At 52.6% G+C, this 70,606-nt stretch overlaps 2 long non-coding RNA genes across 5 annotated transcripts; both read right to left on the bottom strand.

The window, feature by feature from the left end:
- Positions 1-13,007: 13,007 nt before the first annotated feature.
- LOC124241504 (uncharacterized) lies at positions 13,008-17,137 on the bottom strand. The gene is made up of 4 exons (XR_006889227.1): positions 16,817-17,137; positions 16,116-16,212; positions 13,266-13,913; positions 13,008-13,147 (listed from the first exon to the last, which is right to left on the bottom strand). It is a non-coding gene; the product is annotated as an uncharacterized LOC124241504 (long non-coding RNA).
- Positions 17,138-28,285: 11,148 nt separating this feature from the next.
- Positions 28,286-31,709, bottom strand: LOC124241505 (uncharacterized). Of its 4 annotated transcripts, XR_006889230.1 has the most exons (5): positions 31,492-31,709; positions 31,072-31,234; positions 30,695-30,881; positions 30,533-30,615; positions 29,275-30,033 (listed from the first exon to the last, which is right to left on the bottom strand). It is a non-coding gene; the product is annotated as an uncharacterized LOC124241505 (long non-coding RNA). The 4 variants fall into 4 exon arrangements; XR_006889228.1 differs by lacking the exon at positions 29,275-30,033 and adding an exon at positions 28,286-28,408 and having other exon boundaries at positions 30,533-30,881; XR_006889231.1 differs by lacking the exons at positions 29,275-30,033; positions 30,533-30,615 and adding an exon at positions 28,294-28,408.
- Positions 31,710-70,606: the final 38,897 nt, after the last annotated feature.

Raw genomic sequence — 70,606 nt, forward strand, 5'->3', positions numbered from 1 at the left:
CTGTGTATGAGGGAAGCTCGGGCCTCCATACGGTGCTCCAACTGGCCTTCTCCGGCCCACACACCGGGGAGAGGGAACTGAGATTCCAGATGGCCTAGGGAGCCACGCGGGATGGAGGAGAGGAGGGAGAGACGGGAGGGAGAGGGAGCCTCGAGTGCTGAGGTAAACAAATTCGGGGCCAATTACCCGTGGCAACCTTGCCCCCCAAGGAGGGGAGATGGCCGGAAAAATATGAAAATAATATTGAACCAACCACATGACAGAGGAAGTTTGCACCCAGCTGGGAATTTGCTGCCACCCCTCCCCTTCCTCCTGCAGTAGAGGGCAGGAGAAAATTCCAGAACCAAACAGGACAAGGAGGTTGGCAGAGCGGTCTGTGAAGCTAACAAGTACAAAACATGGTTAGGAGGGAGGGGTCTGTGGTTAGGAAAGAGGAGAGAGAGGGTGAGAGCAGGCTCCTCGAGCCACGATCCTGGGCACCCCTCACCACCACTCTGCGCCCCCACCTGCAGCGCCTGCTGGCTAACGAGGGCCAGGTCTGTTCCAGGCACAGGGCGCTCCCTTCCTGCAGAAGCTCTTTTTGTCCTTGAGCAGGTAGTGACAGATAGAGAAGCCAGCTCCGAGCAGGGAGGTAAGTAGCCCAGGGTCACCCAGAGAATTAATATCATAATTGAGAATAACAACTAGGCCTCCTATTTACTAGATAAAATAGTGCCAGGGGACATGCTGAGAGAGACAGGGAAATAGAATTTAAAATCATTTTTTATTTCTCTGCAAACATAGTTGGTGTTGCATTTTTCCCTTCCCTTCCCCGGAGAGGCCGGAGCTGGCACTGTCTTTTCCCATCCATGCGTGGACGCCAAGACCCCAAGATCCCCTGGGCTCCACTCCTCCCACCTGCCAGGGCAGTTTCTCAGTAGGACCCAGGGACGGGCTGCAGAGGCTCACCAGGGGTGGCGCTGGCATGGCCACCAAGTTCACTCCAGGGCCACCCCAGAAGGTCGGAAGCACACCCAGCTCTCCCTGCACCAGGAGCTCAGGATGGTGGAGGGACGGCGGTTCAAACCCCAGCTCTGCCGCACCAGGGCCTGAGCCTCGATCTTCCCTCTTTGTAAGGTGAGCCAGCTCTCGAAAAGTTCTTACGAACATCAGGTGCCACCAGCGGGACCGAGAGCCTGGGTGCACTCCCTGTGCCTGGATGACCGTGCTGCCAGAGCCGTCGCGACCACACACAGCGTTAAACGGGAAGGGCCTTCAGGGCAACGTATGTGAGAACTTTCAAGAGCTATGAATTAATTGGAGGGTGTTAACTGTAGAAATAAAATAATAGAAGAAAATTACCCCTAAAGAATTAGAACAAAACAATTAGTGAGAAAGAAAATGGATTAGAGGAAGAGAAAGGCACATGCAAAAAGCCGTAGCGTGGAGCCCCAGGAAAGCGCAGCCCACTGTCGGGTGCTGGAGCCGCCATGCAAGGCCGAGGGGAAGTGAGAAACGGAGGCCCGCAACCAAACAAATGGAGCCCAGGCCGCACAGTAAGACCAGGTTCCCAAGCAGGGGCAGACGGGAGGTGAGGGACAATCAGGTGTGGATTCTGGTTTCTCTTCTGCATTTGCTGGCTGTGACCTTGAGCACATCCCTGAGCAGATCTCGGAGTCTAAGTGCTCGGGAATATCGGGGGCAGGGAAGCAGGGACAGGCTGGACCAGGAGGGCATGGAAAGGACTTGGAATAAAACAGAACGAGGCTGGAGTCCTCTCTGGGTGTAGGGCTTGGGCAAGTTCCTTTAGTTCAGTGTTCTCATCTGTCAAATGGGCAGAAGAGTGTCTGCAGATGCTGCTGAGCAGGGTGAGTGGACAAAGCTTGTGACGCAGGCTGAGCATCCTTATGAACCAGAATTCTGCTTGCTGCCTAACCAGATTGGCCCTGCTCTGGGCCCCCAACTCTCTGAGAGGCTTGGATAGAACTGATGCCCTCCCCACCTGACTTGGCCCCTTGGAGTGCACCAAGACAATCATACTCCATCCCCCAGGCTACAGTGACTGATTTGGGGAACAGGCACATGACCTAACCCAGATCAATCAGAATCTCAGGACTTTTGCAGGGAACACCTGGCCAAAGACATGCTCTTCTCTCCATGTTAAACAGGAGGCGTGTGGTGTCAGGAACAATGAAATGTTCTCACAGGGAGTCCTGGATCCAGCCATATCTGAAGCTATATAGATTACCATACGAGCTGACATATTCCCTTGTTTGCTAAAGCCAGCTTGGGTCCTGGCTTATTCTCAGCCACTACTTAGTAAAGCCTCTCCCATCCCACCAAATCACCAGCTCATTTGAATTTGAGATTTTCTTATAAGTGCCATTGCCTGGCTCCAGGGTAGGAACTTTCAGCTCAAGCGTGCTCCATCATCTCAGCAGCAGCAGGCACAGGGTTGTCAAACTTGGCCACTGCTGCCCAGTACAGCCACTCCTCCTACTCAGGAGCTCCGTGCACTCGCCTCGCTGTTAAGCATCTCCGGGAGCAGCCTCCTCTCAGCTCTGGGCCCCTGTGCAGCCGGGCTCAGAGCTGCGTTAAATAAAGACTGCAGCCCTGAAACTGCTTAAACGGATCTACATCAACGAGGACAGGACAGCGAGGGGAGGCCTTTAAATAGATTCTCGCCAAGAGCCAGCACCAGCAGGCCAAGCGCCTTCAGCCTTATTCTCCCCTTGTCCCAATGCGCCCTGTGTCTACCTTACCAGGCCTCACCCCAAACCCCGTCATAAACTGATTCACACAGTAGTACACGTTTCCCCTGTAGTTTAAGAGAGGAACGAAACAGAGGGCTGGGCAACGACTAGCCCTGGGTTCCAGCCTCCAGCTCAGTGAGGATGGAATGCCAGGCATCTTAAAGCCACAACAGAACCTGAACCACGTGACCGGGGACAGAGGAGCTTCTCCAATCCACCTCAAGCCACGTCACCCGGCCACACGGTCCCCATAACTTCTTTCACTGACTGCAAACCCTCATCCTTCCTTTCTCCTTGGAGGCTGTCAAAGTCCATTCCGTGCCGAGTCCAGTTCGGGTTTGTGTGCGTCCTCCTCCTCCGGCAGGGCTGGAGCAGGCCGGAGCCCGTCTCAGCAGGGCTGCCTGCTTGGCCAGGGGTGGGATCCAGCACTGGCTGCAGGACCTTGAAGGACAACTTCCAGGGCTGGCCCCCCGGGATATCAGGGTTTCCCTGGGGCGAGGTTGCTACAGTCCCCACTGCATGGCCAGGTGCTCCAAACCCCCACCAGAGAGCCAGGTGTCCCCCTGACAGCACTCAGGGCTCTGACTACCATCCAGCCCTAAGAGCCACAGGTGCATCCTCTCTGCTGATCCTCAAAACCTATGAAGTAGGTACTATGACTATCTCCATTTTACAGACGGGGAAGGTGAGGACCAGAGAGGTCAAGTAGCCTGCTCTATGTCACCTAGCCAGCGAGCTATAGAGCCAGGACTGAAGCCCAGGGAGGCTGCCTCCAGAGCCCAAGGCCTGGACCCCGACACTCGCCGTACTGCCTGTTAAGCCCTGTATTTATATCCAGCTAGATGTGGCCGTCGCTGTTTATTGCCTCCCACACGCTAGGCACTGAGCTGGGAAGATTACTCTCATTTCATTTTCTCTTCATAACCACCCTTCAGGTCAGGCCCGTGAGCCCCACTTCACAGACGAGGATGCTGAGGGTGGGACAGGAGACCTCAGATCGCTCAGCTCGTGAATCGCCCAGCTGGGATTCAAACTCGGGCCCGTCGATTCCAACATCCATGTGCTCTGCCATTTAGGGTCCCAGAACTGCTGGGTTGCGAGCCTGCAAAGAACTTTTTATTCTGGAATTATTATAGATTCACAGGAAGTGGCAAAGACAGTGTAGAGAGGTCCCCTGTACCCCGCACGCAGTGCCCCTGGCAGTTGCATCCTATAACTCTAGGACGAAACCGGGACTGGGAAATGGGCGTCGGCACCGTGTGTGCGCAGCGTCCCGTCATTTTATTGTCCGTGGAGCTTCCTGAAATCACCCCGCACTCAAGATACGGCACTGTGCCTTCACCTCAACGACGTCCCTCATGCTGGTCCCTCATGGCCACCCCCTGCACCTTCCCTCACCTCGGCCACCAGTATCTGCTTGCCATCTCTGTAACCGCCATATCAAGAATGTCGTGTAAATGGCATCAGATGATATGTCAGCTCCTGAGAATGGCTTTTTTCACTCACAAAGGCCTTATTTTAAAATAAATATTTACTGAGAACCTCCTGCATATCAGGTAGGTGTGATTCCCTTTCAGGAATATATCACGTAAGACTCTTTTGGTTTCAAGTGACAGAACCCAACTCCAACTGTATTGTACAAGGGGATGTATTGGCATTGGTAACAGGAAAGTCCAGAGGTGGGGCTGGCTTCAGGCCCAGCTGGATCTAGGGGCTTGTTAGGACTGCTCTCATTTTCCATGTCTTGGCTCTGCTCTCCTTTCTGCTGGTTTCCCTAGAAGCCTGGCTCTCACCACTTGGCAGCTGCTGGTAGCTCTGGTCCTGCAGGCTACTCGCTCACAGGCCCAGGGGAAAGGAGCGCCCTTTTCTTAGACAAGTTCCAGCAAAGGTTCTGGCCCTGATTGGCCCAGCTTGGTGCCCACCTGACCCTGAACCAATCTCTGGTGGGGGGAAGGGGTGGCAAAGAGGGTTGCTGTGCTCTGATTGGCTAATTTCTGATCATGTGCCCCCTCCTGGAGCCAATCCTGGTGTCAGCCCTGCCCAGATCACAGGAATCGCGGGGAAGGGCTTAAGGAAACTTCGGGGTGCTGCTGCTAGAGGAAGGGGAGTAAGTGCCGGGCCCAGGGGAGACGTGGTGGTGGTAGACTACCTCAGGTCGGCTTGTTTGTTTTCCAAAAAATATGGAGAAAGTCCTGGGAAGACCAAACGATCCACCCAAATTCAGAGCTCCAGGCCCTGGGAAGTGCCTTGCTGGGCTTTGAGCCCCCGCTGCAGATGCCCCGCCCCCTCACTTCCGTGCTCGGATGCGAGATGGAGAGATTCTGGCAAGCGAGCAAAGCATTTCAGTTTCTGCCAGGGTCTGGCTGTGGCCGTCGGGCAGGGCCACTCTCTTTGAGGCTCAGCAAAAGGCCCAGGCCACCCTCTGGGGCCGCGGCAGCCTCCGTGGAGGCTGGGCCTGGAGTGCCCCCCCGGTGCGCAGGCTGGCGCGCTGCGGCTCCAAGTGCCATCCCCACGTGTGTGCAGCCCCTGGCACTCGCTGCACGCGTGGGCTGCCACGTGGCGCCGGGAGAGCCAAGAAGATCCGGCCGCCGTCCAACAGGAGGGCAGGCAGATGGAGTGAGTGACTCAGCACGGGGGCCAGCTGTGGCCAGATGAGAAGAATAAACAGAGAGGCCGGAGGCCAGACCTGCCACCGTGCCCCTCAGAGCCGGGCAGGAACGGCGGGAGCCTGGGGGGTGACAGACAGACAGGGATGAGCATGGGGGAGATGGATGGCCCTGTCAGGCTCAGTGGAGTGAGGAAAGCCAGACAGATGGTCTCCTTCAAGAAACCAGCCCGCAGGAGGGAGCAGGGCTTTGCGCAGCCGTGGGGGCCCGAGGCAGGCTCCTTCCAGACAGGGGCTCCTCCTGGCCTGGGTCGTTCCAGCTGGGGCTTGCATGCTGCCCTCATTCTGTCTAAGGTGGCCCCAGGTGGGCCCACTGCTGGGACCAGCCGTTTAGAAGCCCTGGCCACAACAGGTGGGCCATGAAGTCCTTGCCCTGATCTTCTGTCCCAGCAAAGCCCCCGCCCCGCACTCAGCTACTCGTTGCTAATACCACTGTTGAGCACCTGTCACCCATGGCACCATACTGGGCATTCTAGCTTCATCACCTCCACGCTGCCTTTGCTGTCCCCTAGACTGGAACCCTCTCTCCCCAGGTCCCCACATGCTCTTTCTCAGGGGTCACCTCCTCCAAGAGGCCCGCCCTGACCTCCCCCTCTGAAGTGGCCCCATCACTCTCTTGTCCAGGACACTGTTTAGTTGTATCATAACTTCATCGCTAATCTGAATTTATCTCATCCTTTTACTCCCCGGCTTGTCCCCTGATAAGACAAGAGGGCCTCCAGGGTGTGGGCCAGGTCTGTCTTCTTCTTGGCTGTGTCCTAGGTCCTACAACAGTGCCTGGCATGTAAATGTGTGTGGACTGAATCCTCTCAGCCCAGAGAGGGCCTGCCTGAGCCCCGTCTTCTTTTCCTGCTCAGCACTTCCAGCTGTCGCTCATTCTGTGTATTTGTCTTCTTTATCTGCCGTCTCCCCACTAGGACGGATGTGTCACAAGAGAAGCAATGTGTGTCTGTACCCCAGTACTTTGTCAGTCCAGTGAGTGGGCCTGAGGCAGCTGAGAGAGGGAGGAAGGCAGCTGCTCGTGGCCTCAGAGGGGGCGAGGGCCTCACTGGGCAGCCTGGCCCCAAGTCCTGCTGCTCTGCTGTGCCACGAGCCCCCATCTCCGACACTTCCCCCGGCCCTGCTCCTCCCGGCTGCTGCGGGAAGGCACCCAGGCCCTAAGCCAGCCACGATGGCCAGTGCGGCAGCTGGATAGTGCCACCCAAAGATGTCCAGGTCCTAATCCCCGAAACCCAAGAATATGTGACCTTCCATGGCAAAGGGACTTTGCGGATGTGGTTAAGTTGTGGGTGTTGAGACAGGGAGGTTGTCCTGAATGACCCAGGTGGGCCCGACACGATCACCAGCATCCTCACGTGAGGGAGGCAGCCGGAGATTGGACACAGAAGTAGGACAGGTGACAGTAGGAGTAAGAGGTTGGAGTGATGCGAGGAAGAGGTCACAAGCCAAGAGTGCAGGTGGCCCGCAGAAGGTGGAAAAGGCAAGGAAACGGACTGTCCCCCGGAGACTGCAGAGGGCGCCAGCTCTGCCCGCACCGTGACTTCCGCCCAGCCAGATGGAGTTGGGACTCCTGGCCTCTGGAACTGTAAGGGGATACGTTTGTGTTGTTTGAAAAGTGAGCAAGACACAGAGTTTCAGTTTTGCAAGATGGAAAAACTTCTGCGGAGCTGTTTCACAACGATGTGAGTATGCTTTTCACAACTAAACTATACACTTAAAAATGGTTAAGGCTGTAAATTTTAGGTTATGTGTTTTTTGACCACAATTTAAAAACAAGTTCCCACGCTTGTGGTAATGAGTGACAGCAGTCACGGGCACTGGCCAGGCCCGGAGGCACGGAGCCTGTGTGTCTCAGGGAGCGCAGTCCTGGCCCCTTCCCAGGGCGAGCCTCCTCCGGGGGCGGAGGGGCCGTGCGGGAGCCAGCTCTGTGCCATCAGCTAAACTGACAGAGGACAAGAGCCACAAGCGCTGGCGTCTCTTGAGCCTCCTGTGAGCAAGTGCTGTCCACACACCTCCCTTCCTCTTGTCAACATCTTTCCACGAGGATCCCCACTTCCCCACGAGGAAACAGGCTCAGAGAGGTGAGGTGACTTGCCCAAGGGCACACACCACGGAGCAGAGCTGGGTTCTTAATCTCCGTTTCCTGCCTCCTCGAGGCTGCTTCAGCCAGTGTCTCGCAGCTGCTGTTACAGGCATTCCAACGCCCTAAGGCTGCCTCTCAGCGGCCTTTACAAGCCACCGACTTTCTCCTGTTGGTAACCAGACATTCTCTCCCAGCTTATCAGAGACCAGAGTCTCATTCTGTCCCCAGACGCCCACCAGTATACGAGACTGTCCAGGAAAGTGCAGAGCCCCGAGTTAGCTCATGGTCTATGGGCGCTTCTCTAAGGCCCCACGGCATGGCCTGAGATGGGGGGGTGGCAAGCTGGTGGCCAACAGGCATGCCTGGCCTGCAGAGGGAGTCTGCCTGGCCTGCACCGTCTTGGGTATTATTTTTACTTGGTGCCCAACATTTAACTTCAGAAGAGTTCTCTCCAAAATCAGAAGTCAGGAGCGTTCAGTTCTGCTTCTGTGTAGTCAGGACGGGCTGGGCTCACCCCTGGAAACAAACACCTCCGAGTCTCGGGGCCTCCCACACGGACGTTTATGCCTTTCTCACACTGCACGCGCAGTGCAAGCGGCCCGGGGTCTCTGTTCCATGCAGTCATTTCGGGGCCCGGGCTGATGGAGGCCCTGCCATCCTTCAGTGGCATCTGAGACACGGGGCCATGTCAGTTGCTGCTTCAGGGAAGGAAGAGACAGAAGAGTGCATGGATGTCGCACAGCCTCAGCATGTTACACACATCTGATTTCTGTTCACTTGTCATTGACTGGATGTGGTCACGTGGCCCATCCACATTCCAAGAGGGCTGAGAAGTACAGTCTTCTGTGAACGCTAGTTTCACTAGTTCTGATATTGGTGAATACTAGTCTGCCACACTTTCGTATTTGGCAGCAATTCACTGGAGCTGAGTGAGCATGCCCCTCTCAGGGCTGCCATAGACAGGTGTTCAGGATGTGCACTGCACAGCTGCAGGAGGCACCAAACATGTCATGGTTTCTGGGATCAGTTCTTCCTGCAGATGTGCAGTGACAACCTACACGGCTGTCCGGAGCAGCCCTTCCATCCCTAGACAGGTACATGTGTTCCACTTGCCCCAGTGCCAGGCGAACCTCTTCACTGAAGTCTCGGTAGCATTCCGATTGCACCCTCTGTCTTAGAGTCACTAAGTGGATTCAGCCTAAATGCCAATTCCTCATCAATATCAGCTTCCTATAGGGTAAAGTCCAAACTCCTTCGCAGGGCATTCATAGAACTTACAAATGGGCCTCAGCTTCTTCACGCCAGCTTCCCTTGTCCTTCTTCCCCTCCTCCCCCATGCCAGCTCCCTCCTCCAGCTATCACGTGTCCCCATCCTCTTGTCAGTAATTCCTGAAGTGAGTTAGATGGGCCTCTGAACCCTCAGAGTGCTCCATAAAGCAAATCAGCTTGGGAAATAGGTCACACTCCATCCTGCCCTGGAGAGCCACAGTGGACACTGTGTATTAAAAGTTCTGACAAGTCCTGCGTGTCGTTTCACTTTGTTTAATCCAGTGCTGCTGATGCTGCCCTTTACTCACACAGGAGCCATGATGTCCCAGGAGGAGGACCATCCATTCACCCAACGCATTCTGCCCGTGTAGATGTCTGCACTGTTCCCTTCCTCACGCTGCCTTTCCTGAAGTCAGCTTAGCAGTTCCTATGCGTCCCGCAAATGCCTCTCCTAAAGATGCCCCCCGTGTCCTGTGTCACACTGAATAGTTATTCTGTGTTGGGCTCCCTCTGGCCCAGGACTTCTGTAGGACAGAGCTCTGACCCCAGGGCCATTGACCGTGCTGCCCCCTCTCTGCAGCTCACAGCAGCCTCCACACCCTGTCCCTGCACGGGGACATTTTTGGCCACTGGCACGTACCACAGCTGTGCTCAGTCCTTTTCTTTCCTCGGGGCGGGCAGGACCCCTGGACTTGGCCATACACACTCATACTCATCCTCAGTGGCTCTCGGAGGGCAGACGAATCTCAAGTCAACGCTGTCCTTTGAGTCCTCGTATGTTAAAAATGTGAAGAAAGCCCCGAAGCGTTACAGAGCTGTGGGGCAGTTTACATACGTTCACTGAACCGTTCACTAGCTCACTCGGCGCTGGTCAGAGAGCTGTGGGCCCAGGGAACACAGCAGAGGGTCTGTTTCCATGGCCGCTTGCTCCTGAGGTGGCATCGAGGAGGGGCGGAGGCGGGAGGTCGGAAGGGGGCCCCTTTTCTGTGGGGCGGGTGGGAAGGCCTCTGACGGGATCTGAGGGAGAGAGGGATGAGGCACGTGGAGAGCTGTGGGGAGAACCTTCCAGAGGAAGGGAAGGCACAGGCGAGGCCCTGACAGAGGCTTCAAGGAGCCGGGCTGGAGCAGAGCAGGCGGCTCTGGATGGGGATGGAGCCGGCTCGGGCTGCTGAGGGGACCTGCCGAAGCCTGAGAAGGAGCAACGCCTGACAGAGCATCCCTGAGTCTGCGCAGCACCTCTCGGGGTCTGAGTCTGCGGCTTGTTGACGGGAGGCCCGGCCAACCCTCGTGCCCACAGCCCCTTCCTTCCCAGTCAGAGAAGACGCCAGGCCCCACGGCGCCCTGTCCGCTTCCTGCCACATGTGGGTCGTGGGCCCATTTCACAGGCTAGGGAACTGGGGCTTGGACGAGGGACGGGGCCCTGGGGGAGAGTGTGGCCTGCTTCCAGAATGCTGCCCAGGCGCCCGCCTGGGGACACCCTGTGGGGATGCAGGAGGGCAAATCAGTCTGATGCCCCGGCACAGCAGGAGAGACCAGAGCCCCAGAGGGCCGGGAAGCCCTGCCTCGGCCGAGGCCTGAGCTGGTCCACTGAGGAGGTTGGGGATCGAGTGGGCTCCTGGGTCTGGGGTTCACCTCCTCCATTCCGACCTGTCCTCCTGGGCAGAGGGAGCCAGAGGGGCTCAGGGGAGGGGTCCATGCACATCGAAGGCCCCAGGATGTGGGAGGCGGGGTGGGGACACCCAGCATTTTCCTTCCCGCAGTGGGCGTTTCAGGGGAAGAGCCGGCTCTGAGGCGCTGGAGGGAACCGCGGCCTCTGTCCAGCCTGTGGCCTCAGCACACGGCCTGACCCCTGCAGGCCTTGGGGCCTGCTCATGGGGGAGCCTTCAGTGTGTGCATAAACCCGGTGCCTCCCCTCCGGGTCCCAGCACAGCCCCGCTCACAGAGGGCCTGGTCTGCCCAGTCCTACCCACGGAGCTGCTCCACGGAGACTCGTGGTGGCTCGTGGGCCACATGTGACCAATGCAGTGCCTGAAAATCAAGCCAGTTCCTATTCTAAAAGTCCAGATTTCCAGCTCCTCTTTGAAACAGCATGGCCAGCCACGCTGGGCCTGCCTCGCGTGCACCACACCAGCCGGAGCCCAGAGCGTCTGCCCACAGCAGCCTCCCTCTCGGCTCGGCTGTGGCAGAGGAGTTCTCAAGCCTTGCCCTCACGAAGGTGATGGAGGGCTCCGGCAGGGGCTTCGCTCCTTGCCACCCCTAGAGCCAATGAACCAACCTTCTGTGACAGTTCCCAGGGCAAAGGTCACTCACACCCCTGCAGGCTGGGGCCCTGTGACATGACTGTTCCCACGGGCAGGCAGCATGCGCAACCCCTCCGTCCTCCACCAGCCACAGGGGACCGGTGTGGGTGGGTGGGCCACCCCTAGGGGTCAACCCCCCCCCATTCCATCCTGCCCTTCTGGGGCTGGAAAGGCTGAGGGGAGGGACGGCCTCATGGAAGTTTCCAGAATCCCTAGTGGAGGGGAGTGGGGAGTCTCCAGGGGCTTACAGATGCACACTGCCCTGGCCGCCTGTCAGGAGAAGACATGGATGGAATGTCCCCAGGGCCAGGGGTGCAGGAGGAGCAGCAGTGCAGCCCAGGAGCCTCCCCCACAGACTGGCACCCCCAGACCAGGGCGGGGCCGGGCCTGTGCCCACCCCTCCCCAGGGCCTGGGAAGAAAGGAGACAGGTGGTCAGGCAGGCAGCCTGGAGACCTGCGTTCCCAGCTGGGGTCGCCCCACCACTGTGTGACCCCAGGCTAGACCCTCCACCTCTCTGGGCATCACTTTGAGGTGGTAAGGAAGGGGGGGTGCCCTTGACGGTCTCTAGGGATGCTTTTCACTCCGAAAGTCTCCACATCCTCCTTGAATGGCCCGCCGCACCCACCGCAGCCGCGGGTTACACAGCCCACACACTGGGCACTGGGCAGCCTGGCCCTGCGCCAGCCGGCCTCCCACACACGGGGTTCGGGGCTCAGCCACGCCTGGCACACCCCATGGGAGCAGTAAACTCTGCCAGCTCCCACCACTCGGGGGAGGAAGCTAAGACCGGGGAGGGTCCCCACGAGCAGAGCGCTCCGGGGCCACCGCAGGCCCGTAGTGAAAGCCTCCCCTGGAGCTGTGCCGCCCATGGCCCTGGTCACTCAGTAGGCAAGTGACAGTGCCAGAGCCCCACAGGGCTTCCAAGTCACAGCCTTCAGCGTCAGCCACCCCGCTCCCCCTCCTGCAGGCCCCACCCTGCCCCCAAGGGGAGCGTAGCCCCAGTTTAATTCACCACATTTGGGGCTGCCCAGTGGTCCCTGGTCCTGTACCGTCCCCAGGAACTGGACCAGTCACCCCAACGTCACATCTGCTGCACAGCATCCCCCACTATCCCAGCTTCCTCTCCCCAACCCCTCGCTTCAGTTCAGGGAGGGGACCCGTTTTAGGCGCCGGGAGAGCTACCCCCAGGAATGCAGGTGGGCACCAGGGGGCATGCGGGGCGCTGGTCCAATGGGTTCTAAGCCCTAAGTCCCGTTTGGAGGGAGCTCTCCTCCAGGGCCACCGCCTTGAGTTGGGTGGCAGAGGGAGCGACTGAGACCCCCTTTACGCTGTGGGCCCTGGGTCCTTCTCTGCAGCTCTCAGGTCCTACGGAAACCCTCCATCACCCCAAAGCAGATTCCAGCCTGGTGTGTACTCATCTCAGGGACCCGAAGAGAGGCCAAGAGCCTCATTTGGAGGTTGTCTTTCTTACCAGCTCCGAATGTCTCCTGTTCATGAGGGTTGAGGGCAGTTTTAGGAAACAGGTTTTACAGCTGCTGTAGAAAGAGTAAGTAATGCAAGTTGGGGGAAGAAAGCAAATTCACAGAGTCCTTTCCGCAGACGCTTGCTGAGCAGGTGTGCACTGACAGAGGCAGATAGATGACCCGCAATTACCCGCCTGGATCCCCCGGCCTCGCCCAGGCTCCCTCCTGCCTGGTCACCAAGCAATTTCAGACTTTCTGTACATCTAAAGCAGAGATTGTCAACGATTTCTCTCTCCAGCAGATGCGGCTTTCAGGTGGGGAGACAGCCTCAGCGTGTTTATTCTCGAACAAAGGCAGTTGGAGACAGAATAGGCGCGCGGCCCTCCCCCAGCCACCAGCTCCTCGCTCTCCCCCAGTCGGGCTGCAGAGGGGTGACCTGAAGATGTGTGCCCAGCTCAGCCTCCACAGAGTGCCAGGAACACAGGCTCGGGCTGCTCTGCTGCCTTCCCGTGTGTGGGGCTGATCGTGGCTGCACTGGCAGGAACAGGTGACATCTATAAGATGTCATGGGGCCAATGTGGCCTGTCCCTTGACTGTTCCAGAGCTCGGGCACGCCCCTCTGGACTCTTCTCTCCTAGGAGGGAGGGAGCATTTAAAGTGTCTGGTTTCAGCAAGAGGTCCCCTAACCAACGCCCCAGGACAAGGGGAGAAACGGGGTGGTGTGGGCAGGCATGCGAGCTGCTGGCACTCACATGCACACCGCGGGGCGGGCGTCCGAATTCGCAGGTGTCACCTCCATTCTCTCCCCAGCGCCCTGTTGGCTCCTGTGGTGAAGGAGGAATCTGGGCCTAAGAGACACCCCAAGGCCACAGTAGGGAGCAGTTCCAAATTCAGCCACCAACTGCCACCTTCAGGATTTAGGTCACATCTACGTACCACGGCTGCACTTGTTTACACTTTCCGCTGTTGTTGTTTTAAACCGAGTAATACAATCACGTGGTTCTAAAAGCAAAACAAGGCTAGAAGGTGAAAGAGGAGGTCTCTCTCCCACTCTGCACTGTCATCCAGGTCCCCAGCCCCCACCAACCACAAGAGGCTGGTAAGGTTGTTAGGTTTTTGTCTGTCCTTCCAGAGTATCTTTATGGAAGTATACCAAGGATGAAGACATATTCTGATTTTCCCTCCTTCTTGTGCAAAACATAACATATGCCTATAGACGGTTCTGTATCTTGATTTCTCCCTTGATGTAGTGCACGGATGCTCCACTTTGTGCGTATGAGCCGGCACGTGGATGAGGTATTGACCGACTACAACAGCAAAAGATGGGGAGCAACTCAAGTGTTCCCCATGAGGGGGCCGGCTAGAGGAGCTGTGGCCTGTCCACACAATGGGAGACTCTCCTGTAGAAAACAGAGGAGGGGGGAGATGAGGAGGCTTCTCTGTTCCAACCGGGAAGATCTTTACTCTCCAGGCTACATTAATTGAACAGGAGAGGGGTAGGATAAATGCCCCAAAGTGGGATTTTTGGGTCAAAGGACACATGCCTTTGCAGCTTTGATAGATATTGTCCAATCTTTTGTGGCTTCTGGATTTTTGGGTCATAATTTGAAAGATCTTTTCATTTACTTAATATTTTGCTGTACATCAATTAATTTTTTTAGTAAGTGTATTTTAAAGGGATATTAGAGTAAGGAAAAAACCCAGAAATTGAAAAAGAGTGAGGGACAAGTCAGGGTCTTTCATTACAATAGAACTGAACAGAATTCAAAGCAATAGAAAGGTATTCTGGCTGACGTAAACAGAAAGGGCACTTGTTAAAGGATATTTGGACCCCTCAGACCCGCTGAGGGGGGCGTCCTAGCATCATGCTTAGAGGCTAAACATCCAGAGAGGAACCACAAGGACATCGCTGCCCGTGCCTTTGGCTTTGACACCCCAACCTGCCCAGCTGGGCCCCGGGTCCTGCCCCCTGCTTCTGGGAGCCAGATGAAGCTGCTCCCGCAGCCGGCGCAGCCCCTGCCATCAGTAGACAGATTACCGGATTCCGGGTGGTGCCTGCTTCTTTGTGACCCTCATTAGTTGGAGGGATGTGACTGATAGGGGTCCTAGCGGTCAGAAAGGCTTAGAGGGCGAATGTCTGGCATTTCAGCTTACACAGAGGGAGGCAGGCTCTTCCTTGTTAGGAAGAAGGTGCTGGTACTAGGTGGCCAAAAAGAATGATGAGAGTCCACTCTCAGAAGGACAGGCCATGTCCCCAGAGACACAGTGCTGCATAGGGGACCAGATGAGTCAGACCTGCACAGAGAGAAGGGTCTGGGGCTATGATCTCAAGGACCCAGCAGGCGGGACAACTGTGGAAACATGGAGCAGCCAACCCAGAGATCTGGGAACTCCAGAAGAGGGGCAGGAGACTAGGGCAGAGGGGAGGACGAGGCCTGGGGAGGTGGGAGGAGTGTGAGGACGGTGGAGGATGGGGGCCAGGGCCGGAGAGTAGAGCAGGGGTGCGGAGAAGAGGCCCTGAGCCTGGAGGGTGGACTTGGGGACCTGGGAGGGGCAATGGGCCGTTAAGGCAAGGCAGGCAGAGGGGAATGAGCTGAGGATGATGTGGGCACAGAGTAGGTCAGAGGACAGGTAGACACCCAGGGGAAGGGGCATAGAGCACGCACCCCCAGACTAGGCTGCAGGGGCACCTTCCCGAGCCTGGCAGAGAAGGCGCACCAGCCAGTGAAGGTCCAGCAGCAGAGCTCTCATGTCCCCTGCATTTCCCCTAAGTCCCCAGGGACATCTGGACCCCACTTTGGCAATCTGGGATGGTATTTTTGCTATAGCTGAGCCTCCATCACAACGCACGCAGCCACAGCAGCGACACAGAATCCCCGCCGCTGTGGGCGCTCCAGCTTTTGGGCCCCTTAGCCCCGACCTCTTTCTCTTCACTGCTCTTTCCATTTGTGTCGACCCTGCCTGGAGCGGCTGCTGGGCCCTGCGTCTTCCTGGCAAGCTGACATCTTCAGCGAGGTGGGGGGGACCCTTCTCCTTGCACACCCCCAACAGCGGCGCACCCCAGGCTGTGTGTGGATCTTCCATTATTCATGGCTCTCAGATCTCGGGCTGGAACTGGTGCCGTTTTCATCTATAACTCCCAGCCCTCTCCTCTCACGATGCCTTTGCATTTGATCTTCTGCAAATTTGCCTCTTTGTTCTTCAGACAGAATCATATTGCCAGGGGCTCCCGACGGCCCTTGGTGGCACAGACTGCCACGGAAATTCTCTTTAAATAAAAACGTCCCCAGAGCAACAAGCGAGCCACCTCCAGGTGGAAATGTCACAACCTACCATAAGACAACAGCTCAGAGCGGAGAACAAAGCAAGCGCAGACCAGCCGTGTGCGGATGAGTGCCCAGACATGGCGGGAAGAGAGGCCAGCCATCCCTTCTCTCTCTCCTCAGATCAGTTGTTTCCTCCTTGTAATTCATATTCTAGGCTCGAAAGTTGATTGAAGATAATACCCAGGGTTGATGAGGCCGTAGGGACACGGGCTGCTGATGCATTGCCAGGGGTAGCATATGTTCCTAGAGACTTCTGGTTATTGTTTATTCACTTACCTATTTGCTCACCCAACAACATTGATTGCCTCGGGCCTGGAGGAGCCAGTGGCAGAGAGTCCAGCTCAGATTTGGTCTAGGGGTTGACTGCTGGCTCCTGTAACGAAAAGTCAGGGGGTTGTAACTTCTTCAGCTACTGCTGGATCCAGGGGTTCAAAAACGTCTTCAGGGGCCGGCCCTGTGGCCGAGTGGTTAAGTTTGTGCGCTCTGCTTCGGTGGCCCAGGATTTCACCAGTTCGAATCCTGGATACAGACATGGCACTGCTCATCAAACCACGCTGAGGTGGCGTCCCACATGCCACAACTAGAAGGACCCACAATTAAGAATATACAACTATGTACCGGGGGGGGGCTTTGGGGAGAGAAAAATAAATAAATAAAATCTTTAAAAAAACAAAAAACAAACCTCTTCAAAACCTGCGCCTTCACTCAGCTACACACGTCAAAATGGTTAAGACGGTAATTTTTATGTGCATTTTACTACAATTAAAAAAAATTAAAAACAAAACAAAACCTGTGCATCACGCCCCACCCACCTCGGGCAGGACCTTTAGTGGCTGCCTTGCCCTGGAATCCCACCCCCTTGCACCGTTCAAGTCCGAGCTCAAGTGTCACCTCTTCAGAGAGGTCCCCCAGGCTTTGGCCACTCACTCTCACCCTTCAAAACATTTCCCACTTCCGGAAATTATCCTGGTTTTTACCTGTTTACATATATGCTAGAATGTCGATGACTCCTGAGGACGGGGACTTCATCTTGGTCACTGCTGTTCCCCAGGCCAGGAACAGGCACTGCACAGAGTGGGGCTTAACCAATAGATGCAGAAGGAATAAAGGAAGGGATGTTCTCTCTGCCTCTCTTGGTCCCATTCTGCTTGCATTGGTACCGTTCTCAGGTGGGGTCTCTGTCCAGTGGCAAAATGGCTGCAGGCAGCTCCCATGTCCCACCGCTAATATTACCTCATGGTCAATATCACATCAACAATATGACATCATCCATGACTGCATCCTCCTCTCGGCCCTGAGTTCAGTGGGAAGAAAGGGCTTCTCACGCAAATGTCCCAAGGTTGCAACTCATTGGCCCTGGCTGGGTCATGTGACCTTCCCTGAGCCCATCCCTGCGAGCAGGATGCAGTACTCTGATTGGCCAGGCCTGCGGCCCAGATCCACCAAAAGCAGATCCAAAAGCAACGGCAGGGCCATGGCCCCTGTATGCAGAGGGGAGTGGTTTCACCCGGGAAATCAGTGCGCTGATGCCAGACGAAGGGGCTCAGGTGCGGAGCAGGCAGACGCAACAGGCCAACGCTGTGAGCACCTCCGGTTCAGTGCCAGGCTCCAGAGATTCCAAAAAAAATAGCACTTTAATAACATTTGCTGGGTGAGGGCAACTCGATCCCTGACCTCTCAGCAGAGCCGGGGATACAGATCCGTGTGGTCACAGGATGTGTTTATGCCGAAGGCAGGCAGGGCGGGGGAGCACCTGCGACCCTCCCATGAGCTGGGATCTAGCGAGTCATTGTCGCCAGGTTGAAATGGGCCTGAGAGCCGGGGGCCTGCTGCACCCAGGGATTCCATGAACTCACTCAAAAGGAGAAATAAACTGTATTGTGCAAGAATGGTTGTTGCAGAGATATTTGTGATAGAAAAAACAAAAAAAAACAACTGGAAACAACCCAAATATTGCCCAATAGGGGACTGGTTAACTACATTATGAAACATCCACTTGATGAAATATTCTGGAGCCATTAAAAACAATAGTTATGAAAACTACAGAGCAACAAGGGAAAAGGCATCTGTTCTAATGCACAGTGACAGCACAGAATACAAAACGGTGACCGGGAGATGCACCCATGTGCCCTGCCTGGGCCTCAGACTCGGAGACGCATGGGGGCGCCATTCCTGCCCCCAGGAAGCTCCTGGGGGAGATGTGAAAACAAGTATAAAGACACTTGGGGGTGAGAAAGGCAACCCCAGAGGGGAAAGAGTTTCTGGGGGTCCGAGAGAGCTGCCCAGGGAAGTGATCTTTGAGCTGGCTTTTATGGGGAGGAAGTACTAAGACTGGCGCCATGTAGACATGTGGACACTTAGAGAAAAAGGCTTGAAGGCAACACACACACACACACACACAATGAAAACGGTTGTGCCAGGTAGAATTATGGGTGATTTTTCCCCCTATTTTTTCCAAAATTTCTTTTATGTTATATTGTTTTTACAATAAAAGCTAGTAGAAAACTAAGCTCAGATACAGGAGCATAATTTTCGCTACCCGCATTCGTGTCTGTAAATCACTCATGGGCTCCTAAGCACTTCACTTCCCCCACAGAGCAGGGTGGCGAAATATTTATTGAACATTTTGCATGTTGCCTGGCCCCGTGCTCTGCACTGAAGGGATGAGGCACTTACATTGCTAGTGGGAAGAACAAGGTATAAATATTCGAAATAGTAAATATTTTTTTAATATTTAAATAACGGTCCGGATGACTTTGGTGTCCACGGCTGGGACACTGCCCTACGGGTGTCAGGACGCGCGGACCTGGCTGAGACAGAGCAAACCCCGCCGGAGCAGATGGAGGCGTGCAACCAGACCGTCTGATTCTGGGCGAGGAGAAGCCGACAGGCACAGAGTGGGGCTTGCCTGTGGATAAGGGACAGGAGGTCAAGGGTCATGAATTGGGAAGGGCAGGAGAGGGTCAGTCCAGAGAAACAGAGCAGGACAGAGGTTGTGGGAGGTTTGCAGGTGGGGAAGGCCCCTTTTAAGGAGGCTCCAGATGCAGCTTCAAAGGGACCGAGTAGGGCCTGACAACATGGGGAGAAGGACACGCGTCATGTTAGAGACCTCTGCCCTGACCCCAAGCCTATCCCTGGCCAGTTGTGTGTAACACTCAGGGTTCTTAGCTCATCGTGGTCCAAATCCTGCTAAGAACCTGGCCAGTGAGGACAGCACTGCCATGCCAGCACCTTGATCACAGCCACACAGCACAGCCCCTTCTGCTCCTCCATCCAGAAGATTCTCCCTGACCCCTGCCTCTCTGCTCACCAGCTCCTGAGCCATGTCTGGGACAAGGAGCATCTCACAGGCTGGGCATGGGCACCAACTCACAGCCTAGCTTCTATGGACAACAGAAAAGTGTGTCTCCGGCCTTTTTAGTTGCCACAGTGAGAAGTGAGCCTCATAAAATGAGTGTCTCTGGAGACACAGGATGGGGTTCAGATGTGCAGCTACCGTTCATCTCCATAGGAAGCCCCCACACCTCACCCCACCCCTCACTCATAAGATGAGAAGGGGGAGACAAGATGGCAGACTGGACACTCGTATCTAATCGCACTCCTTTCCAGACCCCACTAAAACCACAGCAAATGATTTTTTTAAAGACATCAACTCGATAGGAAGGATAACAGGGGAAGAGATGACAGCAGCAGGATTCTGGAAGCTGGAAACAGAGAGAGGAGTGGTACCCAACTGAGAAGTCCTGAGAGACAGAACAGTAGGCTGTCTGATTCTCTAGGAGAGGCTCAGGTCTGTTCTCGCCCCGGAGCCTGCAAGCCTGTGGAACGTGCAGCCCTGGGTACACCTGGAAAAGGGGATGAATGGCAGTTAAAACAAGAGAGAGCAGAGGAAAAGCTTTGGAAATCCCGTGGGAATCTAGATTCCCAACCTCACCCCAAAATGTTAGGTAACCACCCCTCCCCTCCTCAGCAAAAGTCCAGGGTTTATTCTCCGGATGAAGGAAGCAAAGCCCAGCTAAGAACTCAGTTTCTGTACTGGAAACATGGGGTACAGGCTGCTGCGCCCCCCACCCATCCCCTCCCCTAACCTGCTCCAGAAGCCATCCGGCTAGACTCTTCCCCAGGCAGGAGGCTGAAAGAGTTTCCCTAGGGAATCTGTCCAGCCCCAGATGAAAGATCTCAGGTACCGACACTGGTGGAGTCCCCCACCAGTGGCCCATCAAGATCTCCGAGCTTCCAGTTAACATTCTGGCAGTTAATCATGACCTGGTGAGCCTCAGATCACCAGATTATCTGAGGGACCCCTCTATGATGGAATAGAGGGAACAAGGCAGACAAACAGAAAACATGGTGTACAGGAACAGAGACCATGCAAGGTGAAGAAAATCTTTCAAGATTATTAATAGTCTCAGGGAGAGAAGAGAAGAGATTACATCCATGAAGCTCTAAGAAAAGGCATATTCAGAGAATGGAGAATTAAAAGAGAGTTCTTGGAAATTAAAAGAAGTGATTTTTAAAAAAAGAAGAGACAGATTGGAAGGCACATGTGAGGAAATCTCCCAGAAAACAAAGAGACAAGGAAATGAACAATAGAAGAGGAAAGGTAAGGACACTGACAATCAGTCCCAGAGACTGAGCGTCTGAGTAACAGGCATCAAGGAAAGCGAAAACAGAGAGGAAGAAATCGTAAGTGAAATAAATCAAGAAAATTTCTCAGGAATGAAGGACACACATTTTTGGATTGAAATGACCCAAATTGTGCAGTGCAAGCAATGAAAATCGACCCACACCAAAGCACATTGCTGCGAAATTTCAAAAGCCTGGGGGCAAAAAGGAGAGGCTACAAGTTTCCAGAGGGACTAGAAGACATGGAGTAACGCTCCCAAAGTTCTGAAAGAAAAGTATTGCCAAAGCAGACTCTACACTCAGGCAAACTGAGGCGGGAGAAGGATGTAGGTGGGCATGCAGGATCTCAGGAAGCTCCACTCTCGTCCACTCTTTCTCAGGAGGCCTCTGGGGCTTGTGCTCCACACAGTGAGGGAGCAAACCAAGAAAGAAAATACCAGAGACTCGGGGATCAAGGGACCCCAACCAGGAGAGGTGACAGAAGGGATCCCTAGGGTGATGGTGACAAGGGATTGGGACGTCTGCTGGGTCCCAGGCATAGCCTGGGGACAGCTTGGACATCTGTGGCCAAGCACAGCGCAGGGCTCCACAGCTGTCATCACCCTTCCCACCAGAACGACAGACGGGCTCAGGGAAGACCACACGAGCCACCCCTTCTACCAGGAGGCCGGGGCAAGGCTGACACGGAGTGAGGTGGGGAGGAGGTACGGAAGAAGAAAACACAAATTAAGGGTTCTCCTCTATCTGCAGCTATACCTGTATATGAACAGGCAGTGCCCAGAGCAGTGAGCAGAAGTGAGTTTCCTTCTTCATGTGGAGCATAAACATAAAAAGAATAAGTTCAGATCATACTAAGTGCTTTGGAAAAAATAAAACAGGTTAATGGGGTTAAGAGTGGCTGTGGGGGAAGGTTGGGGCAGGCCTTTCTGAGAAGGTGACATCTGAGCTGAGATCTGCATGATGAGGTGAGTTGGCTGTGCACGGATCTTGGGGGAAAGACTTACAGACAAGGGGAACAGCACGTGCAAAGACCCTGAGGTGGTCATGAGCTTGACCTGTTAAAGACACCAGTAGAGAGTGAGGAGGAAAGCAACAGGAGACAAGTTAGGAGGGGAGAGTCGGCTGGATCCAGAAGGGCTGTGGTGGCCACGGTGCGGGGCTGCAGGTGACGGGAGGCTCAGGGAGAGTTTTCAGGGGGGGATGCCTTGACTTTAACTACATAGTGTCACTATTAATATCCTGGGACATAGGTGGCCAACTGCCTTCCAACATCCATTCCGCCTTCTGTCTCACTGTAGAGTCCTGGGCAAAGGTCTCAGCCAAAAAAAACCCACTACACTTCCCAGCCTCCCTTGCAGCTAGGTGTGGTCAATGCACTATATTCTAGCCAAAAAGATGTAAGCTCTTTGCTCCTCCATTTTTCTCTCTCCAGGCTGACATGATGGCTGGAAGCCCAGCAGCCATTTTGGACCCTGAGGTGACTGACCTTAGGATAGAAGCCACATACTCGGAAGGGACACAGAACAAATAGAAGGAACCTGGGTCCCGATGACCACAGGTGTTCTTATCAGCCTTAGACTGCCAACCTCCAGACTTGTTTTACGTGAGAAAATGAACCTTGTGAGGGTAGGCTGCCATCCTTCAGCTCGCCTTGATCCCTGAGAGTCACCTCCGGATAGGGTGGAAGGCTTGCGTGGGACCCTTGGAATCACTGAGAGTCTGCGGGTGTCGGTCTCTTGTCTGCCTGTTTCCTCCAGTCACACGCAGGCAGCAGCACCTCAGAGATTCCCGCCACCTCTGAATCTCACGGTGTAAGGAGAGAAGGGTTTCGGGGAGGGCAGGGCTCCCAGGACAGGGCACCCGAATCTATGCTTGGGGCGGGGGCTCTGGGTGGGGTCTTGCCTTTCCTGGCTCCACGGGGGGGTGGAGAGGAGCAGTAAGTAATGTGTCAAGTGGTTCTCTGTGTTTAGGCCTCTGTATCCTGACCTCTTATTCGGCAGCTTGAGCCCTTGGGCTATGGTTTTTATACACAGAAAATTAAGCCTCTGGAGTTGCAATTTGAGAGCTCAGAGCTTTACCAGAATCATCTGGGGGTTGGCTCATTAAAAATACAGATTCTCAGGCCCAACAGAGCTCTCTGCTTTCCCTCCCACACGTTTCCCGCCCGAGACTGGCTCAGCCTCCAGATGGGGACATGCTTCGCCTGGGCTCCCTCCCGTGTGCAATCCACCAGCAGATGCTGCCGCTCCACCCCCAGACCTACCCCGCTGCCCGCTGCCCCCTCCTCTTCCACTGCAGCCTCCTGGGTTTTCTATCCCTTCCTACCTATTCTCTCCATTCTAAAAGAGGATCCTGGGTGGATTTTTTTTTATCACGTCAATCAGAACGTGGAATTTCCCATTTCGGGCTCCCCTATGACTCTGTTACGCTCAGAATGAAATGCAAACTCCTTTTCACGGCTGAGCGCTTCTCCTCACACCCTCGCCCCCTCTGCTTCAGACACGCCTCTTCTTCCATCCCCCAACGTTCGTTCTACGCTGGTCCCCACCTGGGGGCCCTTGCCCCTGCTCTTCCCTCTGGCTGGCACGCTCTTCCCCAATTCTCATCATCTCAGGTCACAGCTTAAGTGTCACCTCCTGCCGCTGCCCACGGCGTTCTCCAGCACACCTCTCTGTTTTATATTCCTTACTACAGTTACCTGATGCTATCTATTCATATACTGCTTACCTGTCTATTGATCTCTCCCTTCTCCACTGGAACATGAGCAGGGGCCTCAATGGACATGTCCACCAGACCCCCGAGTGCCCAAGTGACACCTGCCACCTGGTGGGTGCCTCATACATATTTGTGGGTGGACGATCAAATGTGTGCAGCACTCGCCCACCAACTGTCCCTTTTAGTCCCTGCCGCAGAGGAAGACAGCAAGGCCCAGAGGGAGTGTCCAGCTGGCTAGGTGGCAGCACCGTGGCCCACACACAGCTCTCCATGCCGAGTTCACCGTCTACCATGCCTGGCCTCGAGCCCATTGCCGGCAGGTGGGGAGGACCTGTGTTTTGTGGCTTCCCTCCTTTCTTTAGCTCCCAACCCTGGGCTGGCGCCTACCCTCTGCCTCCCTTCCAAAGGAGGCAGCGCCCGATGTTCTCGGTCCCTCCCTGTGCAGACACCCCACCGCCCAAGTGTAGAAGGTTCTCTGAGTTGCTGCTGTCGGGCGGGGTGGGTGCTGCTGCTCTTTCTGCTCAGATGTTTACCCGAGCTCCTCCTGGTGTTAACTCATTCCTCCAAATTAGCAGGAATGCTCATTGCCAACCCAGCCACCTCCCGTGAGGCCAGGATGTGTGTCTCCTGCAGAAGCTCCCCCAGACCTCAGGCCGTCCCCCATCACTCCTGGAGGGGTGAGGAGTGGGGGCTGACTGCAGGATGGGGCAGGCGGCCACCCCTAACTGGTGGTGGTGGTGGGCCGGGGGGTGAGGCTGCCAGGGCTTGTCGTGGTGGCTGCAGGTTCCCGTTCTATGTCCTCACCCTGTGGTCCCCTGACCCCCACCCCCTGCTGGAAGGCACACACAGATGCCCTCACTTCCAGGACAGTTTGTGGTCCTGCCTCTGTCACAGGTGTGTGTGCAGGATTTACTGCTGGGTTTTAAAGACTTTAGGGCGGGGGCATTGGCAAGCAGCGAGAAGCCGGAAATCATTTACTGATGGAAATGCTCTTAAAGTCCAATCCTTCCAGATCCTACAATGAGAGGTTTTAAAACAGCCCCTAGGTGCTCTCGGCCTCCTCATTCCCAGGCCTCCAGGGCTCCCACCGCCCATCCTGCGGCCTGGAAACTGCCTCGAATCTCAGTCTCCCCATAGACGCGCTGGGAGGCTCCACTCGCTGTGGGTTCTTACAGGCCGCTCACCAGACTGTCTTCAGGGAACAGGAAGCTGATTAGAAACCAGGAGTGAGACGGCTCATCCTGCACAATGCGTATAATAAATATTAGACAACAACAACAGCGATAATCATAATTTTGCCTGCCTCTTCCGTGTTGTCTAAGGAGGTATCAGAAGCGCAATTATAGACTGACTGGGGAAAAAGCAACATTTGGCTGCTTGAAAATAACCTTCTTTGGCTCATTAGTGGGGCGTGTGCCCGAGGGCACGGAACGTTCATTCAACTCCGGAATTTTTACCACGGCGGCGGCTGCACACGTGCTGAGTCAGGCAGATCTCCTGACACCTTTCTCCCAAGCGCAAGGGGAGCCTCTGCGATCACAGCACCATGGGAGCTCACTATCCGTTTATCCACCACGTAGTGACGGCACTCCTACTGTGTGCCCAACGCCACCCCCAAGGCTGCGGTACTCAGGAGATGGAGCAACGACACGGCCCTGCCTTTGTGGGGCTGAGTCTGCTGCAGTGGAGAGGGACAAGCAAACAAACCCAAGAGATAATCACAGACAAGTGCTGTAGAAAAAAAAGAAAAGAAAACACCAAAAAGCTAAGCAGAGGGTTGTCATGGAGAAAGACATAGTGGGGGCAGAGGTGACTTGAACTGGAGGGGTCCAAACGGGCCTCACAAAGTCCACGTGCCCCTGACCAGCAGCTTCAGCAGCCCCAGGAATGTGTTAGGAATAGATTCCCGGGCCCCACCCACACCTACCAGAGAACTCTTGGTTCACAAGCCCTCCCGGGATTCCGATGCGCCTGCGTGGTGCATGAGCTGAGACCAGGAGGAGGAGAAGCGGTGAGCCTGGGGTACTAGGAAGACGGCTCATCTGAGGAGAGCAGAACTGTGAGGCCAGCAAGCTAGGGCTCAGGGTGTAGGAGGTGACGTGGGCGCAGCCGGGAGGGGCTGCACAGGCCTTTGGAAGATATTTGCATTCTGTTCCAGATGGACTGCTGTCCTCTCACCTTCTTTCTGGCCTCCCCTGTGTCGTATAAATGCTCTGGATTTGGGGGCGGCCCCATGGCTAACTGGTTAAGTTTGCACGCTCTGCTTCAGAGGCCTGGGGTTTCACTGGTTCAGATCCTGGGTGCAGACCTAGCACTGCTCATCAAGCCATGCTGTGGCAGCTTCCCGCACAGAAGAACTGGATATATAACTATGTACTCGGGCTTTGGGGAGAAAAAAAAAAAAGAGGAAGATGGGCAACAGATGTTAGCTCAGGTCCAATCTTCCTCACCAGAAAGCATACTTAAAAACAAACAAGCAAACAACTCTAGAAATAGCATGGTAAAAAAAGGAAAAAAAAAATGCTCTGGATTTTACCTTCACCTATTTTCTGGAGAAAGGGCAGGGGTTGGCTGTGAACTCACTCCTGGCCTCACGCCCAGGAGTTTTCAGATTTGATCCTGTGCCTGGATGCGTTGACTGGTCATTTCTCTCTTCCACTCTAGGATGGCAGAGATGGGTGGAGGAAGGACCAACTTGGCTGTTCCTAAAAATAGGGAAATGAGTGCAGAGGCAACAAAAGTGGCAATATCTGAAGGAGGGGCTGGGAGGGCCTGAGAAAAGCAAGCCGTGATGGCGGGAGTGGGGACATGGGCAGGGGCTGAGGAGTAACAAGGAGAGTCTGGCACCCTCACCCTCTCCCAGCGCTGGCAGGAAGACTTGAGAGGCCCAGAGCCACAGGTCAAGACAGACAGATGCTGGAGACACAGGTGCCAAGCACCACCACCCGCATCCTGCTGCAGGGACCACGTGGAGAGCAGTGCAGTGCGTGGCCACTACCAGACCAACACAAGCCACCTCGAAGGCCGCACTGGTGATGTGCAACCCAGTGGGCACAGACAAATGAGCTCCTGGGAGCCCACTGGGGCATTTCTCCCACAAGTCAGTGCACAAGCCCTCCCCGTGGGCATCGCCTCAGCACAGAGGTCAGCACTGCTTACGAAAAAGCCGCCTGCCCTGATTGGTATCCCAGCAGCTCAGCTCACAGGCTGGGGCAGCAGACAAGCCAGACTGCCAGGTGGAGGTCCCGACCCAGCAGGAGGGACACACACGAGAAGGGCCTGACGGACTCAGAAATCGGAACGGCGCACTGTGAACTCTGTGAGGCCATCCATTCACTCCTTCCATTGTCAAAGTATGTCCTGAGCGCCTACTATGTGCTGGGGGCTGTTCTAGGCTCTAGGGATCCCATATCCATGGACAAGATGGACAAGGTGCCTGCTCCCCTGGCACCTACCGTTCTAATGGGATGAGATATAATAATAAGCAAGTTAATAAATAGGAACATTTCAAATTGTGAGTAGTGCTGTAACTCACGGTAATGTTTATGGCGGGGCTGTTTAAGGAAAGCCTCTCAGAGGAGGTGCGAGACTTGCGGGAAGAGTGTTCCAGGCAGAGGGAATAGCAAGTGTGAAGACCTCTGACAGCGAGGAAATCAGGCCTCCTCACAGTGCTGGGGGACCCCTGTCAGAGGAGGCTGCACGGACCCTGGCCCTTTTCCCCAGAACTAGCCCAAGTGCTCACCTAAGTGGGGTTTCTCCATACGCCAAGGGCTCGAGAAAAAAAAGACGAAAATCTAAGAGAATCAGCTCAATTGTTTCAGGTGCCTGGAGCTCACGCTTGGAGGGGGCAGGCAAAGCCAGGGGCTTTAGAGCCAGCCAGACATGAGTGGGGGTCCCAGCGCCGTCCCTCATCAGCTGTGTGACCTGGGGAAACTGCCTCACATCTCGGGCCTCCATTTCCTCACCACTATCCTGTTGCTTAAATGTAATTCCTGACAACACTTCTGAAGAGCTGGCGTAGGTGGCTGCTCCATCCACAGTAGCTGTGATTGCCACATCAAATTTCAAGCTGCATTCTGTTCTGCAGGGTTTATTAGGCACCTACTAATCAGAGAAGGGACGATGACGTGATTCTTATCCCCATGTTCTACACACGGAGGGGGAGACGTTTCTGGAGAAAAATGCAGAGCAACGCAGCGCCGACAAAGACACTGCGGGGTCACTGAAGCTCTTCTCCTGTCTGCCCAGCTCCCAGGCTTCCTCTCTGGAAACGACCTTCAGACTTTCCATCAGTCCCTGCGGGTCAGGCGGGGCTCCCCTCCCCCAGCTGCAGGGGCGCACCGATCCAGGTCAGACGGGTCACCTGGTGCCAGCCCCGCCCCTCCTCAGTGATTGGTCAGCGGTGGACCAATGAGAGTCGCCCTGGGGCTTTGGCTGAACACTAGGCAAACCAGCGAATGAGGTTCTGGGGTGCTGGGGCGCCCCTGCCGCTTACTGGGCAGGGTCTCCTGAGAATGAAGTCGCGTGGAGGAGAGCAGAGCGGGGAGATGGAGCAGAGGCCAAGCACCCATGACACTGGCAGGGTCCCTGGGACCACCCGGGCCTAATGCCAGCAGCACTGTTTCTGGACTTTACAATTATGTGAGACAATTCCCTTTTGGCTCATGCCCATTTCACTTGGGTTTCCGTCGCTTGCAACCAGAGTCCTGACTGGTACAGAGGGTTTTCTAGGGAGGGACAGAGCTGGAGCCTCCAGAAGGTGCTGGATCAATGATTAGGGAGAGATGAGGGCGTATATGGGGAATGGTAAGAAATGAGACCGAGTGGTGGCATGGAGTGTGCTTGTTGCTTCTACAGTGTCTCCCACTCCCCTCCCCATTTCTCAAGAGAATCCCAAATTTCCCAGCCATGCATCTGGCTAGAGTTGGCCCCACATGCAGCTTAAGGGTTGAGCCAGGCTGGCCTAGCCTATCAGTATTTCCTATTGCACAGTGACAGGTTAATTAATAAAGGAGCACGTGACCCATGTCAACATGATCAGGGCCAAAGAGATTCAATGCTGGGAATCTTTCCCACTGGACATGAATAAAGAAGCGGGTGGCCTTGGAATCTTCTGGCAGCCATCCTCCAACCAGGAGGGGAGAGCCTGCTGAGAATGGAGACTGTTTCAAGGCAGATCCAACATGGAAAGACTGGTCACATTGATAGAGTCCTGGATCAAGCTGTACCTGAAGAAGAAATTACCCCTGAACTATTGGGCTACATGAGCCAATGAAGTCCCTTCAGGTTTAAGCCAGTTTGGCTCCCTTTCCTGTCAAGTGTAAAGTTCCTTTCTACCTCCAATGGGACTCAAGGTGGAGCTCCCATTTCCTGCCATCCCACTGCCCAGAGGCCTATGCCAGCATCTGTCCCCCCAGATTGTACCTTGTAGCCTCTGGGAAAGTATTTTGTGGTTCTCAAGTTCTCAGACCACCAGAATGTAAGGACCTCTCTGGGACCTCGGAACTGAGATTCCTGAAGGGGCTGGGGGTCGAGGGGAGCCTGTCTGCCGTGCGGGTCGGAGCAAGCCTGAGCCCAGATGCCCTGGGAAAGGTAAGAACTCATCTGGGGTTCTCTTCTGCCCTTCCCCCAGCCCAGTCTGGGCAAGGACAGCCATCAATCCCATTATCAGGCTTCTTATTTCACCCTTTATCCAGCTGTCTCGAGTGTCAGTCCGCATCCTTAACACAGAGTTATGAGAGACTGAGTGCTCGGGCCTGGGCTGGCTGAAGGATTCATGGGTCTGAGGCTGCCCGTTCCTCAGGGAGCAATTGCAGGCTTTGGGGTAGAATATGATTGACGGGGCCTCGGGGGGGGGGGGGGGGGCTTTGCTGTCAGCAACCAGAAACTTGTCAGTCACAGACAGAAGGGTGGTGGTAACGGTGGTGACACTGGGTGAAGGGAAGACCCCCACATCCTGGGGAGACAGCCCTGGGCCACGGGGTATGAGGAAGACAGGAAGCTGCAGTTATATTTGTCAGCCGAATACGCGGTTTACTCGGTAGTTGAGGGGCTGCCCAGGCAGGGGAACCGTAGGAGGTAAGGAGCCCAACTTGCCCCAAAGCAATCCAAAAAATAGCTTAAAAACTTGGATCGGACCATGCCTCTACCCTGCTTAAAACCCCCCAAATGGCTGCCCATCACAGTTAAAATAAAGTCCCAACCCCTGAGCTCAGCTCACAGACCCTCACTGGTGCCACACTGCAGCCCTTCCAGCCTCTGCCTGTTCTTCAAACACTCAAGCTCCTTCCTGCCTTAGGACCTTTGCACTCACTGTCCCCTCTGCCTGGACGCACGCCCCCCAGGGTCTTGGGTGCCTGGGTTCCTCTGTGCATTTGGGGCTCACCGCAGACGGCATCTCCACAAGGGACTCCTGGCCCCTCCTCAGTCTCCCTCTCTGTGTGGCCCTGTTTCACTCCCTTCTCAGAGCTTGGCACTGGCTGAAATGGTTTTGTTCCTTTTCCCTTTTCTTGAATAGAAGCCAACTAGAATTTTAGGCCCTGAGGGCAAGCTCTATCTGTCTTCTCCATTGCTGGGTCCCCAGCCAGCACTTGTGTGCTATCACAGGCCCTCGATAAATATACATTAAAGTGAATAAACTCCCATCCAGCCGCATCCTCCAGAGCGAAGCCCTGGGACGGGCCAGTTAGAGAGGCGGCTGCCCGCGGACTGTGGTCTTCTGTCCAGAGTGCTAAGGGCTCTGCGGGGCTCCACTGCTGGTGGCTTCTCCAGGAGACTGGAAGAAGGCTGCCCATTCTGGGAGGAATGGCTGTTTTGTGTCGCCAGGAGGTTGCCATGGGAACGCCTTCCTGTGCTGCAAAGACCCCTCTTAAAGTTAGAGCTGTGGAGATATGAAGCGACTGCGGGAGCCGATGAAGTATTAACTGGTAGCCATGGGGCCCTTGGCCACAGGCAGGGGAGGACCTTTGAGTCACCCCACGTGCCCTCAGCTTCATCTTGCAACTTCTTTCTCTGCCCTTCACTCTGGCTTCACCTGTCCCCCGCCCACTTTCATCTGGGTGGCAGAGCACTGACCCAGGGGCTGGAGGAGGCCGAGGGTCGTGCCGAGGTCATCCCAGGCATCTGTGTCCGACAGGCTAGCCATCATGGGGGTCGTAGATGTGGGTGACAGTCTGCACGTATGGAGCACTTACCGTGCGTACGTCAGACTCGGTGCTTAGAGGGCATCTTCAGACCCACAGATTAGTGGAGGAATCCTCACATGGCCCCAGAGGGAGTTGTTAGTATGATCCCCATTTCACAGATGAAACTAAGGCTCAGAGAGGTTACATGCAATTTTTGGAAATTCCCACCTAATAAGAAGTAGTTCCAGGATTTTAACCCAGGGAATCCGAATCCAGACTTCAAGCTCTTAACCATGGTCAGCCCAGCAACTCTAAACACAAACAAATGTAGTGTCTCCAATGTGTTGAACAACCGGTTACTGTGGGCCAGGCATTCTGTTAAGCGCGTACCTCTGTTATTCAGACGAGGAAACTAAGGATTGCAGGGGTGAGGCCATTCAGCAAGCAGTAGATAGTAGACTACACGCCTCTCCGAAGTCCGAGCTCGTTTTCCAGTATCGGTGGAGGCCTGGACTCACAGGACCAGACAAGACCCTCCAGTCTGGCCACCCTGGACTCCAGGAGCGGCTGCTGGTACCTGCCCCACCCAGGCCAGTTTCGAGGTTTAAGGAAAGGCAATGACCCTTTTCTTCAAACCCCACCATGACTTGGGCCCAGGACGGACACCAAGGTCGCCCAAGAACCGTCCCACAACAGACGTCCCTGGGAGAGCTGCGAGGCGCCATGGGACCACAGCCCCGAGGAGTACCTCGCCCACCATTACTCACATGGGCAAGGCCTCGCCTTCTCTGAGTCTGGCTTTCCTCGTCGGATCTGTGGGGTGACTCTCCTCCCCCAGCTCGGGCTCACAGGGGTGTTGAAGCTGGTGTGACAGTGCTTCCCAACCTGTCACACGGTGAACGCGGCTGCTGGAACGTGGGCGATCCACTGCTAAGAAATCCGAGAGTCAATACTTACCATTGAGATGCTTCCTCCCTTCCTCACCCTGCAACTGGATTCTCTAAAAGGCATTTCAAATAGAGATTAAATTATAAAACTTTAATCTGAATGCCGTTTTCTAAGAATGTGCCAACTGCACGCGGTGGCTAAGAGCTGAGCAGCGACCTCAGGGCCAAAACTGGCGCAGACCAGAGGTCTCCCCGGGCTTGCTGTGAGGTCAGGCTTGCAGGGCTCTGCTTCCTCCTCACCAGGAGACAGGCAGCAGAGCTCGGGGCGGGGCTGTGCTGGGATCTCATTGTTCTTTTAGGCCGTATTCTGGCATCTTCCCCCCAAAAGAAACCTCTTTCTCCCCGGCCCCCTGGCAAGAAAAGGCCTGAGGCATCCTAACAGAGGGAAGGTCAGTCCCCCTTCTGGAGTCCAGAGAGCAGAGGCGCTTTTCTGTCAAAACTCTGACCAACAAGCGACCTCTTCGTACTGGCGTTCGTCAGCTATTGCTGCAACGATGCTGTGTGACAAACAACCGTGAAGTCTCAGTGACTTAAAACCACACACATTTGTTTTTATTGTCCCTAGTCTGAGGGTCAGCTGAGTGGCTCTGCTCTGGGCCACAGTTTGGGTGCCTCGCATGACAGTGGCCCTCGGAGGCATGCTCTTCTTAACCTGGCTGGAAGAAGTGCAAGAGGCCAGTAGAAACCATACACACAGATTTGAAGCCTCTGCTCACATCGTATCCCCTAACATTCTGTTGGCCAAAGCGAGTCACACAGCCAAATCAACATCAGTGGGTTGGGGAAGTGCCCTCAGCCTGTTTGAGTGGGAACCACTGCAAAATCATGTGGCACTCCAATGCTAAATAAACAGCAAAAGAACTAAAAAGAAAAGCCACGTGCAGAGGGTGTGGCTGTGTGGCTGCATTACAGGAGGGAGCGGTTACAAACAGGAGGAAGCAGGTCTAGGTTCCTTTGGGAGGATTCATCTCTCCCCATTTGGAGCAGCCTTGTTTGCAGTTGGGGTGGGACTGATGCCTCTTCCGGCTCTAGGCAGTCTTGGACTGGCTCAAGCTAATCTGACAGCCCATCCCAAGGCCACAGTCATTAATTCAAGGATAAGCACGAGACCTAACTCAGGCCAATGAGAGATGCTAAATCTCAGAAAAGAATCCAAAAAATTCTCCCTTTCTCACTGGAAAGAACAAAGAAACATGGAGTCTGAGGAGCTTCTGGCAACCAACTTATGATCCTGAGGACACCCAGCCTTGGGATGAAGCTGTGGAAAACAGTGCAGACAGCTGGAAAGAAACCAGGTCCTAGGGTGATGGAATTCAGCTAGATCAAGCATTACCTGAAACCTGACCTACCCCTTGACTTTTCACTTACAGGAGCAAATATATTCCAGTTTTTGTTTAAGCCAGTTGGAGTTTTGTCCTCCATCATTTGCAACCCAAAGATTCGTAAGTGATAGAGATGATATCAGAGAGGAGACAGAGAAGAGATCTAAGGTTCTGTAGCTACTGTCACCCCATACACGTCTCTGCACAAGCACACTGCACCTAAAAGCATCATGGGACTTGGTCAGCTCGGCTTAGAACATTCAGAGCCAGCCAGTCCCCCTGGCACCTCACTGCACCCGCTATGGGCCTCCAGAGCCCAAAAAAATCACCCTCCACATCCAGACCTCTTCCCCTTGTTGATGTGGCCTCACGTCTCTGACAGGCTCCAAAGCCCCAGGAGTCTGGAGCTGCCGCCTCATACATCAAAGATGCTTTTGCCTGGAGGGGAAAATGTAGGTCATTTTTCAATGCATGTGGCCATCTTCGAGTAACTCTGAATGCCCGAAGTGGGACCGGGAGGCCAGGCTAGATGAATGGGCTTGGCTGCAGCCAGAGCCACCCGCGCCTGCCAATCTCCCCACCCAAGGTGGACCGTGGTGGGGGGAGCTGCGACAAGGGCTGGGAGGTGTGTTCCCACCCACAACACACTGTAGACTGGCATGAGCTTGTCTTTCTCTGGACCCCAAAGCATTGTCCCCAACCCTTAGCCACTGAGAGAGGAGAGAAGTTCCCTTGTTAGTGTGTCATTTTTAAATCTTGTTTTGTGAACGAGAGGAAGAAAAAAGGCAAGTCTATTAAGACATTTAGTCCTAACACTCCAGCCCTCACAAGCTGCTGAGGCTTGAAGAAAAATAGAGAAAATTAGTGCTCGTGAAAGAGAAAGAGCGACAGTGTTGGCTGGGCCCTGGGTGGCACAGTGCGGTGGAGGAGGGCGTGCAGCCCAGCTCCCTGCTCAGCCCCTCCCTGAAGCCTGCTCTCTGCTCACCCCAAAGTGCTCAGCGCTCCTTCCTCACCGTCCTCCCTCTGCTCCCCGCCCACCTCTGCCTGGCCCTCCGCACAACCCACCCCTCCCAGTGCCAGGCCTTCCCCCATCATCATCTTCCCCTCCCCCCACCCCACCACTGGAAACCTGTGCTCTGCCTGCGGTCAGTTCCACAGCCTGGATGGACAGTGCCCCCCTCAGGCCACACTTGGCCCTGGGCTGTGGGACCTACATGACAAAGACAAACACCCCTGAGGGCTTAGGAGGAGGACACAGGTGAAACTCCATCCATGACCCCAATTTCGATTCGAACCCAGGTCTCCAGAGGTGAGTGTGAAGAAAATGCCTAAATTAAAATGCTAATTACCGTCTTCAGCAATTCGGAACCAGACAGCCGCTTGTATCTATTATTAACAGCTTCCCGCCACAGCCCCGGCTCGCCAAGAGACACAGATGATTTAAAGATTCAGGTGCAAGAGAAAATAACAGAAAGCGCGTCTGCCCTGTGAAGCTCAGCCTGCAGAGGTGTCACCCCACTCTGCGCACCCTGCAGAGAGATGACAAGACGAGAAGCCCCTCTGAGGGCAGCAAGACAGCATGACCACCAGCTCCTGCAGGGCCCCCGGGCGCCCCAGTGGTGAGTTGGGAAGTGGTTGGATCAGCCACAGAACAACCTGAACCCTCATGTTGAAAAACATCTGCAGAGCCCTTTATGGCCACATTTTCTTGATTAGACGCCAGGGTTTGGAGAGGGCAGGAGTTTGAGCTCTGATGGCCAGGGAGGAAGAAGCCTAGGTAAGATGCCACCTGGGCATTAAGATCAACCCCTCCTGCTCCTGGAATCCGAGAGGGTTTGCTGCTGGGAAAAGAGCACCTGGCAGCCGTCAGCTCCCAGAGAAGCACGTGCTGGCTCCCGCGCCTGACACCCTCACAGTGACCTCCAGAAAGAAGGTGGAGCTGATCTCAAGGGAGGCCCTGGGGCCTTGGCCACGCCCAGGGAGGGTCCACCCAGGCGGAGGGCTTAGGCAGTCAGGAGAGAAGAGGCAAGAAAGAAAAGAGGAGCATGTGATACAGAGTAGAGGGAAATGCAAAATGACAGAGCCGAAGAAGCCAGTGTCCTTCGGTCGTTTGTTCACAGTGGGCAGAGGCGCCAAGCTGCCCATGGTCACAAGGAGCTGCCCATTCAGGGCAGAGGCGGGTTCGAATCTCCTTCCTAGACTCACAGTCTAGACACCAGAGGGACAACGTACAGAGGCTTCAAGGCCACGTCCCCCTGCTCGCAGCCTTTGAAGCTGCCGTCACGGTAGCCCCATCCCACTCTGAGATGGTCCTGTCCCATGTCGTGTGTTCACAGAAGCAGGGACGGGGTCTGCCTGCTGTCCCCGGAACGTGGCTCTGGACATATAGGGGGTTCCCCATGATGTCTCACAAACCAATGAATAACTAAGTTTGAGGCTGTACACGAACAGCTTCATACACAGGGTGCCCTGGGGCCAGCTCCTCCCCGCCCCTAGGGACCAGTTGTTAATTATTCAAGATTCGGGAGCTGGTCGTTAAACAATTGGTAGCTTGAAATCAGCCATGGTGAGAGTATTTACACCCCAGCCATCAGCAAGTGCTACAAGTCAGGGCTATTTTCCCCACCCCGCCCCTACCCCCAGGAAACGCCAGCAACCAATCTTCTTAATCTGGGCTAATCTTCTCAATCTCCAGATCTTCTGAATACAGGGACGGCTGCAAGGCCCCCGCGTCTCATTCCCTCCTTCTGTTTCCTTTGGAGCATGAGTCCCCTACCTTTTCAGCCCCCAACAAGCCCCGCGTCCCCCCCTCTATGTCACAAGGCCAGGCCCCCTTCTGAGGACAGTGCCCCAAAGAGTTGATTCCTGGCACCTCCCGCTCCCTCTCAAAGCACCGCCTGTTCTGTGGTCTGCCCCCAGGCGGGCATAAACACCCCCAGCGAGGAATGGCCCCAGGCAGCACTGGAGCCCTCTGCTCCCTCCACCTCCAGGTCTGTCCCAGCTAGAGGGAGGGGAGAAGGGGAGGGGGCCTCCCTCTGGCTCCGAATCGTCCACCCTGAGTAATTAGCTGCCAAATAAAACGCAAACTCGCCGAAGGGGATCAAAGGTCCCCCCACAGCTTCTCCAAACTCCTCCTGCCCCAGAGGCTGCTGGGAGGGCCAGAAACCCCAGGAGGCCAGAAAGCCACCTGCTGGGGCACAGGGTCTCTTTTCAGATCAGAAGCTAAAACCCTCCTTTCAAGCCCTCCCCTGTCAGGCCTGCCGAGCCAGCCCACACCTTCTCTCTCAGGGCTGGCACTCTGGCCCCTCGCCCACCCGCTCCTCAGCCTAGGAATGGAAAATGGGTTTGGCAGACACCACTGGTCGCCTGCCGGTGTCCCTTTTCCTCTTGTCTGATACTGTTCAGGCTGACTCTTGGTGGCCCCATGGCCCATGCCCCTGATTTGTTTAGGAGGAGTGGGAAGTGCGGTCCAGCACAGCCAAGGACACAGGAAGGGAGGTCAGTCCTTCCCCCAGTTCCCCCTGCTCCCCAGCGAGCAGGTGTCATTCCCGAGCACAGCGCCACACCACCCCCCCATGGATGGTCAGTGTGACCAGCTCCCTTGCTGGGCTCGGAACCCCCCTCCAGGGCCCAGGGCAATTGTCTTTCAGAGCCACTGAGGGCTCATGCAATTGCTTTCCCCAAGTTTCTGAGAACACACCCCGCACATTATTTTTCACTCTGTGCCCATGGAGAAAGCCTTGAGAGAGCTGAAGGACGTGGCTCAGTCCTGGTTTGCAGACGGGCCGTGCAAACGGAAAGGTGTGCACATTTTTCAAGAGCCCGCTGTGACAGGGCCCAAGTTTCCTGGAGCCTGAGGCAGCATCAGTAACAAATGGGCACAGCTGTGGGGGACTTGCAGGCCTTGTACAGAGACAAGCCTGCGGGGCTGGGCCGTGCTGCTGCCTCTGCTGGGGAACAGGCACCACAGAGCCACAGGTGGCCCCAGTTGCCAGTGACATGAACCCACGGATGAGACAGAAGAGACTTGCTCTTTGAGAATAACCAAGGGGAACTGAGAGCTATGTTCTGGGAGCTATGTTTCTTGCAGGAGCAGGGAAGTTAGCAACAGAAGGAGAGAAGGAGAACAGAAGGCATGCTGGGCAAATCTTTCAGTCTCTCCCTGCCTCAACCTCCTCACCTGTAACATGGGAAATACAAGGTCCCTCTCCCAGAGCTGTTGGTGAGATCATAGATGTGAATGCATTTGGGGAGTCTGAGCATAAACTGCTGGTTGTCCCCCAATATCCATTCTCCCCTCCTCTCACTTTTAATAAGGCCCATGGCTGCCTGGAATCGAGACTCTCTTCCCAGCCTCCCTGGGGGCCATTTTAGCCACGTGACTCAATTCTGACTGTGAGCTGTAAGCACAAGTGTAGCGTGCAGTTCTGGGAGTGTCCTGAAAGGGAGAACATGCACTTCTTTGTCCCCTTCTTCTCCTAGGGGCTGGAACCAAACAGCCACCATGGACCATGAAGAGGAAGCCACTTGAAGAAGAGAGCTGGGGCTGGCCTGTGGCCGAGTGGTTAAGTTCGTGCGCTCTGCTTCGGCGGCCCAGGGTTTCGCTGGTTCGGATCCTGGGCACGGACATGACACCACTCATCAGGCCACGCTGAGGCGGCGTCCCACAGAGCACAACCAGAGGCGCTCACAACTAGGGTATACAACTATGTACTGGGGTCTTCGGGGAGAAGAAGAAGAAGAAAAAGAGAAGATTGGCAACAGTTGTTAGCTCAGGTGCTGATCTTTAAAAAAAAAATAAAAATAAACAGGAGAGCTGAGCAGCAAGAAAGAATGATTGACATTGACTCTGAGAAACTTATCTTCCAGCTTCTAGGTTCTTGATTGTTTGAGAGAGAAATAAACTTCTGTCTTTTTGGCACTGTTTTTCTCCTCGGGGTGGTGTCTGTCACCCACAGCTGAACTTAATCCTGGTCCCTACAGACTAGAACCTAGATCTGTCTGTCCCCAAGGAACCTATCCTCGGGGACCCTACCTATCTACCGAGGAGCCCACCACTCCGTCTTAAGTCCTGATGGAAGGCTGTAGTGCTCAGGATGTGCCAACGAGAGGCCCAGTAGAGCAGGCAAGCCCTGGCTCCAGCTGAGCCTCCCGTGCCGAGTTCTGGTTAGAAGGTGCCGGTGGCCACCGTGGAGTTCCCGAAATGGCTGGAGGTTCAGTTTGGCGGAAGGGCAGGAAAAGAGCTTGATGAGTGGGGAGGCTGAGGACAGAGGACTGGCTGGAGATTACATGCTGACTGGCTTAAATCCAGCGTTTGGGAAAGCAGGAAGTCCACCTAAACCCGCCTGCAGACAGTTAGAAGAGCGTGGAAGTGAGGAGGCCTCATGTGGCCGACCTCACCCTCAGAGTGCCTGTGAGTGACTCCCTGTACCCACCACGCAGAAAGGACCCCCGGGGCTCCCCTTCCACCACCTAGCGAGACAGAGTGCCACAGCGCGCCAGTGGCCACATAGTGGCCATCTGTGTTCCGGCAGCCCTGCACCTGTGCACCCTTCTCAGCGCCAACACCACCCAACTTTCCCCTGGGAACCCCCACCCTCCCTTCAGCCCAGGGCTTCAAAGGCAGCTGACTCCACCCCAGGTCCAGGGACACCACGTGCCTCAGACCTGGCCAAAGTGCCTGTATTCCCCCAGCCATTCTGATTGGTCGGGGAGACCATGTGACCCAGGGAGACCCAGTGCCGAGTCTGTCAGAGGAGAGCAGACTTTCTTTTCCATGAATTGAACCTGGGAGGATGTAACCCTGAGGCTGCTCAAAGCCGTTTTGCTACCAGATGGAGCCTCAGGATGAAGCAGAAACGGGAAGAGCCAAGAAACAGGCCTTCCGGTCCCAGCTGGATCCTGTCCTGAGGCTCATCGCCCCTCACGTTTATAGATATCAGTACATTTCTTCTCCGGTCACCACCCAGAACTCCTTGCTTGTGCACATTCTGGTCTCTCTAACTAGGACACCATTTCTTCCCCAGCTGGGAAGGTCTCCCCCTCCAGCGTCTTAAGGCCAGCTTACACCGCCTCTCCCCTGAGGAGACCGCTCTCATCCTCTGCCCTGGTTGAGCATAGGACACCTGCAACAAACCATTTCCATGTCTGCTCCACCGCCAGCATAGGAGTTCCTCAAGGATAAGACCTGCGTCTCCTTTAACTCTGTATCTAGCACCCAGTATCCAGTAGGCACTCACTAAATGTTAGTTGAATAAATAAATGAATGACTGCAGAGGAGCAAGCTAATCGTTCATCAAGTTTATGGATGACATGAAATTGGGAGCGGTTTCTAGCCAGAGGTTGGAATCGTAAAGCAGATTGGCTTTTGCAAATGAGAATATGACAAGGCTGAATCGGAACTGGATGACGTTCATTAAGTAACTAGTTTGAAGAAGTCGTCGCCGCAAGTCTGAGAGCTGGGGTGTGATGGTTTCTGCGCATGTTCTAAGGCAAGCTGTGGGTGGCAGACTGGATGGAGCAAAGAAGCTGGCCATCAAGAGCTGGTCTCCCCTTCGAGGTCAATTTGTGGGCTTGTGACAAACAAGACCCAGGAAAGTCCTTCTGTCTCCAGAAAGGCGCTTCTAGCACTGTATTTAGGGAGATGCAGGGAAGCAAGAAAAAAGCATTTAAAATAGTGAAAGGAAAGACAAATTGGATTTCTGAAGTCGCGTTACAGAGACTGGGGTTGCTGCATCTGGAAGGAAAAGAGAGAGAAAACCGTTTCCCAACTGTGCTTTAATGAGCGGCAGCTCCCCAGAGTGAGACGGTGCCCCAGAGGGGAGGGACTGGCGAGGAGACTGTGGCAGTCCGCCCTGCCCCCACCGCAGCCTCGGGAGTTGCCGCCACCCCTGCTGTTTACGCTTTTATCGTTTGCAATGAAGGACGATGATGTGTGTGTGCGCTGTATTGATTGTGCCTCTTAGATTTTTATGTCACTGTGGAAAGCGGCAATTATGCTTGCCAGCTCTGGAGGGAGCAAATGGCCCTGGCGCGGGAGGACGGCGCAGGGCCCGGAGAACTCATGAGGCAGCTGGAGGGGTCCAGCTCGGGGGGCTGGGGGCACGAGGCAGGTAGCACAGGGGCACGGGCTGATTGAGACTGAGAAAGGACAGGAGTCCCACTAAGGGGATGCACCATCCACCCTAGGCTATAGACATTTATTAAGTACCTATGGTGTGCCAGCAACTTAAGTCATTGTCCCACACTCCTCTGAGAGCCCTCCAGTGGCTTCTCTTTTGCATTTACAATAAATCCATCCTGCTTACCAAGACTGACCCCAGCACACCCCTCCAGAATCACCTCCATCCTCTCCGTTCCTCAATCCCAGCTGTCCAGCCAACTGGCCTTCTTCCTGGTCTGCCCACTCACCGAGCTTGGCCCTGCCTCAGGGCCTTTGCCCTTGCTATTCCCTCTGCCCGGAATGCTATTCCCCACACTCGCCCCTGTCATTTTCTTCCCATTCAAGTCTCAGCTCAGGTATCACTTCCCCACAGAGTCCCGTCATGAGGATCCCAGGACATGTTCACACCAGTCCCTCTGTCACACTGCCTTCTTTTCTTTTCTTCATGGCACTTTTCATGCTCAGATATATTCTTGTCTTTTTATGGGTTCAGTGTCTGTCTCTCCCACCAAAATGTAAACGCAAAAAGACGAGGGAGCTTATCTCTTCTTGACCACTGTGCCGCCAGCACCTAGAGGAGTTCTTGGCACATGACATGAGTGTAATGAATGTCGATAAATATTGTTAGCTCCAGTTACCAGTAGAGGAAAACGAGGCTTAGAGAGTTTATTAATTAGGACTGTGTTTGACTGTAAGTAACAGAATATCCAACAAATACTCAGAGGTGGGTAATTGCTGACACTGGTCCAGTTGCTCAGTGATGTCCTTATAGGCTATGGAACTTCCTGTCTTCTGCCCGGTTCTTCTTAGGCCATTACTCTTAGCTTGCCCCTCATGGTCACAAAGTAGCTGCTGCTGCTCCTAACATAATTTGGCATTCAAAGTAGGAAAGAGAGGAGAAGGCAAAATTCTGATCCAGCCAAGTACATCTTCCTGTTTATTGCACCTTTTCCATTTCCAGAATGCCCCTCAGTAGGATTCTCCTTCCAGCTCATTGGCCTGATCTGTGTCACTTGCTGCAAGAGATATTGGGAAACTGAGCTTTCTGGGGTCCATAAGAGAGGAAGGCAAAGGAGAGGTGGGTTGGACAGGAGGGTTAAGTGAGCTGGCCTCAGTGATGGCCACAGAGAGGTGAGGAGAATTGCTCATGGTCACCGCTACAAACAGCAGCACCGGGATTTGAGCCCACGTCTGTCTGACCACAGGGTCCACACCCTATTTGTCACACTCTTGTGCTTCCCTCCTGGCATCTGGGTCAGAGAGTAAAGGCACGAGAGCAGATTCCAGAAGTTCCATCAGGTCTTTAGCCTAGCACATGCAGTTCTGTCGGAGATGGCCTTTCTTTATGCCAACATCTCCCCTTCCTCCCACAACACATCCCACTGCTCCAGCCACAACGATCCACTCAGGGCTCCCTAAGCCCGCCCAGTCTTCTCTCCTCTGTCCCCTTGTACATACTGCTCTTCACCCGGAATGCATGCCACCCCTGCACCTGCGCTCTGCTCATCCTTCAAAGGCCAGCTCAAGTGTCACCTGCTCTAACTCTTCCCCTTTCCTGCTCTGTCCTGTGCCAGGGACCTGCCCTCATAGCCGTGGAGGAGACAGACAATAAACAAAATAAATAAGACCGTTTTATGGAGGGATGGGTGTGGTGATGAAAACAAAACAGGGCGACGTGTTAGAAAGCAACTGGGAGGCAGTGGTGGGGCAGAAAAATGCCATCCCCCAAAGATTTTCATGTCCTAGTCCCCAGAACCCGTGAATAAGTTAGGGCATGTGCAAGACGGGAATTAATGTTGCAGATGGCATTAAAGTTGTGTATAATAAAGGTGTGTCTGGCCTTGTCCCTGGTGCCTGGGTGCCCTGTAAATCTTCAGAATTTCAGAGTGAAAGGAATGTCTTTGTTACATGTGGCGGCCCCTGGACCACACCAGATAGTTTATGCTAATGAGGTGGCTCAGGACGGGGACTGGTCATGCCAGAAAGACTGGCCGTGTGATTAGAGTTGGAACTTTGGGCCACAAGGTACTGGCCTGACCTCTGAGGTGGAGAGGGGCTGGACATTGAGTTCAACCACGTGGCCAATGATTCCATCAGTTCCATCAATCATGCCTGCACAATGACACTCCAATAAAAACTCAGGACACCAAAGCTCCAGTGGGCCTCCTCGTAGCCATACTCTGTAAATTGTTGCACATTGATGTACAGGGTAGTGACGTGTCCTGCCTCCGTGGGGAGAGCATGCAGAAGCTCCATGTTTGCAGCCCTCCCAGACCTTGTCCTTTGTACCTCCCTTTGGCTGGTTCTGATTTGTCTCCTTTTGTAATCATAGGTATAGTGCTTTCCCATGATTTCTATGAGTCACTCTAACAAATGATAGAACCTGAGGGGGTCGTGAGAACCTCTGAATTGGTAGCCAGCTGGTCAGAAGTGAGGGTGTCTGGGGACCACTGAACTTTTGGTTGGTGTCTGAAGTGAGGGCAGTGGCCTTCACCTGTGAAGTCTGGCCTGATTCCAGGTAGCTGGTGTCACCGCAGTCGCTGACCTTGAGTTGGGGACATTATCCTGGATTATCCAGTGGGTCCAACAACAAAGGTCTTTAGAAGTGGAAGAGAGAACCAGAGAGAGAGCAGCGTGAGCCCAGTGTTGCTGGCTTTGAAGATGGAGGAAAGGGCCATGAGGATGGAGGAATGAGGGCAGCCTCTGGAATCCGGAAAAAAAGATGAGGAAACAGATTCTCTCCTAGAGCCTGTCTAGAGGTCATAGCAGTTTATAACATTGTATAATTTCAGGCGTACATTATTACTTATCAGTTCCTGTATAGACCGCATCATGCCCACCATCAATAGTCTGATTTTTATCCATCATCATACATATGTGCCCCTCTACCCGTTTTGCCCTCCTGCCTACTCCCTTCTTCTCTGGTAACCACCAATCTGTTCTCTTTGTACATTTGTTTGTTTATCTTCCACATATGAGTGAAATCATGCGATGCTTGTCTTTCTCTGTCTGGCTTATTTTGCTTAACATAATATCCTCAAGGTCCATCCATGTTGTTGCAGATGGGATGATTTTGCCTTTTTTATGGCTGAGTAGTATTCCATCATATATATATACAACATCTTCTTTATCCATTCATTGGTTGATGGGCACTTGGGTTGCTTCCATGTCTTGGTTATTGTGAATAATGCTGCAGTGAACATAGGGGTGCATAGATTTCTTTATATTGTTGATTTCATGTTCTTGGGATGAATCCATGTAATGGGACAGCTGGATCATATGGTATTTCTATTTTTAATTTTTTGAGAAATCTCCATACTGTTTTCCATGGTGGCTGCACAAGTTTGCATTCCCACCAGCAGTGCATGAGGGTTCCCTTTTCTCTACATCCTCTCCAACAGTTGTTATTTTCTGTTTTGTTAATTATAGCTAATCTGACAAGTGTGAGGTGATATCTCATTGTAGTTTTGATTTGCATTTCCCTAATAATTAGTGATGTTAAACATCTTTTCATGTGCCTGCTGGCCATCTGCATATCTTCTTTGGAAAAATATCTATTTATATCCTCTGCCCATTTTTTTTCAGGTTGTTTGTCTTTTTGTTGTTGAGTAGAATGAGTTCTTTATGTATTCTGGAAATTAACCCCTTGTCGGAAATATGACTTGCAAATATTTTCTCCCAGTTGGTGGGTTGTATTTTTATTTTGTTCATGGTTTCCTTTGCCTTGCAGAATCTTTTTGTTCTGACGTAGTCCCATTTGTTTATTTTTTCTTTTGTTTCCCTTGCCTCAGTAGACATACTATTCAAAAAGATGCTGCTAAGACCAATGACAAAGAGTGTACCACCTATATTTTCTTCTAGGAGTGTTATGGATTCAGGTCTTAAATTCAAGTCTTCAATCCATTTTGAGTTAATTTTTGTGTATGGTGTAAGATAGTGGCCTACTTTCATTCTTTTACATGTGGCTGTCCAGTTTTCCCAACGCCATTTACTGAAGAGATTTTCTTTTCTCCATTGTATGTTCTTGGCTCCTTTGTCGAAGATTAGCTGTCCATAGATGTGTGGTTTTACTTCTGGGCTTTCAATTCTGTTCCATTGATCAGTGTGCCTCTTTTTGTGCCAGTACCGTGCTGTTTTGATTACTGTAGCTTTGTAGTATATTTTGAAGTCAGGGATTGTGATGCCTCCAGCTTTATTCTTTTTTCTCAGGATTGCTTTGGCTATTAGGGGTCTTTTGTTGTTCCATATAAATTTTAGGATTCTTTGTTCTATTTCCATGAAGAATGTTATTGGGATTGCATTAAATTTCAAGATTGCTTTACATAATAAGGACATTTTAACTATGTTTATTCTTCCGATCCATGAACATGAAATATCTTTCCATTTCTTTATGTCTTCTTCAATTTGTTTCAGTAATGTCTTATCATTTTCAGTGTACAGGTCTTTCACCTCCTTGGTTAAATTTGTTCCTAGGTATTTTATTCTTTTTGTTGCAATTATAAATGGAATTGTATTCTTGAGTTCTCTTTCTGCTAGTTCGCTATTAGTGCATAGAAATGCAACTGATTTTTATAAGTTGATTTTGTACCCTGGAACTTTGCTGTAGTTGTTGATTATTTACAATAGTTTTCTGGTGGATTTCTTAGAGTTTTCTATATATAAAATCATGTTGTCTGTAAAGAGCAAGAGTTTCACTTCTTTCTTACCAGTTGGGTTCTTTTAATTTCTTTTTCTTGCCTAATTGCTCTGGCCAAAAGCTCCAGTATTATGTTGAATAAGAGTGGTGAGAGTGGGCACCCTTGTCTTGTTCCTTTTCTCAGAGAGATGGCTTTCAGTTTTTCCCCGTTGAGTATGATGTTGGCTGTGGGTTTGTCATATATGGCCTTTATTACATTGAGGTACTTTCCTTCGATACCCATTTTATTGAGAGTTTTTTTTATAAATGGATGTTGGATGTTGTCAAATGCTTTCTCTGCATCTATTGAGATAATTGTGTGATTTTTATTCCTCATTTTGTTAATGTGGTTTATCATATTAATTGATTTGCAGATGTTGAACCATCCCTGTATCCCTGTTATAAATCCCACTTGATCATGGTGTATGACCCTTTTAATGTGTTGTTGTATTCGGTTGCCAATATTTTGTTGAGAATTTCTGCATCTATGTTCCTCAGTGATATTGGCCTGTAATTTTCCTTCTTTGTGTTGTCCTTGTCTGTTTTTGACATCAGAGTGATGTTGGCCTCATAGAATGAGTTAGGAAGCTCTCCATCTTCTTCAATCTTTTGGAATAGTTTAAGAAGGATAGGTGTTAAATCTTTGAATGTTTGGTAGAATTCTCCTGAGAAGCCATCTCGTCCTGGACTTTTCTTTGTTGGGAGTTTTTGGATTACCATTTCAATCTCTTTACTTGTGATTGGTCTATTCAGATTCTCTATTTCTTCTTGATTCAATTTTGGGAGGTTGTATAAGTCTAAGAATTTATCCATTTGTTCTAGGTTATCCAATTTGTTGCCATATGGTTTTTCATAGTATTCTCTTATAATCCTTTGTATTTCTGTGGTATCCATTGTAATTTCTCCTCTTTTATTTTTAATTTTATTTATTTGAGCCTTCTCTCTTTTTTCTTAGTGAGTCTGGCTGAGGATTTGCCAATTTTGTTTATCTTCTCAAAGAACCAACTCTTAGTTTCACTGATTCTTTCTATTGTCTTTTAAAATCTCTATTCCATTTATTTCTGTTCTAATTTTTATTATTTCCCTCTTCCACTGGTGAGAAAGACTGTTGCTGAGCTAACATCTGTGCCAATCTTTCTCTATTTTGTATGTGGGATGCTGCCACAGCATGACATGATAAGTGGTGTGTAGGTCCACACCTGGGACCCAAAACTGTGAACCCTGGGCCACCGAAGCAGAGCACACAAACTGAGTTCTAGTTTCATAGCACTGTGGTCTGAAAAGATGCTTGATATGATTTCAGTCTTCTTATATTTATCGAGGCTTGTCTTGTTTCCCAAAGTATGGTCTGTCTTTGAGAATGTTCCATGTGTGTTTGAGAAGAATGTGTGTTCTGCTGTTTCTGGATGGAATGTTCTATATATATCTAAGTCTATTATATTTATATATTAAGTCCATCTGGTCTGGTGTTTCATTTAAGGCCACTGTTTCCTTGTTGACTTTCTGACTGGATAATCTATCCATTGATGTAAGTGGGTGTTAAGGTCCCATACTATTATTGTGTTGCTGTTAATTTCTCCCTTTAGGTCTGTTAATAGTTGCTTTACATACTTTGGTGCTCCTGTGTTAGGTGCATATATACTTATAAGTGGTATATCCTCTTGATGGAATGTCCATTTTATCATGATATATGGTACCTCTTTGTCTCTCATTGCCTGTTTTATCTTTTTGTGTGTGTGTGAGGGGTTTTTTTGAGGAAGATTAGCCCTGAGCTAACTACTGCCAATCCTCCTCTTTTTGCTGAGGAAGACTGACTGGCCCTGACCTAACACCCATGCCCATCTTCCTCTACTTTATACATGGGACGCCTACCACAGCATGGCTTTTTTTGCCAAGTGGTGCCATGTCTGCACCCGGGATCTGAACCAGCAAACCCCAGGCTACCAAGAAGCAGAATGTGTGAACTTAACTGCTGCACCATCCGCCTGGCCCCTGCCTGTTTTATCTTGAAGTCTGCTTTGTCTGATACAAGTATGGCAACACTTGCTTTCTTTTGCTTGCCTTTTGGAGTATCATCTTCCATCCCTTCACGCTGAGCCTGTGTTTGTCTTTAGTGCTGAGATGTGTTTCCCGGAGGCAGCATATTGTTGGCCCTTGTTTTTTAATCCATCCAGCCACTCTGTGGTTTTTTATTGGAGAATTCAATCCATTTACATTTAGAGTGATTATTGATATATGAGGGCTTAATACTGCCATTTCATCTCTTGTTTTCCAGTTGTTCTATATTTCCATTCTTTCTTTTCCTTTGTATTTCTGACTGCCATTTCAGTTTGATGGTTTTCAGTGATTGTTTTTTATTTATTTATGATTTGTGACTCTGCTCTGATTTTTTGTTTAGTCATTATCATGAGGTTTGTATAAAAGATTTCGTAGGTGATAGTCCATTTTCTGATAGCCTCCTATCTCCATCAGCCTAAGCAGATTCTATCCTTTTCCTCCTCTCCTTCTGAGTCATTGTTGTCACAAATTGTTTCTTTTTTGTGTTGTGAGTTTATGACTAAATTGAAGTCTTTATTGTTATTTGTGATGCTTTCTTTCTTTTTATCTTTTATCTTATAATTGTTTGCTAACCAGTTCTGAAGAAGAGCTGCAATTTTCTGTCTGTCTATTTATCTCCTTGCTCAAAGCTTTGGAAAACTTTGCCTTTTTGTTTCAGGTGAGAGGGCTTCCTTTATCATTTCTTGTAAGACAGGCCTAGTGGCAATGAACTCCCTCAGCTTTTGTTTATCTGGGAAAGCTTTTATTTCTCTATTGTATCTGAAGGATAGTTTCCCTGGATAGAGTATTCTTGGCTGAAAGTTTTTATCTTTCAATATTTTGAATATATCATTCCACTCTCTCCTAGTCTGTAAAGTTTCTGCTGAGAAATCCGCTGAAAGCCTGATAGGGGTTCCTTTGTAGATTATTTTCTTCTGCCTTGCTGCCCTTAATATTTTTTCTTGTCGTCAACTTTTGCCAGTTTTAATATATGCCTTGGAGAAGGTCTTTGTGCATTGATGTAGGAGTTATATTGTCTTAATGTATTTGTAAATCCAGTTCCTTTTCCAGGTTTGGGAAGTTCTTGTATATTTCTTTGAACAAGCTCTTTGCTCTTTTCTTCCTCCCTTCTCCCTATCAAATACTCATAATCCTTATGTTGCTTTTCCTAATTGAGTTGGATATTTCTAGAAGAATTTCTTCATTTTTTAAAAAAAATCTTAGTTCTCTCTCCTCCTCCACCTGAAGTTCTAGATTTCTGTCTTCTAAGTCTCCTCTATTTTTTATGGTTTCTAGGTTATTTTTATGTCATTAATTGTGTTATTCATATCCAGAATTTCTGTATAGTTTTTTAAGGGCTTCAGTCTCTTTGGTGAAGTATTCCTTCTGCTCATTAATTTTATTCCTGAGCTCACTGAACTGTCTTTCTGAGTTTTCTTGTAACTCATTGAGTTTCTTTATGATAACTGTTTTGAATTCTCTGTCATTTAGATTGTAAGTTTCTGTGACTTCAGGATTGGTTTTCCAGAGACTCGTCATTTTCCTTCTGCTCTGAAGTGTTAATGTAGTTCTCCATGGTATTTAATGAATTGATCTTTTGGTGGCACATTTGTGGTAGTATTAGGTCACAGATTCCACCTGCCACCACTGGGGTGGGGGGGCAGGAGCTGTGTTTTCTGATCCTGCCCCATCTGCCAGTTGTGCTGGTAGGGCTGGTAGTGTTTGTGCTTGCCACCACAGCCACTCGGGAGGTCACTCTCATGAGAGCGAGTCTGCTGCACTCAGCAGAGGACCAGCTGAGCTGCTGCGTGAGGGGGGAGGGATGCTGTCTCTCCCATGGGCCAGCTCTACACTCACTGGCGTTTTGGCTAAGCTGCTGTGCTTGGTGGGCGTGGCTCCTTCATGGGGGTTGAGCCACTGCTACTCAGTGGAGGGTGTTCCCACAGGCAGGGCCACTGCAGGATGGCGGGTGCTCCCACAGGCCAGGCTACCACACTGAAAGCAGTGGCTTACGGCCAGTCTGCCCCCACTTCCTCTTCCAGTTGTGCTGACTGCTGTGTGAGGACCCCCATCCTTGCTCACTGCTGCCAGGGAGGGGGAAGGGTCCCCTCACCTAGTCCCACTGTCTCATCTTCAGATGTATAGCTGTGTGGATCTCTCAGACGTGCTGTTGTGCTGTGTAGGGAATCCTCTGTTGATTAATGAATGCCTGTTTAGTTGCAACTTAGAGGGGAGAGACAAAGGGAACAACTCACTCCACCGTGATGCTGTCACTCCCCTCTCTCTATAAAAAGTGTGTTATTTTAAACCTCTAAGTTTGTGGTAATTTGTTACAGTAGCAATGGGAAACTACTATAGGATTATTACTTTTTTGGGAGGTCAGAGGAGGCCTGTCTGAGGAGGTGACAATTGAGGTGAAATGTTCTTTCACAGTGTTACTGGCTTTGTTTGTAAGAACCTCAAAAACATAATCCTTACCTGATTCAGCTTTGTACTAAACCCCTCACTAGAAACCCAGGAGGGAGGAATGCCTCAGGAATTTTTCCACACAGCATTTTTGTTTTGTTTCGTTTGTTTTTCTAAAACACAGTAAAATGGTCTTTTTGTGTGTATGTGTATAGTCTATGAATTTTAACGCAGGTGCAGATTGTGCAGCCTCCACCATCAGGATATGGAGGAGTTCCCTCACCCCCATCAGCACCATAGCTTTGTTTTTTTGAGAATGTCATATAAATGGAGTCACGCAATGTAACCTTTTGAGACTGGCTTCTTTCACTCAGCATGATGCCTTTGAAATTCATTCAAATTGTTTCCTGTATCAATAGTTTGTCCCTTTTATTGCAGAGTAGTATTCCATCGAATGGATGTACCACAGTTTATCCATTCCCCTATTGGAGGGCATCTGGATTGTTTCCCATTCTTGGCAATTATCAATAGAGCTGCTATGAATATTTGTGTACCTGTTTTCATTTCTCCAGGGTAAATGCCCAGGAGTGGGATTGCTGAGTTATATGGTAAACATATGTTAACTTTATAAGAAACTGCAAGTTTCTTAAATACTGTTCCAGAGTGACCTACCATGTTGCATTTCCACCAGCACTGTGTGAGAGCTCCAGTTACGCTGCCTCTTTGCCAGCACCTGGTTTTGTCGGTATATTTTTTATTTGGTCCATTCTACTAAGTGTGCAGTTATAACTTTTTGCCCTAATGGTTAATGATGTTGAACATCTTCTTGTGTGCTTATTGGCCATCCTTACATCCTCTTGGGTGAAGTGTCTGTTCAGATCTTTTGCCCAGTGTTTAACTGGGTTGTTTGTTTCCTTACTGTTGAGTTTTGAGAGTTCTTCACACACTTTGGATACAAATCTTTTGTTGGATATGTGGTCTGCAAATGTTCTCTCCAAGTTTGTAGCTCCTCTTTCATTCTCTTAACAGTGTCCTTCTCAGAGCAGAAGTTTTGATTTTGAGGAAGCTCAATTTATTCTCTTATGTATTGTGCTTTTAATGTCATAGCTCTGTTGTTCCCAGGTCACAAATATTTTCCCCTATGTTTCCTTCCAAAAGTTTATCTCTGATCTATTTAGAATTAATTTTTGCATAAAGTGTAAGATTTAAGGGGTTGTGTTTTTTTGGCCTATGAATGTGTTCTATTTTCTTTCTACTACTTCTCTTTGAACAGCTTTTTAGTGGTTGCTCTAGGAATTACAATAGACATAGTTAACTTCTCCAGTCTATTTGCAATTAATATTTTACCATTTCATGTGGAACGTAGAAACCTTACCCCTTTGTAGGTCCTCTACCACCCTTCTTTTATACTGTATTTCTCTTCTGTATTACGTCTACAGCCATGGAATATCTCATCAGATAATGTTATTTTTAAAATTTTCAACCATCAGACATATTTTAAAAAGCTCAACAGGAGAAAAATAGTCTATTATATTTATCCAAATATTTACTATTTCTGCTGCTCTTCCTTTATTCCTGAAGTTTCAAGTTTCTTTCTGCTATTATCTCCCATCTGTCCGAAGAACTTCCTTTAGCAATCTTTCAGTGCAGGTGCCCTGACAACAAATTCTCTGAGCTTTCCTTCATCTGAAAATGTCTTCAGCTTGCCTTCATTTCTGAAAGATATTTCCTCTAAAGAATTCTGAGCTGAGATCTCTTTTAGCATTTTTTAAATGTTGTTCCACTTCCTTCTGCCCTCATATTTTCCAGTGAGAAATCTGCCGTCATTTGAATCATTTCTCCCCTGGGGGCAAGATGTCATTTTTTCTCTGGTTGCTTTCAGATTTTTTCTTTGTCTTTAGTTTTCAGAAGTTTGATTATGATGTGTCTAGGCATAGTTTTCTTTGTATCTATTCTGTATGGGATTCACTGAACTTATTGTACTGTATGTTTCTGATTTTCACCAAATTTGGAAGATTTCCACGATTATTTTTTCACATATTTTTCTGAACCCCACTTTTTCTCTTCTCCTTCCAAGACTCCAATGATATGAATGCTGGGCCTGTTGCTATGTCCTACAGGTCCCTGAGGATTTGTTCATTTTTTTCCAGTCTTTTTTCTCTCTGTTATTCAGATTGGATAACTTCTATTGGTCTATCTTCAAGTTCGCTGACTGTTGCCTCTGTCATCCCCATTCTGCTATTGGGCCCATCCAGTGATATTTTCTTTCAGTTGTATTTTTCACTTCTAAATTTCCATCTGGTTCTTCTCAATATCTTCTATTTCTGTGCCAAGACCTTCTATCTTTCCATTCATTTCAAGAGTGTTTGCCCTTACATCTTGGACCATTTTTATGATAGTTGCTGTAAAGTCTTTGTTTGATATCTCAGCAAAGTCAACTCAGCATTGGCATCTGTTGATCGTCTTTTTCCAAGTGAGTTGAGATTTTCCTGGTTCTTCCTATACAGAAGTAATTTTGATATTTTTCTTTTAACAGGCAATTGACCCAGTTGGGTTCAGGTCACAAGTTCCCACCTGCCTCCTGTGGGTTGTGGTTCCAAGGTCAGTGCAATTTTCCAAGCTTCTGCAGTGCTATTTGGATCTGTCCCATATGTGCACCCCCCAAAGCCAATCTGGGATTTGGTTGGTGGTCTGTCCCACAGTTCAGTTCTTAGGTCTATGTGCACTGTTTAGAGTCAGATCACATACAGTTTAAGGGTGAGCCCAGGATTTCATAAAGAACTTTAGGGGCTGCTTTCCCCAGCTTCTCCTCTGGACTTCCCAGTTCACTGAGGTTCCCCTTTTCCAGTCCTCAGGTTAGAAGCCTGGGGCTTTATTTAGGTCCACGTGACGTGCACTTCCAGTAACAGCTTGCGTTGAGCCCAAGCAGCAGAGATAGAAAGCAGAAGGGCTTGCCCATCCTCTTGGACCATGGCTCCCCCACTGGAGAGGAGATTCAGGTTCCTGTCAGCCTGTGCTGCTGCTTCTGCCACTACATGATTGTTTGGGGGCTGGGGTGCAAGAGAATGGGAAAAAGGGGAAAGAAAAAAGAAGAAAGACAAACAGGAGACTTCTACACTATTTTTGAGCAATAGGAGATCCCTTTCTTGGTCCTCAAGCCAGAATCAGAGGGCTTTTCCTGGAGCTCTCTCTCTGTAGATGCTAATACCCACTTCAAGCTTTCTGGCTGCACTGAACTCAGTGCAGGGGATCCTGCAGGGGGAAAAAATAGTAAACTTACCATTAATTTGGTGTTTCTTTGATATTTGGTCCTCTTCTAGAGACTTCAAATAGCCAATCCATGTGTTCAGTCCAGGTTTTAAGATGCATTCAGTGGGAGACACAAAGTAGAGTATGTTTACCTCATCTTACCTGGAACTAGAACCTCAGGTAATTTTTCAATGGACGTGAGGCATGCATACACACATGATGCTAAAACCATCATTTAGTGAGCACCTCTGATGTCAGGCACTGAACAGAGTTTTATGCTCTCAGACTTAGGCTCAGGAAGCCCAGGGTTTGAACCTGCATGTCCCTTTTACTAGCTATGGGATGCTGGGCAAGAATCCAAACATATGTGGTCCTCCAGTTCCTTGCCTGTAGAAGAGGGACGATCATAGGAGTGTGGTGAGGATGAGACACAATAATGTCTATAAAGCCCTTTATCTCAGGACTTGGCACATATTAAGTGCTCAAGAAGCATTGGCTACTCTTGGTGTTATTGTTACCATTTATCTTGTTGTAGGCAGAGTCCTGGGGTTGCAAGCTACACAGATGGACTCTGCCTATATTAAGCAAAAAGGGAAAATATATCTGGAGCCCCCAGAACCCAGGAGCTGGGGGACCAGGTCTGAGAACACCAGAGTCTGCAGGCTGGGTTGAGGGTCACAGTTGAGTTCACTCCCAACTCCACACCGTGAGACAGACTGCCCTCCTGCTCCCACTGTGGGAGGCAGGTGCCATCACTGCTCTCCCAGGAGGACCACACTCACTGGCGACCTTCCCAGAGGGAATGGGGACTACTAAGCAAGGGAGGGATGTGGATTCTAGAAAGCCCTTTTCTCTAAAAAAACTTCTCCCTCTTACTAGTTGTGACACCACAGGCAATTAACTCAACTTCTCTGCACCTCGGTTTTCTCACCTGCAAAATAAGCCTACTAATCGTATGAACTGAAGATGTTGCCCAATGATGTCAGAAGAAGGATTCTAACTCACGAGCAGGCACTGAGCTAGTGCTTAATTATAAAATAGGGTTATTATTACTAACGTGGCTGCTCATTCACTCCTCACAGCAACTTCTGGGTGTTATTGACCTTGCTCTCCAGGCAGAGAAACTTAGGGGGGTACGGTGATCTGGCCAAGGACACAGGTGGGACTGCCTGTAAAGCTCGTTTGATTCCCAAAAAAACCTTACCTGTTGTCAAGATGGAGTTGGTCAGAGTGCCACCAACAGTGGAACAGACCCCAGTGTGTGCAGCTGATGGGACCGGATGGCAGCCCAGCAAGGGCAGCACTCAGGGAAGGGGGTCTTATAATGAAGGGGCTGTGGGTCCCACACGAGTTGGAAGAAAGATGCTGCCCACAGAGTGGGTTCCTTGCGTGGGCAAAGCGTGTCTACCCTGAGCCACACGCATCTGCTCTTCACTTTTACATAAAAGCATCGCTCATTTGGATGGGGCTGTCAGGATGAGAAATCTGAGAACCCACTCCTGCACTGGGGGACAAGACAGGGGCCCCACAGGGACGCCACAGGGGCTGTGGGTCGTGGGGTTAGCAGGAGAAGCCCTAAGCTGGCCGGGCAGGCTGGTTCCACCTGGAGGGCACAGCTGGGGCAGGGTGGGGCCGGGGCAGGGCTGCCAGAAGGACAAGAAGCCTGGGGCAGGGGAAATGGAGGACCACGTGTGACCCTTCCTGGGCGAGAGGTGGCGGCGCTGCAGATGGCATCTCATTTTCTTTCCATTTTTTTCTCTTTTTTTCCTCCACTTAAGGAAAAGCTGGAACGAGACGGCCTATGGAATAGCAAGATTGATTGTGTCGTTCTGGCCTTTGAGGGAAGAAGGGGGAAAAAATCAAATTATTGGACAGGGTCCTTTTAAGGAGCTGCTGCTTTAATTTGTTTTCTTATATTTTGTCAATAGCTGTTGTTTTTTATTAAACAAGTGCTGTGCTTTACAAATGGATTTGCTTGGGCAAAACAAACGCAGACAGTTCACACTTTTCCTTCCTTCTAAAACTTACTTAAAACGTGGTGCGTGGCTAAGATGGACACACAGGGCCTGAGCACCATTCAGAAGGTGACCGGTGGCTTTGGAGGGTCACGCAGCCCTGGCGGGCGGGGGGGAGGGGACTGGACAGAGCAGCGGACCTGTGGTACCAATGGTCACCCCCCAGCCACACAGCTGGAGTCCAGGCCTGTGGAGGCTCCGTGTCCACCACCCGGGGGCACATGGTTTTAAAACACAGATTGTCTCCCCTCCTGAAGAGTCTGATTCAGTGGCTCTGGGATGGGTCCCTGGTCTCTGGGTTTTTTAAATTCACGTCATTGGATGATAAATCCCAGCTCTTCAGTTTGGCCTTCGGGCCGGCCCCTGGGGTGACCTCCCTGCCCTCATCCCCACCCCACTGCAAGTGCCCTGGACTCCTCCAGAGCCCCCGCCTCAGTCCCTCTGCTTCCTCGGCCTGCAATTCAGACTCACCTTTTCGAAGGGCAAAATCCCCTTCGGCCTCATAACCCTGGGCAGGCATCACCAACCAGTCACTCGTTTATACAACTGCTCGTTGAAAATGTATTTATTCAGCACCTTTATATGCCAGGCACTGGGCTGGGCATTATAATGAGGAATATACAGAAATACAGTGAGAGGAAGAGAGAATTTGCCTCCAGAAACCCACAGAACAGCTGAGGGGGAAGGAGAGAGCTCTCACTTTCTGGCCTCTGCTATGCCACACTCAGAGCGTGGGGTCTCAAACACAGCCGGCCCCGGATGGACAGGCCCCTAGGAGAGTGAAGAGATGGGCAGGGCGGTGGCTGATGCACACGCAGGCCCCTTTCCAATGGGCTGCAGCCCTAGCTTTCCTGTGGAAGGCAGCTCAGAGCTGACAGCTAGTTTTTCAGGAGAAGCCAGACATCCAGGTATTTATATGAAATCTCCTGTTTTTTAAATACAACCCTGGTTTTCTTTAAATCCACCCTCCCTGAGGGCCACAGAAACCCACCTGCCTGCCTGGTGGCAGGGCTGGGTCTCCATGTCTCAAACTGCCTGGGAGCCCATCTCCAGCTGGGGACCAAGGCTAAATTGTCCCCACCCTTCAAGGGGCCACCCTGGGTGATGATGCCTGAACAGATAGTCTGAGCTGGAACTGAGCTCGCGCCTTGGGCCTTCAGCTTGGCTAAGACGCCCCCAGGGGCATCGCCCATCAGAGCCGGCCCCCTCGGGTTGCCTAGGAGGCCCGGCCGAGGTGGGTCTCTTTTCTCCGGGCAGGGCAGCGGTTCCCAGGAAGCCCGCTTCCCCCGGTTGCTCTCTGGACTTAAATAATAAATTGCAGCAGAGGGGGCAAATTAAGCAACGCGGGATGGGGAGGTGGGGGCTGGAGGCTGAGATGGAACATGGAACGTTTGATGAGAAGTCAGCGAAGAGAAAGGGGCGGGCCGACGGGGGCCTCCGCCGTGGCTGTGGGCAGGGGTGGGTCTCCCCGCGCCCATCCCCTGAGCTTAGGCCTGGAGCAGAGAGTGGCACTGCAGCCTCCATCTGTCAAAACCAGGAATGTCGTTTGGTCCTGCAGCTGCTTAGAGCAAGATGAAGCCCACAGTCGGGCCCCTCACGCCTCAGCACTTCCTCTTCCATATGAGCATTGCTCACACCTGCTGGGGACCCAGGACCCCTCAGATTCATCTTCCTCGGGGTCTGTCATGACAGTAGGAGTGGAGGTGCACCTGGCAGCTTTCTTCCTTTCACTTCTTGCTCTCTCTTCCTCTCTGCATTCCCTGGTTCTCTGAGGACCCCAAGGAGCCCTGAAGGCCCAAGGCTAACCGGTCAGAACTGGTTTACCAGTCAACGCAGCCTAGAGGAAGACCCCCGGGCTGGGGAGGGCCCTAGCGAGATGAGACGGGGTTCTGCTCCTCCCAGCAGCAGCGGACGGGGAGCCAGGCGGCACCCGTGTGGAGTTTGGGATCCCAGGTGAGCAGGACTGTGCCTCACTTCTGAGGGAGGCCGGGAGACCCCACCCTCCCGGCCCCCAGCCAGCAAGATGTAAGAAATTCCTCAGGAGGGGTCAGGACAGACAGACTTGGGGCAACTCAGAGGCTTCCCATGTGCCCCATGGAGGCAGAATGCTTGTCTTGGAGTGAGAGTCACCCTCGTGGCCCTAGAACGTGACCAGGGGATTCCAGTGGCCAAGAAGGGGCACGTGGTAGGGGATGGGCCCTGGTGCAGGCAGGACTGGACGTGTCAGCAGGAGCTGGTGTGGGGCCCTGAGGACGTGGACTAGTGTGGATGCTGCGGGATGCACGGTGAGCCCACCTGGTCAAGGCCGGACCCTTTGGGGCCCCTCCCCACCTTCAACGCAGCCCTAGTGAGAGGGAGAGACTCGAAAGTGACTGACGAGACCCAGATTTGACCAAGAACACCCCGAACTGACTGCATTTATCCTGAATTTACTATAATGGAGGCTAAGATAGAGATTGGGTTCAGCTTTAGAAATCCGAGAACCACTTGGTTCCCCGGGTTGTAACCTGGAGACTCACGGTGCCTGGCAAGGAGGTCTCAGGAGCCACTGGTGTCCCATCAGGGACTCTCCTGCGTGTCTGCCCGGCCTGGGACTGGGGACACAGCAGGGAGCACAGCAAAGTCCCAGCCCACAGGGTTCACAGGGAGGAGGGGAAGCCGGTAGACATAAGGCGGAGGTGCCGGCGTGCGCTCCCTGAAGGAGCATCAGCACAGGGCCCTGTGGGCAAGCTTTGGGACTGCCTTGGAAGGGACCCAAGAGGGCCTCTCTGAGGAGGGGACGCTGGGCTGAGGCTCCAGGGGGGAGAAGGAGCTGAAGGTGAAGGTCATGGAGAAGGCATTCTGGGGGAGGGGCGCAGGTGCAGGGGGCGGGAGTGGCACTAACTTACGGGAGAACAGGAAGGTGGCGGTGGCTGCAGCGTGCTGTGGGCCGCGGCAGTGGGCTCGGGAAGGCACAGGGGCCCTTTGTGCCGTGCGACAGGCCGTCAGGGGCAGTGAGGAGGGGAAGCAGGAAGGAGGCCTGCTCTGATCTGCTTCTTTAGAGGATGGCTCCGGGGACAGGGGACAGTCTGCAGTGGAGCACAGGGCAGGCTGCAGCAGGGTCCCTGGCCCTCTTGGACCTGTCTGACTCAGTGTCCACACCAGCCTCTGGGTGCCCTGGCCCATCCCGCAGCCCCAAGCCCACCTTGGGAGACTACTCAGCAGACTACTGCTCTGTGGAGTACAGGAACTTGATTTGCTGGGAACCCCACGTTTCCAACAATAAACCCTGCTTCTTTTCTCTCTTCTCACTTTCCTTCTGAATAGCACTTCCTGTAGTCCCATTCCCGTTTCTGAGTCTTCCTTCCCTCTCCTGATTTGCCTTTCCTTGTCTTCTCCCCATTCTCTCCGGGCTGCTTCCCCCCCTCACATTAAACATTTAAGCTTTCTCTCCAGGGACCAAATGAACACTTCTGCACATGCTGTGTGCTAAGCACGTACATGTGTAATATCTGTGACAGTTGCCACAGAACTCTCGGTTGCAAGTTGCAGAAACCCAACCCAAATTGCCCTGGAACAGAACAGCTTATGTAACCGAAAAGGCCATGAGTAGTTCTGGCTTTGGGCAGAGCTGGATCCAGTGGTGCAAACCGTGTTTCTAGATTCTGCTATGGACTGAGTGTTTGTGCCCACCCCCCCATTAATATGAAGCCCCAGCCCCCACTGTGACTGTGTTTGGAGACAGGGCCTTTATGGAGGTCATCAAGGCTAAGTGAGATCGCAAAGGTGGGTCCTGATCCCATAGGATCAATGTCCTTACAAAAAGAGATGTGAGAGCACACTCACGCTCTCTCCCTCCAGCCGGCCCGCCGCAAGAGGGCACGGTGAGAAGGTGGCCACCTACAAGCCAAAGGAAGAGGCCTCAGAATGAAACCTACCTTGCCAGTACCTTGATCTTGGATCTCCCAGGTCCAGAGCTGTGACATATAAATGTCTGCTATTTGAACCCCTCAGTCTGTGCTATTTTGTTATGCAGCCCAAGCTGACTGAGACAGATTCCATGTCTTTCACCTGTCAGCTCTGCTTTCCTCTGAGCTGGAGTCATTTGCAGACAAACTGCCTCTTATGGAGCCCCAGCAGCTCCAGGCCACACACTTGCTGCTCACCACCCTGGGGTGCTGCTAGTTCCTACAGCACATCGTTCCCACAAAGGCGCCAGAACATCATCTTGTCAGCGTGCCTGGACCACCTACCCATGCCTGAAGCCAGAGGCGAGGGTCAGCCCGGCCTGAACTGCTGCGAGAGGAAGGTTTCCCAGATGCGAACCGTGAAGGGGGAAAGACGTGGGTCAGGCAGAAACAGCGCGGCCCACCCTGTTCTGGGTAAGGACCTGAAGGCTCAGAGAGCTTAGGACTTGCCCCGGATCCTAGAGCTGGTTCAAGCTCCCAAGTCTGCTGATTCCCCACCCCGGAGCCTACACGAGGACACCTCCCTCTGTCCCAGGAGCCCCTCTGACAACCGTCAAGTCACCTAGCTCCCCTGCCTGCCTCATGCCTCCCTCCTCATCCTGGCTCCTGTCAGCGTCACTCACCGAGTGGGGGCTCCCAGGGCACAGGAAGGTGGCCGGCTCTGCGCACCACTCGCTCGTCCTTCTTTACCCCCCGGAACCTGCGTGCAGCCAGATGGATGAGTCCCAAGGAGGGCCAGGGAGAGGGCATGTCCAGTCCACGCCAGCATCCATCTGCATGGCCCAGGGCAGGGGGAGCACCCTGCTGTGCCAGCCCTGTAACCCCATGGGAGTCCCCAGTCACTGTCTTGAATGAAGCCGTGGGTTGTGGGTACGAATATTCAGGTCGCTAACCCGAGCGTGCGCACACCACCACTGCGCGTTCCCACTGTCAGGATTCTTTGCTTCGAAGCCCTGTTTTTGTCCAGCAGGAGCGGTACGTCTTGGTCAGTTCAGCGATAAAGCTTGAAACTCAGTCAATTCAGTGTCCCCCCATCTCCTTGTCCCCAGATTCCAGTGAAGGTGGGCGTGTCAGCACACGGGGTGGGGGGCAGTGGCAGATGGGTCATAGGTCGGTGTCATCCTTGCTGGCACTGCCAAGACATACACGGAGACATTTGGTCCTTCGCTGTCATCTCCCTTCAGCATTTGCAGCCGATGAGGTGTCTGTGTCCCCATCTGTCCCTGCTCGTAAGGGCCAAGACAATTTGGGCAGTGGCCTCCCCTCGTCACAACTAGGAGGCCCCTCCAGGCCCTCCTGGGAGCTTAGTGGCCCCCCTGGTGCTCTGGGGCTGAGAAGGTCACCAGGCTGTCTCGGGCCCCCGCTGCCAGCCACCTCTCATCTCCTGTCTACTGTCACCACAGCTGGTCAGGTCATGGGACACCTGGGGAGCTCATCAAGCCAGGAAACAAGGCTCAGGTGCCCTGTCAGTCAGATCCCCAACTCCCCGGGCTGATCCTCCATAGCTCCCAGGGATTTTCCCACACATACAGGCACACACACACAGGCACACACACGAGCACAGAGGCACATACACACACACAGAGGCACACACACAGGCGCACACACACACATGGGCACATACACACAGGTGCACAGGCATGCACACAGGTGCACACACACACACAGGCGAGCCCAGCAGGGCCCAGATCATTCATCTCACCACCTGTGCTCCTCTCTTCCCCAGCCGGGTGGAAGCTGTGATCTCATCTGTCTGTGCTGAGGGTAAGAAGCAAGCTGGACAGGTAGCGTTCCTATTTATGATGCACCTTTGGAAGCTCAAAAGCTGAGATTTAACTTCCTTTGTTTCTCTTTGCTTCTCTGTGTAGCCTGCATCCCTCAGGCCAGGGTCTGGTTGCTGTGGGGGGTGGGATACGGTAGACAGGGCATTGCAGGCATCGCCGGCCCACACTGGGGAAGACATCACAGTGTCCCCTGCCCCAGGCTGGCTGGGGTGAAGCCACAACTCTGGGGAGACAAGGCCACTTCTGGTGACACTCTGTGCTGAGAGCTACCATGGGGTGGGGGGCAGTTGCAGAGGTGGGTCTCTCCTCCTGGGGCAGGTCCATCAGGGCATCGAGACGCCCGGTGGGGAGCTCCCGGCAGAGGCCGGAGAAGCTGCCCTGCCTGCACTGCAGGGGCTTAGTGGGCCTGGAACTTGGGAACACCACCAGAGGTTGGTGGACAAGGCCCAGGGTGGGCGGCAGGCACCAGAGGCCGAGGCCCCCAGGGAGAGAGGGAAGTCCATGCCGCAGTGGTCCAGGTTTAATTCACGGAAGCAGAGGCCCCCAGCTCAGAGGAAGGATTGCATGCTCCAGACAATAGGCACATTGGCCTGGTCACATCAGGGCGTGTCACCTGGCCTGGGCAGGTTTCCAGACTCCGAGCCCCTCAATAGTCCTGATGGCATCAGTCAGGTATCTTTCAGTTCCCAGAGGCCAAAGCCCCACTGTAACCATCAACCAAGAGGGGCAATACCCTGACTCACGACCGAGAGTCAAGAGGTGGCCAAGCTGACCACCGAGAGCCTCTGTCAGGGTTAATTTTATGTGTCAGTTTGACTGGGCCACAGTGCCCAGCATTTGTTCAAACGTTATTCTGGGCTTTTCTGTGAGGATGTTTCTGGATGAGATTAACATTTGAATTGATAGATTGAGTAAAGCAGATTGCCCTCCCCAGTGTGGGTGGGCCTTGTCCAATCAGTTGGGGGCCTGAACAGGACAAAAAGGATGACCTGCCCTGAGAGAAGTCCTCCTGCCTGACTGCTTTCAAATTGGGACACCAGCTTTTCCTGACTACAGACTCAAACTGAAACATCGGCTCCTCCTGGGTCTTGAAACTGCCAGCTTTTAGACTAGAACCACCCATCACTTCTCCTGGGTCTCTAGCCTGCCAGGTCACCCTGCAGATCTTGAGACTCATCAGCCTCCACAATCCCGTGAGGCAATTCCTTACAGTAGATTTCTCTCTATATATCCACCCTATTGGCTGTTTCTCTGGAGAACCGCGACTAACATAGCCTCCCTGGGGCCTCTGAGGTCAGGAAGTGGCCTGAAGCCGCCTCACGGGCCCAGGGTCTGACTGAGATGAAGCCAACCCAGGAGAGTGCAGGGCTGGGAATGAGAGAGCTGGGTAAGCTCTTGGGGGCCCCGAGCCCAGGGCTTCCCTAAGCTCGTGCCATCAGCTTCTGAAGCTGCCTCAGAAAGCAGCTCCCCCACTGGGATAGCTAGAATCAAAAAATCAGACCACAACAAGCGTTGGCAAGAAATGTGGAGCAATCAGACTGCTCGTGCCCGGCTGGCAGGAATGAGAAGCGATGCAGCTGCTCGGGAAAACAGTCTGGCAGGTCCTCACACAGGGAGTCACCTAAAGCCCAGCACCTCCACCCCCAGGAGTGTACGCAAGAGAGATGAAAACGTGTCCACATGGAGACGTAGACACGAGTGTTTACAGCATTACTCATAATCATCAAAAAAAGGTGGGAACAACCCGAACGCCCGACGCTTGGTGAGTGGATGAACACAGTGGTCCATCCATGTAGTGGAATGTTGTGCGGCCATAAAAGAGACGCAGTTCTTACACGCGCTGCAACACCGATGACCCTTGAAAACATCATGTTGCATGTCCACACAGGGAAAGCCACAGAGACAGAAAGTAGACTAGTGGTTGCCTAGGGATGGGGGGGTGGGGGCTGTTGGCTAAAGGGTTTCTTTTGGAGGGGATGAAAATGTCCTAAATTGTCTGTGATGATGGTTGCATGTATCTGTGAATATAATAAAAAACACTGAATGCTACACTTCAAATGGATGAGTTGTGTGGTATGTGAATTCTATCTCAATAAAATTGGTTTTTTTAAATTTTTAATTAATTAATTTTTTTTTAGGAAGATTAGCCCTGAGCTAACATCTGCTGCCAATCCTCCTCTTTTTGCTGAGGAAGACTGGCCCTGAGCTAACATCCGTGCCCATCTTCCTCGACTTTGTATGTGGGACGCCTACCACAGCATGGCATGCCAAGCAGTGCCATGTCCACACCCAGGATCCAAACCGGTGAGCCCTGGGCCGCCAAAGCAGAACACGTGAACTAAACTGCTGCACCACCAGGCCGGCCCCTCAATAAAGTTGTTTTTTTTAAAAAAAAATAAAAAAAAGCGAATCTTTCTTGTAATCCTTGCGACTTGACTCCCCGGAAAGTTCTGGAACTCAAGTCTTTCTCCCAGGATGGAGAGCCTAGTCCCCACCAGGCCACTGCTCCTGTTCCCCTAACTCCTCCGCCCTCGCATGGCTGAGGGCCAGGCCCCAAATGCTGTCCCATGGACGGGGCCTGAGCAGCCTGCGGGCCTGGGTTAAGCCTCGTACACTCAGCTGGAACCTCAGGGGGGTGTGCTGCCACCAGGGAGCCGGGGCCCCTGGAGGACCCCACGCCCAGGTGCTGCCCCCCGCCCTGTGTTGGCACCATCCACAGACGTGGCATCACCTTAGCCCTCCTCCTTGGCCCTGCTGCCAGCCACACGGTGCCGCTGATTCCACCCTCCCCGACCCCCAGCCTTTGCCTGTGGCCCCACCGTCATGTCCAGGATCATGGCTGTCTACCCTTTGCCTGCCTCTTGGGAAACTTGCCCCCCACCTTGTGGGGTCACCTCTGGAGCTCTGGGAGCCCCTCAAAGGGTCAGGTCTCCCCCTTCCACTCTGATGCCTTGCCCATCCCACTCTGCTGCTCCCCTCTGCCACCCGCTTGGGCAGGAACCCGTGCAGGAACCTCTGTGCACATAGTCACTGATGGCAGGCTGCAGTGGGGCTGCTGGAGGCCTTGGCTGGAGCCCCCAGCAGAGACCCCGGGGCAGCAGTTGGACACTGTCTCCTCCACCTGAAAATGCACGCCCCTCCCCCAGGGGGTCGTTGCTCACCTGCCTCAAGATACTGGCCCAGGCGCCCCGGGGGGAGGACCAGGGTCCTTGCAGCACGGCTGATAATTGTGAAGTGTTGGAAGCACCCAAGTGTTCATCGGGGACACCAAGTGGCTGAAACACAGGCCCGTTGTGGAAGGGAGAACCACATGGCAGTTCCAAGAAGGATCAAGACCACGGGGATTTAAGCACACAGAGCTTGAAAACATTGAGTGCAAAAAAACAAAGAAGCTGAATGATACAGTACGATACCTTTTGAGAAAGGAAAAAAATCCACTAAAGTACTGCCTCTTTTAAGGTATCTTTATATATCTGTAAAATCAAGAGGAAAAACAATCTTAATAGCAGTTACCTCTGGGGAAGGGGAAGAAGAGGCATGGTTGGGGCTGGTGGCCACAGGGGGCTTTACCTGGAATGTTCTAATTGTTTCAAAAGAATAGATCCTTGTATGACGTGTAATTTTTCAAAACTGAAGAAAGACAAAGAATTCCCACAGCTGGGCCACATGCCCCTCGTGCCAGCCTTGCTCCGGCCGCCCCGCCCCTGCTGTCCCCCGCAGGCCTTCCTGCAGTCCCGCCCCCCTCGCTGGACCCAGAGCTGAAGGCGGTTAGATTTCCCCTTGAAGACGCCTCATCCGCCGCACAGGGGAGTTTCTGAGTCCCTTTCAGATGTAACTGTCTGTCACCAGTAATAGTCTTTTTCGATTTCATTTCCTTCGGATCCCGCCAGCCAGTCCAACAGCCTCCTTGCCATCCCTGCTGCCCCCAGCCCCCAGTCAGGGAAATACATCTGTGCCTTTACTATGATGTATGCGGTCCCATAAAATAGTGAAACAGATATGAAAGGTTGAGAGAAGGTAGATAAATGGCTCCTATTATTCTACCAATCAAATGAAATACCTCTCCACGTCCTCATTTGAATGATAATAAAACTCGGAAGGCTGCTGGTTCGCTGTTGTCATCACTGGCAGCAGCCGGAGCCACCGAGCCGCAGGCCAAGGTAACCTTGGGCTGTCCTCTGCAGCCAGCAGGGGCTGCAGCCCCTGTCTCCGAGCCTCTCCCCCCAACGAGGGCTCCCCCTACCGCCCCCCATCCGCCATTCCCAGCCCCGCCACCCCCACCCCCAGCTTCCCCACCGGACAGTTACGCACCTGTCTGCCCAGCCCCCAGCTCCCTCTAGGGCCCGCTGGGCAGAGGCAGGGCCCCGGAATAAAAAGCCAGGGTCCTCCCAGAATGCCCTCCCTCTCTGCCGCAGCCCTTCCCCACCCTTCTCAGCCTTCCCAGCCCAGGCCGCCTCTGAAAGCCCCTGAAAGCCCCTGACCTCCTGTCTAGGCTGACCACCCATCCTGGACGTTCCCATGGCACTGGCGTGTGTCTCAGTGATGGGGATGTAACCTGTGTCTAGCTCTGTCTCTAGTCCAGGGTATGTCTGTCTCCCCTGCAGAACTCAATCCCGGAAGGCAGCGGCCACGTGGTGTGGGCATGGCGGCGCCCTCCCAGCCTCAGCACACGTGCAGAGTTTGGTTCATTCCACCTGCATGGAACCCCTCTAATGTGACGACGCTGCGTCAGCGAAAGAACAGGTGGGAAGCCCTTCCTGAGGGTGGCCGGCTCCATAGGCGTGGGCACAGGTGAGGCCACCTCCCCTCTGAGCCCCGCAATGCCCAAGCCTCACTCATCGACAGCTTAGCTTCCCGTGCATCCGCGGGGCCTCCTGTGAGTCCTTGCCTGACAACCAGGGGACACCGCGGCTTTCGCCTTCTCTGTATTTCCCCCACTCCGCAGGGAGCAGCACCTGGGGACTCACCCCCGCCCCACCCCAGGCAGTCCTGGTGGGCTGTCAGCCATGAGACCCTGGACCTTGGTGGGTACTGACGCAGCCAGTGAGGCCAGACAGACCTCTCTCTGCGATTTTGACTCTTCAGCAGAATTCTTTGTCCTGATGGACACCCCTTGAAGAGATTTTTCTTTAAGTTCTTACTACTTAGATCTCCGGTGCTGCCCTGATTTCTGCCCTTTCCTTCCAACAAACTTCCCCTTCCTTAAGGTGGCCAACGTCAGTTCCTGGCCCAGGACCGACCACGGTCTAGCCAATGCCCCACGTTGGCTTCCAGGGCACTGGGACTTGCTCTGTCATCTCACCCAACTGTAACATCTCATTGTCTGCCCCCTCCAAGGCCAGGGCCCTTCTGAGGAGTCTCCTCTCTCTGTCTCCCCAGCACCAGGGACAGCGCCTGCCCTTGGAGGCGCTCCATGACGGTGAATGAAACAGGGGTAAGGGTGCCCATTTTAGAGATGAGGAAGATGAGCCCCAGAGGGCGAGTGACCAGTCAGGACCAAATCTGTGTCTTCTCTCCCCAGGCCTTTGACCCCTCCCTCTGCACCAGTTGCTCCCAAATACCAGACTTTCCCTCTCCTGGATTTCCTCCAGCCAAGGCAAGTCCAGAGGGAGAGACACCCGAGAGACGAGCCAGCTCTGAGGCCTCAGGTCCACAAGGGAGGGAAATGCCAAGCACAGTATGCAGGGTTAACTGACTGCAAGCAACAGAAAGCTCCCGGAATGCACTGGAAGGTTGTCAGGCAGTTTACTGAATTAACAGCAGGCAGAACATCCAGACCTGGAAAGGGCGGGGAGTGTCAGGTCTACCTCTGCTCGGGACTCCAAACCCCGGGACAGAGACGGGCATGTGGTCCTCCTTTGGTCAGGATAAGGCCTTGCTGGGCAGTCCCCGCAGGCTGCACGTGATGGAGGAGGAGGAGCCCCCAAGAGAAGCGGTTACATCCCCCAGGGGAGTGGACTTGGGCAGCTGAAGCCCGCAAACTGACAAGCCAGGTGGCCCAGATGCTGTCATTCCTCGTTCCCCGCCTGGCTCGGTCTCCCCAGGGCTGCTTTGGGCCTGGCCCCATTGCTCAGACTTCCAGCGGGGTTAAGATCACAGACTCGGGGAGCCAAAGACTCCTCAGAGGGGACTGAAACTGTACATTTCATAGCTGGGGACCTGAAGGCCAAGTGACAGAGCCAAGATCCTTCCACGCCAGCACAGGGCTGAGCCTGACTAGGGACCCTCAGGTCTCCACCAGAGGAGCCAGTGCAGCTGGGGGCAGGAGCTGTGAGCCACAGGACCCTTGGCAGGCCACCGCAGCTCTGAGCCCTTTCTCCTCGTGTATGCATGAGGCTGCTTGAAGGGCTATTGTAAGGATCAAACAAATATGAAATTTATTTGCTCATATGAAAATACGTGGAATGGAAATGAAAACGTATGTCCACATAAAGACTTGCACATGAAAGTTCATAGCAGTTCCATTCATAATCGCCAAGAACTGGACACAATCCAGGCGCTCCATCAACTGGTGAATGAACCAAGAAGCTGGGGTATTCACACAACAGAACACTACTCTGCAGTGAAAGGAACACGCTGCCGACACGCCCAATGACGTGGATGAATCTCAAAGTGTTATGCTGAGTGGCCGAGCAGACTTGAAAGGCTGCATCTGAATGATCCCGTGCATGGTCGATTCTCGTCGCTCATGGTCATCATGTTCTGTAAAGTCACCGCAGACAGCGAGTTTGTGGGTACCAAATGACCACTCCTAGGGGCACACAGGGTTCAGCTCCCGCGAGCCTCTGGTCACAACATTTCATCAACAGATCAATGCATAACTTTGCTCTGTGTGTGATTCTGTTCAAAGACGCCTTCTTTAATACATACTGTTGATTCATTCGCACTGAACTCACGGCCAACGGCACCATAACCTGTCTGAACGAAGCCTATTGAACACATGCGTTTTCTCCATAAGGCGCATCCCAGCCTCCTTGTGCTTAGGAACACCACATGGCTCTTCAGCACTACACTTGGGGGCCATTTTAAACAGCTAAAGCACCAAGGAAAAACACAAAAATGTGGAAAACATGGCACTAAATAGACTACAAAAGGACACATTTACAGGATGAGCGGAAACAAGACAGCAGAGCGTCACCTGGGTCAACCTCAGCCGGGAACATGTGCATCAGACAAACTAAATATTTCACCACTCTGCACATGGCCACGAATGACCGCAAAAGCACGGCAAGTATTGATTTGCGGGTGACAAATTTTAGCAAGTAGGCAAGTTCCCAAATACAGAATCTACAAATACTGAGGATTGACTGTATGTGAAACTCTAAAGAAAAAATCTAACCCAGGGTGACAGAAAGCAGATCAGTGGTTGTCTGGCGGGGGGAGGAGCAGAGACTGACGAGGAAGGGACACGTGTCACCTTCTCGGTGACGGACGCTCTGTCTTGGCTGTGGTGGGGGTTACATGGGGAAATAAATTTGTGAAGCTCCTTGAAATACACATTTAAAATGGGTGCATTTTATCGTTTGTAAATCATACGCAGTGAAGCTGACTTTACAAAACGACTCAGCGTGATGTCTGATCGTCCTTCCATTCCTCTTGGGGTCTTGGACGAGCCCCCTTGGGAGTCAGCACAGGATGGAGGAAGTGGCAGGGAGTGGCGACGTGGGCTCCATTTGAAAGGTGTTTGTGTCCCCCCACCACAGGACGGCGTTTATGACCCAGACCCTCAGCTTCGCCCACCCAGACATCTCATTCCCCCGGTGTCAGTCAGAACTCTTTTGGCTGCAGACGACAGAAACCTGATTCGAAGCAGCTTAAAGAGAAAAAAGGGGGAGGGGGTATTTATTTGCTCATGTCACTGGGAAGAGCAGGAAGGCTCTGCCATCAGACGTGACTAGATCTAGCACTCAAGTGTGGCCACCAGGTCAAGGCTGCTCACCCTGCCCTCACTCAATTTCTCTGCGTCAGCTTCACCTGGGGTCCATGGCAGGAAGGTGCTCACCAGCAGCCCCACAACGCCGAGGAGAGGGAGCCTCTCTGGCTCAGCAAAGACTCAGGACAGGTGTCCTCTGCCCAGCTCTCCACGGCCCAAGGGATGGGACGTGCTGACTGGTCAGGCCTTGGTCGGGTTCCCACGCCCCTTGAACAACTGGGACCAAGGGGTGGGGAATATTTCTCCCCAAAAGAAAACCCAGGTGCCATTTCCAGAAGACAGGAGAAGAGATGGGGACCAGGCAGAGACAGCAGGTGCCCAACACCCAGTTTGCTCGAGCCAGGGCTTTTTCTGAGCACGTCAGAGATACGTCAAGAACCTGAACTGACAGGGAATGGATGGGAAGTGGGAATTAAACTCAATATTCTAGGGCCCCATGGAAAACAGCAGGATAGTCTGACTCTAAGTGTCCCAGGAGAAAGAGCAGAAGGGTTTCCTGGAGCCCATGCCTCTGGTCCCTGCAGTTCCCCCAGCTAGAAGCTGCTGCCGGCTTTGCTGCCCTGGCTGCCTGCTGCCAACGCAGAAGCCAGGCGCTAGCTACTCCTCTTGCCACAGAGATCCCACTGACCAAAACAGTTCTTCCTTGTTTTGGGACCAACACCAATTATTTTGAGAACTAAGTCTTTTCCTGGCATCTCAAGAGCTCCCTTATTCAGTTCTGGTCTTCGGACAACACCGTGCTCCTGTCTTTTCTGCAGGCCCATGATCATGGAACCTCTTGAGACCAGGAAATTTTCTCAGACTTTTGCTATTAGAGCATCAGTTCTGCTTCTGCCCCCTTCAAGAACCTTCTTTAAGGACGTATTGAATTTTTCTTCAACTTAATAAACATTTATTAAGTATCTGCTTAATTGGAAACAAGATGAAAGAGATGGTCCCTGTCCTTGTCCCTTCCTTTCCAATCTTTATACTTATTTGTTTTCTTGTGTTATAGTATTGGCTAGGGCTCCAATACAATGATGAATGGTATCACTGACAGTCAGCATCCTTATCCTATTCCTGATACTAACGTTTCAACATTAAATATAAAGTTTGTTCTGTATGTCTGGTAGATGCCGTTTATCAGGTTAAAGAAATTTGCTATTTCTAGTTGCTAAGAAATTGTGATTTTTTAAAAATCATAAATTGATGTTAAAATTTATCAAACGCTTTTTCTAGATCATTTTTACTGGGATCTGTAATCCAAAGGCCATGCTACACTGAGCTCTAGGAGGCGGTTGGCAGGAGCCTAGAGGAGCATCAGGGACGTGGAGGAACATCCGAGCAGGTCCTCCAAGGATGTGAAGACATTGAGGGGGATGGCATTGTGGGTGGGGGGACAATCTGAGCAAGGATCTGGGGGTGCGAACATGCCTTCAAAGAATGGGGACTCATCTGGGTGGTCCTTTCACGGGGGACCCCTTCCTGTGTTTGCAGACGCCTGCCTGCTGTGGATCCAGGATACACCTTGGCCCCTCAGGAACAGCAACTTGGGCATTCCACAGTGAAGTCAGCACATATGGCACAAATCAAGAGAACAGTCAAGATTGCCCCTGGAAATTGCTTAAATTGCCCGTAAAAAACGTACGTGGGCTTTATGTCTAAAACTCTGTAAGAATTCTAGAGTGCTCCTGCTTGCCTGCCAGGCTGACTCCAGCCCGCTTCCATATCAAGCTTCATCCTATAACATTAATGCTCACTAACAGATTTGTTGGTTGCTGGGACAATTACCTGAGTTGTATCTCAAGTCAGCCAGAAGTTAGACCATGCGGGATGTCACTGTGCCATATAGGCAGCAAGGAGGCCGGCCAAGAAGGCCTCTGTGTCCTCGAAAGCAGGCTGAGGCTGGCCCAGACACCCCAGGGGCCCCCACCCCCAATCTGCGGCCCCGTGAGCAGGCAGCGGCAGGAGGCTTCCCAAGTGTGGCTCCTGGGGCCTCCAGCCCAGCTGACCCGAGCGGGACCTTACTCTCTGTCTTTGTGTGGTCAACACCACCTCAGGAGAGGGTCCCATCCACCATGACCCCACAGACCTGGCAACTGGGCTTCTGACCTTGACCATGACCCTCCTTGCCGTACGGCTGCCTATCTCTCAGCTCATCCCCTCCTCACGGGCCACGCTCCAGCCCACTGGCCCTTTCTTTTTCCTCAACCCCCCCACACTCATTCCACTTCAGGACCTTGGCACTGCCTGTTCCCTTTGCCCGAAACGCTTTTCCCTCTCACCACTCCGGTCTCAGTGACATGTTGCCTCCCCAGGCCCCTCCCTAAAGGAGCTCCCCCATTCAGTCACCCTATCACACAGCTCTGTTTATTTTCTTCTGAGCACTTGTCACCATTTATTAGCATCTTAAGTACTTATTTTCCTAGTTACTGTCTATCTCGCCCCACCTATGGAAGGCTCTTGACTGTCTGGATCACTTTGCAGCTACCCAGTGCCTGGTACACAGTAGGCACTTAACAAATATTTGTTGACTGACTGTACAATGGAATCCTTCTTTCTGGTTGGCCCCATGACTGCCTGATCCAGCTTTGGAGTGCCTCCCTCCCTCCCCCACACATGACTAACCGGGGACACTGCCTGACATTGGAGCCCCAGTGCTCATAGCTTTCCTGGAATGCCATCCCAGAACTCCAGTCTCACCTCCTAGACTGGCCTCTGCCCCACTCCAGCAGGCAACTGAGTCCCAGAGCACCTCTGCCCACATGTGTGCTCGTCCTGCCCCAGGGCCCAGGCTGGGGCTGGATGGCAGCCTGGGGTGGGGTCGGAGGGCAGGGGACAGAGGC

This window comes from Equus quagga, chromosome 7 (assembly GCF_021613505.1).
Source record: "Equus quagga isolate Etosha38 chromosome 7, UCLA_HA_Equagga_1.0, whole genome shotgun sequence".
NCBI lineage: Eukaryota > Metazoa > Chordata > Mammalia > Perissodactyla > Equidae > Equus > Equus quagga.